The sequence below is a fragment of the Prosopis cineraria genome, unplaced genomic scaffold, assembly GCF_029017545.1.
Source record: "Prosopis cineraria cultivar Desert tree isolate PC_DT_omini unplaced genomic scaffold, ASM2901754v1 PC8, whole genome shotgun sequence".
NCBI classification, from domain to species: domain Eukaryota; kingdom Viridiplantae; phylum Streptophyta; class Magnoliopsida; order Fabales; family Fabaceae; genus Prosopis; species Prosopis cineraria.
Window position 1 is genome coordinate 4216162 of NW_026555339.1, and position 60948 is coordinate 4277109.

At 34.6% G+C, this 60948-nt stretch overlaps 6 protein-coding genes across 7 annotated transcripts; 3 read left to right on the forward strand and 3 right to left on the reverse strand.

The window, feature by feature from the left end:
* The first annotated feature begins 4650 nt into the window (after positions 1-4650).
* Positions 4651-11326, forward strand: LOC129318926 (uncharacterized). Its single transcript, XM_054963936.1, has 3 exons — positions 4651-5838; positions 9245-9931; positions 10274-11326. The coding sequence occupies exons 1-3, from the start codon at positions 4750-4752 to the stop codon at positions 10856-10858; spliced, it is 2361 nt and encodes a 786-aa protein (XP_054819911.1). The 5' UTR covers positions 4651-4749; the 3' UTR covers positions 10859-11326.
* A 2166-nt stretch (positions 11327-13492) lies between these two features.
* On the forward strand, positions 13493-17065 carry LOC129318023 (uncharacterized protein At1g76660-like). Its single transcript, XM_054962520.1, has 3 exons — positions 13493-13813; positions 14884-16054; positions 16399-17065. Exons 1-3 carry the CDS (start codon positions 13775-13777, stop codon positions 16611-16613), a joined length of 1425 nt encoding a protein of 474 aa, XP_054818495.1. The 5' UTR covers positions 13493-13774; the 3' UTR covers positions 16614-17065.
* Positions 17066-17414: 349 nt separating this feature from the next.
* LOC129318024 (uncharacterized) lies at positions 17415-21993 on the reverse strand. Its single transcript, XM_054962521.1, has 7 exons — positions 21711-21993; positions 21153-21213; positions 20969-21063; positions 20845-20878; positions 20641-20695; positions 20513-20555; positions 17415-17912 (listed from the first exon to the last, which is right to left on the reverse strand). Exons 1-7 carry the CDS (start codon positions 21894-21896, stop codon positions 17841-17843), a joined length of 546 nt encoding a protein of 181 aa, XP_054818496.1. The 5' UTR covers positions 21897-21993; the 3' UTR covers positions 17415-17840.
* A 9046-nt stretch (positions 21994-31039) lies between these two features.
* On the reverse strand, positions 31040-32828 carry LOC129318545 (protein RGF1 INDUCIBLE TRANSCRIPTION FACTOR 1). Its single transcript, XM_054963385.1, has 5 exons — positions 32675-32828; positions 32440-32543; positions 32128-32328; positions 31754-31969; positions 31040-31673 (listed from the first exon to the last, which is right to left on the reverse strand). The coding sequence occupies exons 2-5, from the start codon at positions 32440-32442 to the stop codon at positions 31380-31382; spliced, it is 714 nt and encodes a 237-aa protein (XP_054819360.1). The 5' UTR covers positions 32443-32543; positions 32675-32828; the 3' UTR covers positions 31040-31379.
* Positions 32829-42068: 9240 nt separating this feature from the next.
* On the forward strand, positions 42069-50003 carry LOC129318907 (DExH-box ATP-dependent RNA helicase DExH12). The gene is given in 7 exon segments (XM_054963908.1): positions 42069-42271; positions 42418-45402; positions 46120-46509; positions 46625-47702; positions 47705-48262; positions 48265-49652; positions 49654-50003. Coding segments are annotated over 6 exon segments (6522 nt in total). The 5' UTR covers positions 42069-42271; positions 42418-42447; the 3' UTR covers positions 49807-50003.
* A 1609-nt stretch (positions 50004-51612) lies between these two features.
* Positions 51613-60167, reverse strand: LOC129318426 (pyrophosphate--fructose 6-phosphate 1-phosphotransferase subunit alpha). Of its 2 annotated transcripts, XR_008595243.1 has the most exons (20): positions 59983-60167; positions 59171-59343; positions 58894-59006; positions 57500-57574; positions 57298-57411; positions 57143-57210; positions 56874-56957; positions 56255-56308; positions 55501-55582; positions 55324-55416; positions 55173-55246; positions 54636-54746; positions 54488-54532; positions 54330-54386; positions 53616-53720; positions 53405-53521; positions 53154-53257; positions 52430-52595; positions 51758-52080; positions 51613-51652 (listed from the first exon to the last, which is right to left on the reverse strand). XR_008595243.1 is itself a non-coding variant. In XM_054963175.1 (19 exons), exons 1-19 carry the CDS (start codon positions 60070-60072, stop codon positions 51958-51960), a joined length of 1848 nt encoding a protein of 615 aa, XP_054819150.1. In that variant the 5' UTR covers positions 60073-60167; the 3' UTR covers positions 51613-51957. The 2 variants fall into 2 exon arrangements, 1 of the variants encoding a protein (XP_054819150.1); XM_054963175.1 differs by having other exon boundaries at positions 51613-52080.
* Positions 60168-60948: the final 781 nt, after the last annotated feature.

The following is a 60948-nucleotide window of genomic DNA, read 5'->3' on the forward strand; positions in this document are numbered from 1 at the left end:
TTTTTATATTGATAATTTTAATAACATAAAGTAAACAGGGCAATATATTTCTTTATAATGTATTAATTATATTAATATAATTTATTCTTATATCTATCTATTTAATAAATTTTATTTATATCATATTTTTTATTTTATTTTCAGAAGAGTAATTAGCTTAGTATATCTCAACTAAAGTAGAAGAATAATGATTTAATGTCGTGCTTGACTTGCCTGTTGTTGCTACTCTTATAGCATAAAGATCACTTATAGTTACTATCATAATGTGTAATTGTGATTAATGCGATTCAATAATTGACCTTAAATTGTTGTGATTTATGTACTTGCATTATTTTGATTTTACACTTAATAAATTATATGATTTAAAATTTTAATGAATGTTATTATTCAATTCTTTCTTCAACTTTGTCTGATTTATCAGAACAATGGGATGTCTTAATCTTATCCTGATCCCGTCCCGATTCTTAATAGGACGTGACGGAACAAGGGATAAAAATTCAGCCCTGATCCCGTCTCATCCTATGAACACCCCTAGCAGCATGGATAGAGATCAAATAAGAGAGACAATCCCTGATTAGAGAATCAAATAGACGATCGAGGTAGAAAAGTTAAGCGTGGTTATGACAACAGGAGATTTTTGCTCAAGCTTTATACAATTAGAGGACTATCATTGAAAGTTAATATGCATACTAGTTTATGGCTGAAGGGGTTCTAACATTTGTGATCACTCTAGCAATTCTTTTTATCACACTCAAGGGCCCTCGTAACGAATTATTGAAGACTTGATTACTGGCTGTATCTCCTGTGGTTTTGGTCATGGTTGGCTCTGTTTACATTGGGCCCTCTATAAATCTTACTAATGTGAGTGATCACATCTTTTCATTGTCTTTTGAATATCATAATATAAATATTGTTTGATAACCTTTGAAAGGGGCTTGTTATTTTCCTATTACTACTCCTTGTCCTATTATTTTCAAAATATTTGATTCCATCTATTTTTTTTTTTTGTCTTTCATACCATTCCTAGATGCATTCACCTTCCATGTTTCAACCTTCAGCACTGTTATATATGGTGTGACTTCCTTTTAAAAGTTTTGTTACGTGAAAATAATGAGTAGTAAGGGGATGAGTTGAAGTTTGTTAGTAAGTAAAGTACCCATGTAAACGTTTATAGTGATAAACAAGAAGATAAGATATCCAAATGTAGTAGGGTATGATATGAATTCAATATGGATTCTATAGTAAAAAGGCTATGGATTTGTATCTTGCTATTCATGTGACAATTAATTTTTTTTTGCATCAATAGATAATCCTAGATCGTGATAGCACCTCACTTTTTTCTCTGTCAGAGGGTTGTTAGTTCCAAAGGTTGTTATTAAACTAATAGAAAATTAGGGGGCTAGCTTTTGTAGTTCGCTCTCCTCCCTCACTCTGCGTTAATGATCACAAAGATTAGTCTAGGTATCTTCTTATAATATATAGTGTAAACTTAATAGAATTCAGTGAGTCTTGGTGTTCAATTAGCCTTGTTTTAAAGTTGTAAATGAGGATAATAAAGTTCTTTTTTTGTGATGTGTCATGTGAGAATAATTTTTTTTGGCCCAATCTTGTATCCGTCATAGAGAATGAGTGTAAAAACCAACAACATGACAAAATGAGGAAAATGTTTGAAGAAAAACTCTACTAAGCACAGTTGACTTTTGTAGGATTAAATAGTTTCTATTTGTGCTGTGACAATTTACTATGCCTTTGACATTACCTTTGCTACTTTTGTGAAGTAGTGAATTTTGTGGAAAAATGATTGATCGCTTATTCTCGATTCTTAGTTTGATTTGCAAAACTATTTAGTTGTTCTTTATGAATTTCTAGACGAATATATTTATTCCCCCTCCCTTTTTTATGGTTCCATAAGTTTATAATGTAAATGATTTTTCTCAATGGTTGTAAATTCAATTGGTGAAAATATTAGGCAAGGAGCATCATTAGTGGCTCTATCAGATGCCATACTTGATAAAGAAGCAATTGGGTAGCATAACTTTGAAAAGATATCTAAACTTGCTCAATCCGCAGCCTTGTTAGGTAACAATGTTGTAAATTGGTAAGACTTTGCACTTTTATCATGACATAGTTTCTGGCTTTCTACTAAACATTATCAGCATAGTTATTGCATATATTTCTTAATCATTTTAGTGAGAATTCATAGAACTTTTTAACCAACCAAAAATACTGGTGTGGATGGCGAATGATGTGATTTGATCTACTAAGAGTATAGCTAAAAATAGAAAACAAATAAGTAGGCTTATCATCTCTTCAACTGCTTTAGCTTCTTCAACCCAAGTCATCTTTAAAATTAGTCAATATTTTGCTTTTACTTCTTCTTTAATGTGTTTATTGGTGGCTCATGTTAGTGACCAACCTCGAACTTGTTGGACTCAGTGAGCATTTTTACCTTAAAATCATTTTTCTACTTGATAAAGTAAATACTTAATTTAATATTACAATCCTTTTCTTCCTTAGAATTAGAATTTGAGAATTATTATTCTTTCAAGCTGTTGGGAATAAATATAATAAATGTAAATATTGTAATTTTAAACCAACACGTAAAGTAATTTCTCACATACCTCCTTTGTCTGATAAAATTTTCCACTCCTTGTATTATATCATTTTTATTTTGCTTTTTCTTTATAGGCATTTGCTGATGAAATTAGCATACCATTTATAGAAATAAGTGCAAAGAATGCTACAAATGTGGAATAGGCATTCATGGCCATGACTGATGGAAAGGATCTAGCTGAGAGATAAAATAAGGTTCTATTCAAATATGAGAAAAAATGAGTTCAAGTCAAGAAGTTATTACAAATTTAACTCATGCATATTATAAATTAAATGAGCTACAAGGAAATGTTGATCAAATAATTCCCTTAAAAGATGAAATGAAATTATGATTATACTTTGAAGTGCATTTATGATCATCCCTCTTTTTTTTTATAGATTAGGATATAGTTTAACATGGGTATGATATTGTTTTTAACTCCAGTGGTATATTTTTTTAATATGGGATGCCCTATTGTCTTTATTTATCATTTTAATTGTATTTGATAAAAAGATAAACCAAATTTAATAGAATTAATGTTTTTTCATTGAAATTATTGTTGTTCATTTTCACTCTTCACATTTAATTGTTTTATCAGGACAATTCAATTATCCTCAATGTTACATTATTGAATTCACATCTTTTACGGGTTAATATGGCTTGTTATACGATATATAATACTTAAAAAAGAAAAAATTTATTGTGAGCATTTCCTTATTTGTTTTTTGTAAGGCAATATGTAATTTAATAGGGCATGCTGTTATTCTTACACCCATAATATATTTTTTGATTTAGGGTACTAAAACCAAATAATGTAAGGATTTTGGCTTAGGGTATAAGGGTCTAGCTTGGGTGCAAGGTATTTGACTTAAAGTGCACACATTATGACTTAAGGTGTGAGGGTTTTGGTTTGGGTATAAGAACTATGGCTTAGATGCAAAGCTTCTTGCACATGTGTTATAGCTTAGGGTGTAAGGGGGTATGGCTTGGGTGCAAGAAATCTGATTTAAAATGCAAAGCTTCTGGTTTAGTTATTTTCATGTAACTCATAATTTTAGTTAATTTATATGTAATCAGGTAGAGATTACATGTAAATTATTCTTCAGGCATGGTTGTGAATTTTTCCCCATATTGATTTATATGTAATCAATAGTTATTTTCATGTAATTTTAGGGGATTGACAGGGGGTGCTTTCTATGTGCCTGATTTACATGTAATCTGCTAAAGATTACATGTAAATTATTCCTTAGGCATGCTTGCAAATTTTTTTCCGCATCGATTTACATGTAATTAGTTGTCATTTTCATGTAATTACAATGTCATTGACAATAGATGTTCTCTATATTTTTTATTTACATGTAATCCATAAGATATTACATGTAATTGTTTAAGCCAAAAGCCTAGCATCTTAAGCCAAATTCCTTGCATTTTAAATCAGATTTATTGCATCCAAGCCAGATGCCTTACACTCCTAGTCAAAAGCCTTACATCTCAAGCCACAATTTTTACACCCAAGCCAAATCCCTTGCACCTAAACCAGAAGCCTTGCATCCTAAGTTAGAAGCTTTACACTCGAGCCAAAAGTCTTGCACCCAAGTTATAAACCTTGTACCTCAAGCCAAATTCTTTATACCCTAAGTTAAAATCCTTACACCCTTTAGTTGTTGAGTTTTCATATAATTCTTAATGATTACATGTAATTAAGGGGTGTTAATTTTTTTGGCGACACTTCCCAACAATCCTTCGCCTGTTGATCGGAGCTTCGATGATTTTATTTTGTGCCTTTTTTAAAAAAATAATTAATACAAAGAGACATTTGGTTATTTGTTCAAATTATTTAAGAAATATAATATTAACCTTGATTCTTCAAATATATTTGATCCTTACGATTAATTTTTCTTTTAATTAGGTCCTTTTTATCAATTTTTTCAAAAATCTATATAGCCCTCATAATACAAAAACTCTAAAAATTTCACTTCCGTACCCACGAATTTATGAATTTATATGTTATACTCAGCACGGACCCTTCAATGACTAAAATGCCAGTGAAAAAACAGGACGGCGAAATTTCTTTTTGATTTCGGCCCTGGACTTCCAGTTCGCTGGAGTTTGGCCATCGGACGCAGATTCTCAGATTTTTGTGAATTGAGAGTCGAATGATGGCAGCGAATGGAGACGATGATTTCGATTCGCTATTTGAGGGGATGGTCCTCTTTAATCCTTCCCAAATTCAAGAGGACCCCCTCCCAGATAATCAACATGACGGTCGTTCTGATGATCGTACTGATGATGGCCTTCAACATCGTCAAAATGATCTTCGTGCAACATCTACTGTATCACCATCGCCTTCTTCGCAGCCCCTTGACGAGAATCTTTTCTCCGACCTCACACTTGTCACTTCCCTCCAAAACTCACAAGGAGCTGAACCTGAGCTTCCCCTCCAATCTCAATCCCCTCAAACATCCGCAGGCACAAATGCACCTGTAGTTGCCGCTGATGCTGCTGTTGCTGCTTCTACCACAACAATTACCACGAGACAAAGCTCCAGAAAGAAAAAGCGAGCGGGCTTGAGGATAGGATATGGTAGGGATGCCTTTTCCGATGATCCGTCTCATCTTCCTTCTCCACCGATCGAACATCTTGTTTTGAATTCTAGTCATGTCGGTTCCGAAACCCCTGACGTCTTGCAAACCGCCAATTACTCGTCTAATGCGGATGCCCTCCCGCCCAATATCACCACTGATGCAGTTGTTATCTCACCAGCCAGTGAATCTTCTCATGATAATTCCAAATTTGAGATTAGTTCTGATCAGAAAGAAGAAGAAATTTCTGGGGAAAATAATACTTCTCAGGATTCTTTTTCTGAGGCTGAGTTTCGGCAAATTAAGGCCCGGATAAATGAAAAGCTTAACAGTGCCCTTCAACTGGTAGCCTCTGTTTCTGCTGTCCGGAAGGACTCGATCAGGAATAGAAGAAAAGCCGTTGAAAATGCGAATCTTGCTTCTGTCAAGTACATGGAACTTGAAAAGCAGTTGGAAGAAGCCTGTGAAGCCGAAGATTTTGAAAGGGCTGAAAGGGTCAGCCAAGACCTTTCGGCTGCTGAAAAGGAGAAACAAGCTTGCATGAATTCTCTGAGGGAGGCAGATGCGTTCATCGATTCTGTAGATTTCAAGATGCAACAAGCACTTGACTCCCAGATTACCGCTGAGGAAGAATGCGCAGTCTTACTGGAGCAGTTTGCAACGGTTAGTACAAAGAGCCAAAGACGTGTGGAAGGATGTAAAATTAAGTTCTTTTTAACAATGTTGCTACTTTATCACCTTTCTAGTTCACTCTTATCTAAAACTAATCCACAATTATCATTATTTTTGTTGTTACAGTCAAAAATGCCTTACACCCTATCTTGCATGATTTTAAAATCTACCAGGTCATTGTTTATTAGCTTTGGTGGAATGTAAAACAAGCTTCTAGAGTTCGGAAGCTAGAATGTCTGCAGAGAACGCGTAGCTTATATCCTACTAATTAATGAGACTACTACACTTTTCTAGAATAAACAGATCATTATGTGCCGTGCTGTGGTTGATAAGACTGCAAGAGAGAAGAGTTCAGTTTTCCCTTGGACTTGGTTATTTGTTCTTGGAGGATTTGTCTGTCACCTTTCTTTGTCTTGGATCCTGCACAGGAGCAGAGAAAAGTGAGAATTTAGAGATTATAAGAAAGAAGAGTTCGCTTGGACTTGGTTAGCTGCCAACTTGCTGTTGGCCCATAAGAGAAGGGAACTTGGGTCTTTGTAATTTGGTGTCTTTGATTATTTGTCTGGGAACGTCTGAACATCACTGCAGCAGGGAAGTAGCAGTGGCATTTTCCCTTAGAGCATACCTTTCTCTAGCCTTGTTTAGTCAACCAAGTAGGGACCCTCCATAACCAGTGGCATGCCACATATGTGAATTGCTGCAATTCATCTGTGTAGTCTCAAATACCTCTTCTTCTTGGCACCTTTAGATCTGAAAATATATAATAAATTTCTTTGCATCATGGCCAATCTTCCTTGTGGTCTGTATATTCAGTATCCCATGCTTGATAGCATGTTTGCAGTTCTCTGGTGGAAGGACCTTTCTCTTGCCCCCTTTCCTGAGCAGCAGATCAGTTTGCATGGTATTTACTTTTTCCCTAGACCTCTATGTATACAAGTTGTTAGAGAATAATGCAATACAATTGTACATCAAAATATACCATCTATCCATGCAGAACCACTCCTTAGCTTAAGCACTTTTAATAATGATTGTTTGATTTGGGCACTCATCTGTCAGTCTTGGTTTTAGCTATCCATTGAAATAATTACCAGGTCTCTTTCTAGCATAATTTTGAGAATATATGGTAGATAACTAAGGAATTTGAAAAATAAACACAAGGAAAATCCTTGGTTTTATGTTTATAACTGAAATATATCTTTTATCACATTTTACAAATAGGATGTAATGGTGGCATTATAAACCTCGACTAACAGGTTCCTAAGCCATTTAATGTCTCCAATCTATGAAGCCTCAAAAATAAATATGCGTCATATTTTTGTCTAACACTTACATTGGATGCTATGCAACACCTCAAATTTTAATTTGATACTATGACCATTTATATCAGGACTCTAATTTAACCATCATTGCCTTATACTAACTCAAATAACTCTTCAAAATCTCTACAGAGTCACCCTCAAAATTACACAAAAAAGTGTCGAGTACCAGAAAACTGTGATGATCAGCTACCATCTACTTTAGAAGGAGACTTATTTTCAACTTTTTAAGTTGATCTTGATACATGCTAAGCGCTGTAAACCAATGAAATATACAAAATCTTGAATTTTTCCCCTAAAAAATATTTGGTGGATTGGATTTTGGTTTTGATTTTAGAAATTTAGCTCATGCTATTTGTATGATGAGCATACTGTGCAAAATTACGAATTGATGCGCCGTTACAAAGGAACCTAGGGCTTATGATTGAAAATAAGTTAAGAGGGCTATGAGGTATGGCACAAGTGCAAGTAAAGGAAAATTCAGTGAATGAGCCCAGAGGACCTGAGTTTTGAGTAATTTCTTGAAATACCCAAATCTTATTTGAATCACCGATACTTGAAACTTTGGAGATGTTAAACTTTCTTCACTGCATCAATTTAAGGCTTGAAAGAGGTTGACAGACTCAAAATGAGATACAATTGACTAACAAAAAAACTTTTTCATTGTAATTACATATCTGTTCTGATAAACCATTGACATGAATAATCCGCCCTTATGATAAAAATTACGGTAAAGTACAGTTTCCCATTGTGTGGTTTCCTCCATTTTCATATGCTACAATTTTTTGTGTAAGTTTGCAATGTGTTTGTGATTTTTCTCCAATAGCACAAAGCTACTATGTGGTTAATTTTTGTCAATTTTTTTTTTTTTTTACTGAGAGTTCCATGACTTATCTTGGTTCTGGAGAATGGTCAACTCACAAGGCTAGAACAGTTATCCTTTCCATTTAGATTATTATCAAGCCTGAAGCTGGGAATAAGAAAGAAAAGCTAAGTGTCTTGAACAACGAGCATCAGAAGAACGAGATTTTTAGTTTAGCATATTAATTTGGTAGTTTATGATTGACCTACCAGCTTGAGTCTGATGTAAACTAAAATGGATGTGATATCGTTGTGTCAGCAACATATTCAGGATATAATGATTAGAACTTTCTATTTTAAAAGTAAACTGCTTATAATTCTGTTGCCTAATGTGCATATGGAATCTCAAGGTTACTGGGAATCAGTTATCAATTTTGATTTTGTATATATTGATTGATACTTTTTTATATTTCCCTACAAGAGTACTCTAGTATTCTTCCCAGATAATTTCTGTTTTTGTAAAATAGAGAAATTAGGGATATTTGGGTTAAATGTCTTGTATATTTTCTGGTGGTCCTCTGCAACGTGTCTCCAAAGGAAGCATAGCCACTCAGCAGTGCTCCATTGAGGAAAATTATAAGCTATTGACAATAATAACAGGAGTCAACAGATCCACTAGTGGTGTTAGTTTTTCTACGAGTAGTCTATTTGACAATATGGCTGCAGTTCCATTAGGTTCTCATGGCTAAAATACTGGTGGATTGTAAGGAGCATATTAGCAGAGCTCTACAAACGCCAGTTTTGGGGCCACATGAACGTTGCTCCAGAAAGGCTATTAGTCTTAGATCAATATCTTAACTCTTAACGTTTCTTTGCTTATGCAGGAGTATAGCTTCCTGATAAGTTTCTTATTTACTTCTTATTTATTATCTACCATATATCAATTCTTAAATTACAAACAAAACAAAGCAAAAAAAAAAAAAGGTTTCCCATTGCATGCATTCTTGTACTGACATTTGAAGTCCATTTTACTTTGGACTATAATATTCTGTGTACTTTTTCTTGGCAAAGGCGTTGGTTTATATCGTAGTGCACAGTTTAATTTTATAAATTACATCGATGTCTGGTTTTCTGTAAAAGAATGAGCTTATCTTCGTTTGTTGATTTGTGAAAAATTTTGCTCCTTTTGTTTTTTTATTTATAACTTCCTTCTCTGTTAACTCATATCTCAAGACCCCTTGTGGTTAGAATTTCTAATGCTTATGATCCCTTTTTCTCAGAATGCTGCAAATAATGCGGATCTCACCTTGAAAAAAGCAGCATCAATGCATTCAATAGAAATGGACGAATGGTTATCATCATCTGAATCCTTGGAGGTCAGAAAGATGGAATTAGAGATTGAATCACAATTTATGAGTGAAGCTCAGGTGGAGTTGAATAACACCATTGAGCATTCAATCCTGGATGATAAAAGAGAAAAAGAAAACCTTTGTAGAAGAAAGGGCATCTTAACGGATGAGCTGGAAAAGCTACTTGCTTTAGTCAAACAAAAAGAAATGGAAATCGCAGAAAATGATGCTCATATCGAAGCTGTGGAAAAGAAAATATCTAACGTGGTTTCTGGATTTCAGGAAATTCAGTCAAGCATTGATGTTAAGTATGATAACTTGCAATCTGTCCTTGCACAAGTGAGCTTAGAGACTGAAACTTTATCCCGAAAGAAGCAGGAAATTGATGACTTTCTCAGTCAGGGGGAAGGGATGGGAGCAAAGCTAATGGAACTTGCTAGGATTTCTGAGGAAGAAGCAAAAGGATATCGTGAAGCAGTTGGTGCAAGAAAAAGCCTCATGTCATCAATATTGAAATCCAGGGAGGAAAAAGTGACACTTGCAAACAATGAGGAAAAGCTTTCTGAAGATGTCAAATTGCTCCAAGAGGAGGTTTCTGCTGCTAGAGCTTCCTTGCAGGTTATTTCTTATACTAATTTCTTGTGTATTTTGATTGTTTATATGGCTAAAGTGCGAGGAATAATCACCACACCACAATCCCTATGTCATATCAGGCACCTCTGCCATGTGATAAACTACTCTTTTGTGTTATTGCTCCCGCTAAGCTGCTTGAGAATACATTAGTTTGAAATGCCACATGTGGCTCTCATGTAAATCAATTCTCTGATATTTTGAATTCATGTTTTTGACCATTTTACCCTTTGGTTGCTTGTTCATGTGAAGTCTGATGACGTTAATATTCTCTTCTGATAAAAATATATTGATGGCTATTTTCTTCAAATGTTATTACGCTGTTTTTAGGAACTATCATCAAGAAAATCAAGCATTCAGCAAGATATAGCATCTCTAAAGCAGAGGATTATTTTCATAGATAAAAGAGTCCCAGAACTTGAAGCAGAGAAGAAAGTTGCTACTGCTGCTAGAAATTTTAAGGAGGCTGCACGGATAGCTGCCGAGGCCAAGTCACTGTATGTTGAAAAAGAGAACATGCAGATAAACATGGACACAGGGACTTCAAATCTTGAGAAGGTTGAGGGAGAAATCAAATCTACCCTTAAACAATTGAAGGAGACTGAGGAAATGATTCTATTGAAGGGAAAGGAATTGGCAATGGCCAGATTTCAGAGGCTACTTTTGGCAGCTGGTACTGCCAGAGCAGAAAAAGCTGCTGCATTGGAGATGGGTGATGTGGAAGAAGCTAATCTCCTACTCGCGGAAGCTGAAGCTGCAGACTCTGAAGCTGAGAAACTTCAGTCAACATACAATTTCAAGGCAGAAGATTTCACAAATTTGAAAAATCATTTCATTTCAATTGATCTTGTGTCGCACCTCGGTTCCAAACAGTTGGCAGAATTAGCTACACCACATCACCAGTTTTCCGGTTGATTGTTCAGACTACAGTGGATTTTGTGATTGTCAATGGATGATTTTATGATGGAAGAATATAAAAATTCTGATAATTATATGGTGCTGAAAGTCCTGAATCGTTTTTAGGCTCAAGTCTTCCATTGGAACACTATAGAGACACTGTTCTTGTTTCCCTTCATTCAGATGATTCCGGAGTTGAAGTTTATATCAAGTTGTGCCTCTTCTCTAACTTCCCGAGTGGTTCTGCCCTGACCAGTGAAAGAAGAGAGATCAACCCCAATGTACATGAGGGAGTTATATTTACAAGGTTGCTATTATGTCTCAAGGTTCATATTTGGAATCTTTGCTGTTATGTTTTTTTATTGCAAAAAATTTAGGTGAGTTGGATCTATAAGAATTTATTAAGGCTAAAGCATGCTTCCAAATTCAAAAAATACTTACAGAGATATTTATAAATCACTTCCAACGAAATGTTCACATCGACAACAGGATTTGAAATTATAGATTTGTAAATTATGAGTTAAATCTATATCAATCGAATCAATCTTTATTTAATTATTAAATATTATGTTTGATAATGTGGATGATGTTTGATAATGTGGATGGGCTGCATTGGCAGATGATCTATATCAAGGGCCCACATACACTCATGATTGTGGCAGCATCTTTGGTGTTGTTTTCTCCTCCTTAAAGAAGCTTTATCTTGATTGTTTGAGACATCCATCATATGCCTTGTGTTTTGAAGTCTATGACTCTAAAGCAACATTGGACTGCAGATTTTTAGGGAGGGAAGAAAAGGGCAGCTTTCTAGTTTGGAGTACCGTATCCTCTCTAGAGGATCCGGACAATCTGACACGCCTACTAATTCTTCACTGTAAGCTTGAATCAACGTGCGTTCTGCATAGAAGTGTTAATTTGGTACACTGACTAACAGAGCGAAAATAATTTTATGAACGAAGATTTATTTTCTATTTTATTTTAAAAAAGTAGTAAGAAAGATAGATATTATTATTAAGTGATAATAATAATATAGCAGACATTACCACACAAAAAAAGAAAAAAAACAGACATCTCCACTTAGAGAGGCCTCTTTAGTGACTTCGCCTGTAATTCCTTTCATATTGTTGTTAAGGGTGACTTTGAAAGTTTAGAGAAAGTTAAATTATAAATTTAATTTTGCAGCAAAAATAGGTGGAAGTTGTTTACAAGAAATATTACATTGTGGATTTTCTCAATTGATTTTTTTTAGGCCCACAAATAATTTAATCAAAATATGAGAATTTGGTTGAGTAACTAGATAATTGAGTTAATCAAAATATAAATTTTCAGAAAACCATAATTGAAGTTTTCATAATTGAATTTTTAGGCTATCTAAACAAGCATTAAGTTGTGTTTAAGGCACACAGTGAGATTGATGCCAATAAAAGCAAAAGAGGGGCGGCGAATCGCAGAGTTATACTCGAAATGGCAGAAATTATATGAATCCTCAAAAATCCATATTCACTGAACTTGTCTGCCTACCGTAGAATATTTCTTAATATTATCAATTTTTTTGAATCAAGATATTATCAATTTCGAGCGACTTCAACAAGTTATGCATCACAATCTTGAATGACATTTTTATCAATGGCAAAAGAAAAGGACAGAGACATTTTCATCGGAATGCATGTCCATATCGGTGTGATCATGTATGCCTTCTGAATGTCATGTCATTTTAGTTTTCATTCTCGCACCAAAATATTGCGACAATTTTTTATACAATTATTTAATTTTTTTTACGCTTGTTAAGAATTCATTGAAAAATATTTAAAAATTAAATTAATTTTCTAAAAAAAATTAACCTTTTGATATATTTAGTCTTAATAGGTCACTGTTACATGTATAAAAATAAAATGAATAAATATAACTTTTAATCCATATACTTTACTTACGTTTTACATTTTGATCTTTATATTTTTTTTAATATTTTAGGTCTCTATATTTTTACCTTTAATTATTTTGAATTCTTTTAAAGTTTCTATACTTTGCTCATAAGAGGATTAAAAATAATAAAAATAAAAATATAGAGACCTAAAACATTAAAAAAATAAAAATTAAAAATAAAATGCAAGTAAAGTACAAGAATTAAAAATTATTTTTATTTAAATACAATTATTTTCTTCATCAAGGATCTCTTTTGTTTTATGTGGATATTAAAATGTAAATATTTTTCAATATTATCCGTATATTAGGACAATTAATAATTTTATAAAAAAATGAGTGGCCATCACATAAGTTTAGTATATACTAGACAACTAATACTTAATAATCATCATCATCATCATCATTATTAAAAAATGTGATAAAACATCAAAATAATAAAGTTCTACAAGTAATTTAATAACAATGAAGCAATAGCATATAAGGACGAGACCGGGGGGCTTGAAATGGATGGGACTAAACTAAAAACTAAAACTATAATAATTTTTAAAAGCCTGAACTACGAAATGTTTATCTCAATTCTCAAAAGACGAAATTGGAGTAAAGTATATTTTGCCTGTAGACTAAAAAATTGAAGAAAGAAAGAAAAAGAATTAAAGTATGTGATTGTGAGGGGAAAAGAAAAAAATAAAATGAAAAGAAAAGCAAAGCAAAGCAGCTCTGTCTTGTCTGTCCCGGTTCGCTCTCTCACTTCTTATTTTCTGTATCTTCATCAAGCTCCAATCTTTTTCGCTTTTGTCTTTCTCTGTCCTTTGAATGAACGTATGAATTAATAAATATTCTTCATATAATCTTCTTCTCGCATCAAAAGTCCAGGTGGTGTCAGCTTCTTGTGATGAGCAAGTGTGAGAATGATCTTCTTCGCCTAACTTATCATTAGTGTCCTCTCAAACCTGACATTGGAAACTGGAAACCACTACCAGCTCAGTGTAAAAGCACTGGTACTGAAAACTGATGGGGTCCGAGCAAAATCGATTTCCTCAACAGGAAAGGGTATCGCTCTGAATCTCTCACATCCTGCTTTAACTTGAAATTTGCGTTGTTGGATTCTAAATTACTCAAGCTTGCTTTATCCGTGAGGAATTGACTGTAGGAGTTAGATCTGAGGTACTTGGTGCAAAACCTAACTCCAATTTTGTTTGTTTCCGATTGGATTTCGTGTTCTTCGTTTGCCTGTGCCCGTTTTTACTCTTCGATGCATGTGCCTCTCTCAGATCTCACATTGAGCGACTGTAATTGTATTTGCACCTGAGAACCGCTGCTTTTTTTCCTGCTTCGTCTTCTTGTTACTCTTTAATCTGTTAGTCTGTGGATGGTAATTGACGATAAGAGCCCCTATAGCTTGTTTTTCTTCAATCGAGGGTCATTTCTTCGTGCCCGAACTACATTTGGACGGATCTGTTGAATTTCCAGCTTCGAACGCCTCCTCCTATTATTCTCTAATAGAAGCTTTTTAGAGGTTTTTTCCCTTGGAAATTAAGTTGAAGAGCGGTCTGCTTTGATTCTTTTTGGTGCATTTGCTCTTCTTGTTTTCTCTGGATAAGTTAATTTGTTAAGTCGGACTTGATCGATAGTACCACTTCCACACTTGTCCATTTTTTGAAAATCGTATTAATACCCGTTTGAATGCTTTTTTCCCAGGAAAAAAAAAAGAAGTTGATCCAAATGGGACTTTAAACATCCCAAATATAGGGATTAGAACAGCTTTGGTTTAATCAACAGCAGCATTTTCTACAATTTAGTCCTATGTCATATCAAAACTCTGCCAAAGTTGATATGTGCTGTTATTTCTGTTGGATCATTTGATTTTAGTACTTATTTATTGTTGATACCTGCAAAATTAAAAGATATTCAATCTTTTGAAATCAATATATTGGTCCAAATGTATTTTTGTTTTGTTTGTACTCCTTTCCCCGTTTCATCTTAAAATGCCTTTGAGCTGTTGAACTCTGACAAGCAACTCAATGCTTCAAAAGAAATAATCCAAACTTATTGTTTCTTCTTGTATCTATTTGTAAATGGTCTCCTGCATTTGACTAAGTCTATAATACCTGTATTGACAGAGAAAGAGATGGGGAGGATGTTGGAGTGCATTTTCTTGTTTTGGTTCGCAGAAAGGAGGGAAGCGTATTGTACCTGCATCTCGCATACCTGAGAGCAATGGGCCAACTGCCCCGCCAAACGGGCCTCCAGCAGTCAGGTTGACAAATCAAGCCACAGCACTAGCTCCTTCTCTTCTCGCTCCACCTTCTTCACCTACATCTTTTACACATTCAGCTCTTCCTTCAACTGCACAGTCACCTAGCTGTTTCTTGTCATTATCTGCCAACTCACCAGGTGGTCCTTCATCTACAATGTTTGCCACTGGACCATATGCTCATGAAACCCAATTAGTTTCTCCTCCTGTCTTTTCAACCTTCACTACTGAACCATCCACTGCTCCTCTCACTCCTCCTCCTGAGTTAGCTCACTTAACAACTCCCTCTTCCCCAGATGTACCGTTTGCTCATTTTCTTTCTTCTTCGGTGGAACTAAAAAATGACAAGACTAATTACATCACTACAAATGATCTTCAAGCTACATATTCACTGTATCCTGGCAGTCCTGCCAGTAGCCTTATATCTCCAAAATCAAGGAATTCTGGTGACGGTTTATCATCTTCCTTTCCAGAACGGGATTTCCCTCCACAGTGGGATCCATCACTTTCTCCCAAAAATGGAATATATCAAAGTCCTGGATCTCGAAGGCTGTCCGGGCACGATACCAATGGTGTCACAGCTTCTCAAGATACAAATTTCTTCTGCCCTGCTACCTATGCACAATTTTATTTGGACCAAAATCCTCCCTTTCCTCATAGTGGTGGGAGGCTAAGTGTTTCCAAAGATTCAGATGTTCAATCTACTGGTGGAAATGGACATCAGAATATTCATTCCAGAAGTCCAAAGCAAGACGTGGAAGAAATAGAAGCTTACCGAGCATCCTTTGGTTTCAGTGCGGATGAAATTATCACCACCCCTCAATACGTGGAGATTTCTGATGTGATGGAGGACTCTTTTACAATGACTCCCTTCACCTCTTCGAAGTCAACTATGGAAGAAAGCACAGAGTCTCCCTTGATGAAAGGATTCAAATCTCAGGGGACACCAGTGGCTTCGCAGAGTCGTCTCAGATTAGAATCAGGCTATGTTGCCATGGACGGACACAATCAGCAGCCAGTATACCAAGAATTTGAAGGTATGCTGTGTTTACCCGATCTGTTTATTTCATTACTTAAAAAAACAATAGAGAAACTCACTTATAAATTAATTTGCATTTAGTTCCATCTAAAACCATAGTCACTTGAGTAACTGGACCCTTGATGAGCCGTGGTACTTGGTAAGGGGTTAAATTTATGCAAGGCATGTTGATCATTTGTGTATGTATTTTATTTATGAAGTACTAGATATCAGAAATGGCTGAAAAGGTGGAGGATATTGTTGTTCAGGAGTGATTGTAATGGACTAGGATTCCCGTGCCTCAACTTCATATCGTTTTCTTTACGTCCCAATAAGCAAATATTCCTTTCATGCATGTCTCAGATATTAAATCCCAAAGGCGTAGCAATAACAGCTGTTCCGGAGCTAGCACGCCAGGAAACACCACCGTGAGGGAGGAGGATGTATTCGCTAAAATGGGGTCAACCCGAGTCAGTAAAAAACATGAAATGGGGCTGTCTTGCTCTGATGCAGAGATTGACTACAGAAGGGGCAGAAGCTTACGAGAAAGAAAGGGGAATGGGATATGGCATGGTTAGGGTTTAGTGAATCAGTGAAGAAACAGATCCTTGGTTGTCTGTATTAATTTAAAGCTGCTTCTTTTTTTTCTTTTCTTTTTTTTAAATAGAGTAAATGAAACTCTTCTTCTGGGGTTCTCTAATAGATGGACTGTTCTAACCTGGATCTAACTAATGCTCTGGTCAGGTGTGTCAAGAACATGCTGATCAATGAATGTAGTCTCATATCCAGCGACGTTGCGATTGACAGGTCCAGTTCATGTTTTGCGTGAATGCAGTTTGAATTTACCTAAACCATATTGGAATACGTAGTTTTTGTTTTGACCATATGCTGTATTTATATGCTCATTTGTAATACCCAGTCGCAAGAACACCAACACTTGACAAATTGGGTACAAAATGTTTGTGCGGGTGTACTTGAGTTGTACAAAAGCGGAAGGTATAAATTTGGCCATATGAGCAATTTGCTCCAAGTTTGTCAAAGTAGATTCTGTTAAGTATTATATGAAATTAGCAATTCCTTGCTAATCCGTGTACTGGCAAGTATTCCAATTAAATTAATTAAATCCAATTCCAATTAAATTGAACCAAATTCCTTGGATCAAATTTTATCAACTAATCACGCTGTCTGTATAAAAATTTTGCCAGAAAGATTAATATCATGACAAAATCCCTCCCCCGATCAAGACATCATGACAAAGCATGGCAATTTTAGAAGAGAAGTAGCCATCCTCACATCGAAGAATGCCTACGACGATCCTCGTGACCAGAAGAAAGTAGACTCCGCATATCTTGACTAGCATTGACATGGCAAGCAAATCATAGACAGAACAAATATTACAATTATTTTTAGTTTTAAAAATGCTAAAAACTACATGTAGGTCCGAGGACTGAGGTTTAGGTTCAGGTTTTTATGGATGGGAACTCATCTGATTGCCTCCCCAATATGTTTGCCAAGATTTTTTACTGCTTATACAAGTCAAAGGAATATTAAAAACAAAACCATTTGAGATTCCTCTCGATACCCAATCACAAGTTTAAACCTTTACGGAATGCTCTGACATGACATGTACTCCCACGATCAATTTGATATGCGGCATCACTGAATTCAAGCCGTATCCGAAGTAGGGTAAAAGTATTTGGTTCAAAAGAATAAAAGGTAAAAGTAATCCACACAATCTGCTATATATCTTCAGGTTTTGTCCTTGCCACTGATACAGCAGGTGAAGGAAAACATATCTCAGAGCCTCATATTCCATTCAGAGTGACGACAACTTTGCGTGAAGTAGGATAATCCCGATGCTCACAAAGCCATATGCCCTTAAGCAAGATAGAAGAATAAGAAGCATTATTATATTAAGATAATAAAAAAAGAATACATTGTTAAAACTGCAAGATGATCTAGTAACAGTTGTTTGAAATGTAAAATATATTATGGTTCTCAACATTGGCCAAGTCTCTATCAGGCATCATATCATAAACAATGTAAGGTGTAATAAAAGGAAATTCAATGGAATGACATAATATTTGTCATTATTTTACAAGCAATTTGGAAATCTAAGTAAAGATGAACAAATAGTTCATCCTCCCTCCATTTCAAATTATAAGATATTTTTAGACAAAATCTCGCATACCAATAAACTTTATTAAATACACTTAACAATCTTATCATTCCAAAACAAAAATATAATCAAAAATATCCATCATTTAATATATTAAAAAAAGAAGGGACAGAAATTAATTATAGAAAGAAAAAGGGTAATATTGAAATTGGTGCATTTAATAAAACCTTAATTTACTCAAAGTGTCTTATATTTTACGATAGAGAAACTCCTTCAAAAGTGCCCTGTAGCTATAATTTGGAACGGAGAGAGTACTAATTTTCTCAATGACATCTAACCCCAAAGCAAATAAATTAAATAGAAGCCACAAAATTCATCACATACCATAAATTGCTGGCATATTAATATGATCAAGTCCTAATTCTCAATCTCTCTCCCTCTATCTATCTCTCTTGGTGCACACACATGCTATAGAGAGAGAGAGAGAGAGAGAGACAAAAGGTAAAGGCCCCCAGCTTGAGGAACAAGCTTTTTGAAAGACCAAGTCATGTGACTTTAAGCAATAAAAGATACTCAGTATTATAATGTTTGACAAAAACCTCATATCAAAATTGTATCCAAGTTTTGTTTTGTTCCAAAAAAAAAAAATTGCATCCAAGTTTTGTCCTTGTTTGAAAAACACTGGCACATGGCACAGCACTGCGGCATACAAAGGTGGCAATCACCATGTGCTACAGCTGTAGTGATGCAGAAAATCAATAGGCCAGAGCCCTTGGCAGTGGCACATGGGATGTTCTGCATGCACAATGTTATGAAGTACGCTTTCATCATGCAACATTCCAATTTTTCATCAACGGATTTGGTTTCCAGTTCATTGGTGAATTTTGCAGCTCCTTTTCCTCTTCCTTAATACTCTGTTTCTCCCTTCCTCCAATCACTCTCCTTTTCTTTTCATGCTGTCCCTCAGTAAGTCTACTGGTTTGGTTTCCAAGGCAGTATTGGCTTTCCCATCCCTCAAACAGATGTCACCAGTCCTGTTATTTTCACTTTCTGTGGATTCTTACAGTTTGGTTGTGTGAAGGTAACAGGTGGAAGATACTCAGGGAGAATGAAAGAGATACGGCAGATGGTGAACATATAGAATCTACCAACCTGGCTCGCGGGGAGCTAGTGAACTTTATTATATTTGGTCAAGATAAGTGATATGTGGGCAATTCTTGCCCTTTAGTCAACTTAATTTTTTATGAAATAATGAATTTAGACAAGATTTAGTTATATTTGTTAGTTATTAGGATTTGAGATAGATTTAGATGATTTAAATAGATTCATATACGATTTATTTGTATTATTGGGGCTTGGATAAGATTAAGATATTTATTTATTCAGATTTATGCTCATAAATAAGTTTAGTCTACGGATCTGAATGGCAACGAAATAAGATTCAGAATATTTCAGATTCATTCTTACTCTCTACCCCTGTTTCTCGATCTCTTCTCTCTCTCTTCACAGTCAAATTCTAAATCATAATTGGATTATAGCATCTAAATTTTTAAAAGCAGAATACTTGAAAGAAAAGGGGTTGAAACAAATTTGATATCATTTTATTTTAAAAGTTGAAAGATTCGTTGAGTTTAACCTAATAATAAAGATAATATTCTCAGTTTATCTGCTCAGTCTTTTTTCTCTCTCCTGAGCTTGTTGTTTTAATTTTTACTACTGTTTTATTTAGTTTTTTATTAAATAATTATGTGCACCACACTATAATGTTGCAGCGAGCAGTGTGCCATGTTCTCATGGGTTTGCTCCTTTTCATCAAAGGTGTGTACGGAAGAGAGGGTAGAATGGAAATATAGCAGTAAGAAGTCAGGCTACATTTAACTAGTGACAGAAGTCTTAACCTTGAATGGTTGTAAGAACTAAAACTTAGTTTTTAAATTCCTACTTGTTATTCAAGAATTCAACAATATATCAAACATTAATCATTACGTTCTGCCAGTTTCTTAGGATTTCAAAGATAACTATGCTCATCTTTGGCATACACAGTAAATTAGCGGAAGCAAAAATTTTGAAAAGTTGTTCGTGTTAAAACTATAGATTTAACTGCCCAAAAGTTGAAAGTGCAAAAGATAATCAATCATAACACGTCAGCAACTCAGCATTATCATAGATCGTTCAGTTTGAATAATAATTCATAGGTTCATAGAAATTCAAACTGTTGATGAAAAATGGCAGGTCATTCAGGACCATTTTATCATAAAGTGCAACCTGCACTTTGAAGTAGTTAAACCCATCCTCGTAAGTTTCATCTTGGCTAAGAAATTTTTTTTGAATAAATCATTGCATAATTATTTTGGTTACCTGCCATGTCCCCATGTTTAGCTTTCCGTTTGTAATTGGTATCCTAAAAATACAAAATATCAGTAATACATATCACAGTGGTAGTTTTTCAGAATATTTGATCAAATTGAACAAGGAGTATTTCTCACGTGAGTGTGGAACCAAACATTGATGATTTGATATGTGCCGGCATGTCATCTGGGCCTGCAAAATTTCAGGGTTAAATAAGATTGCCACAAAAATTTCAGGGTCAATTCAGTTCACCATTATTTCAGTAGAATGCCAATTAAAATCCACTATAAAAGCAGCTTGAAACTTTTGAACTGCGATGGTAAATTAAAATTAGATCTAACCCTCTAACGTATGCTTCCAAGGCGCAGATGGTCCCTACAAAAGATATGGGAAAACATATTGAGTTCTTTTACTGCAAGAGACTGCTTATTGCTATATTGCAATAAAAACAGGAAAGAAACCAACCTCAGGAACCACAATATTGAGAAACCTTTCTGTATCAGCACGAACATCAGAGTCATAATTTTCATTGATGGTAAGAGAAGCACTAGTGTGTTGCACTGCATTTCTCATTAAAGCTAAAAGGTCAGTCTGCGCAACCCCTGTAAAGCATGCATGAAGGAAAGAAACAAATCGTATATGAACTCACAGAAGAGATGTGCAAGGCCACACTTGAATCCAGACAAGTCATTCTCAATTTCTTTTAAGATCTGTCATGATAAAGTTAACCAATGATTATTTGTTTAATGAAGGATCAGTCCTGCGTAAGGTCAAAATGTAAAAGCATAGAAGTCCAACAAGCTCATGCAACAAAGCATGTTAATAATCCCGTTGACAGCGACACATGAATACATAAAAGATCATTGCTGCCGTAAACTCTTTTAACAAGACAGTTATCAACCCATAATGTCCAGACAAGTAGAAAATTGACAGAACGTTCAGACGTAGCAAACACCATTAATCAGTGAGTTCCAGTTGCCGTCACAAAAAAAGGTCCAGTATTAGTGATATTCCCATCTGATCAAGCAAGGTCCGGTTTACTGCTATAAGGATGCGATTCTCAGTAAATCTATTAAACGAGTAAAAGGCCAGAGACAAAGATATCTATGACGCTAATTAACACCGGATGTAAGAGCAAGGACAAAGTAGAAGACAATAATTAGGGGTTTTCAGAAAGGGAATTTAATGAAGTTAATGATCAGCTTGCCTTAGAAGTGATGAGATGACAGCCGCGATTGTGGGGAGTCAGAGTGATGGTCTTCTGAGCCCACTTCGGAGCAGCAGCCTCGGCCATGGAGCTGAGATCTTTGAACTTGGTCGGATTTGTGTGCTGCGACTTAACGCAAACCGGAACCTTGGCTGCTAGACAAAGTGAGGTGGCCTGCATCGGCATGGTCCTAAATTCGATTCGAGCCTCAGACCTGCGGGATTTGGGTCCTGTGATGCATTCCACGTGAGGAGAGAGAGGACACTGACAAGTAATAATTCTAATTCATCTAAACGATTCTCAGCCACCTCCTGTCTTCCCTTCCTCCGTTCCGCCCACGCCCCCCCCCCCCCCCCACAAAAAAAAAAAAAAAAACAATTTCCAAAACCATTTCTTTTGCCAACCACGGGAACAAATTGCCAGGCTGATAGCAAAAGATTTAAAATACCCAAGTCTAAGGGAACACACTAGGTTTGGGTAAGATTTTACTGACAATTTGCTGTTATTGAATAAGCACATGATGTATATGAATTTGGATTTCATGTGTGTTTTTAATATAAATAATGAGTACTTATTTCATTTAAATTGTTAAAATTTATATCAATAATTTTAAATTCATATTTTATAAAAAATTAATGAATAAGTGAGTTTTTCTGAATCATTGTTTTAAATTTCAATTACTTGTGTGGGACAACACTCAATGCTTATATTAAGAATAGGCACTAAATTCAAATCCTAATATATACATAGTATGTCCTAATATTTTGCATGTTCAGTACCTCCATGTATGAGATTATTGTTTATTGAGCCCCATAGTGTTAGAGCAATCACAGAACTTGAGTAATTGATAACGGTTTAAGTACACATTCTTGAATATTATAGATGAATTGAAAATTAACCCCAGGTTAGATGGGAGAAAATTTCGACGATATTCACTGTTTGGCTATTGCAGCATTGTTCAAGTAGAGTTGTGGAGGATTGGGATGAGTTGGATTTAGCCCCAAACACGTACTATCTCTGTTCTTGTAGAATTTAACAGTATTTTTATAAGATTCAGAAAATTAGTTAAAATGGGTTAAATGTAAAAAAAATTACAATTTTCTAAAATAACCCTTTAGTATAGTTCATTGTGAGGAGGGAGGGAGAATGGAAAAAAAAGAAGAAGAAAACAGAGGGAGAATGGAAAAAAAAGAAGAAGAAAACAGAGAGACAGTGGCATTTTTTAAAAATAGTTACAAAGGTTTTATCAGATTGTGTTAAGGGTGTTGTGTTAAAAATTAGTAGGCATGGTCTTTTATTAACAGAACAGAGAGGAATATCAGTTGAAAATGGCAAGTGCCTTGCACGTTAAATTTCACATCAGTGTTAATCACTAAAATAGCATGAAAATGAGTTTACCTGGAAAGTTACAAAGCCACTTTCGATATATATATATATATATATATATATAACATTCTCTTTTTTTCCCCCTCAAACTCTTCGGATGCGCGCTCTTGGAACAGTCTCCATCTTAGAAGTTGGAATGTATATTCTTTTTACCAATTACTTACTACTACTGACTCCTATCACTCTATTGCTCAAAAAAAAAAAAAAAAGCTTAAATTGCTAAAAGTACCAGAGTTCATTAACAATCAGAGTGGATTTGTGACTCAGTGCCCATTAAATTTTAGTTAAATATAATAGATTATAAAAATAATTAATTTAGTAGTAGATTTTAATCATAATTGATTATATTATAACACAATTTGTTTGGATACTGTTTTTTTAAAATTAATTTTAACAAAATTAAAGACATTTGAATAATTTAATCAGAATTAATTTTATTTATATAAATTATTATATAATTTAATTCTTAAATACTAAATATCAATTTTTTAAAAATACAAAATTTGAATTTTATTAAAAAAAAAAGTTGAGAGAACAAAGTTTGTTTTTATTTTTATTCAATGTTGTGTCTTTTTTATAATTTTTTGGACCTTTTTTTATAATTTTTCTCAACATTTTTTATTAACTTGACAGAAAGTTGATCAAAAGAGCTTAAAGGTCTGTTTGATTTAAGAAAAGAAAAAGAAAGATAGGGGGAGAGGAGGGGAGGGAGAGGGGAGGGGGGCTCCCCCCCAATTTGGGGGGAAGGTTTTGGAGGGGAGGCTCCCCTCCCCCCAACCAAACACATTCTAAGAAAAAACATGTGCCTTATTTATAATTAATTTTTGACCTTTTTTAATTGCTTAGGTAAATTAACTTAAAAAAATCAATTTTTGAGGTAAAAAATTAGTTCTATCGCTTATCCAAACGCACCGTTAAACATTATTGTGGATAAAAGTTCAATGAACTAACGTGTGGTAGGGTCAGGTCTAAAAACTTTTAGCACTTTATAAATATTTGGTGTGACATTGTATGAGATGTGTGCTATATCTGATTTTTGAAGTGTCACATGCCTGGAGTATCTTGTGAAAAATTGCATTGAACCTAATAGATGAAGATTTCTAACCGAAGGCAATCCAGGTTCGATGCAAAAGTAACACGCACTAAGAAGTGATTTAAAATCAATGATTGCGTATATTCATATGGTTGTTAAGTGGAAACAGATCGACCCAATCTGACTTCAAAAATTTCATAGGTATGGTTATTCATGCAGCAAACAGATGTTTCGGGAAAGGAAGTGGGGTTTCGACCTTCTCTAAAACTTTTAAAACTGAGAAGTGTGTTACTGGTAGAACGATCAATATTACTAGTTTACATTTTACTTTACTGTTTTAAAAATGTAAAATGTAAAAAAATTTAACTGAATCTCAATAAATTAATTAATTGTCTTACAATTAACATAATTATTCTATATCTACACTTATTTAGTAACACGTATCATGTAAAAATAAATATTAAATAATTTATTTATTTATTATGAAAGTTTTCAAAAAAGTGTATCTTGAAATAATAAAAATACTTTATATTTTTTTAATGAATAACTCTTTAATTTTTTTTTTTTGTAATGAAGGGAATATGTATTTAAAGACAAAAGGACTTGCCAAATGAAAAAAATTTGTGTGAGAAAGTTTTTGGCCCAATCTACCGATCCTTAATAAACCTATCAAAAGTGGGTTAATTTGGACTGTGTAACTGTGTAAGCCGGTATTTTTTTTTTTTTTTGGTTTTTCTTCATGTGAAATTGAACTTGTTGAAAACTATAGACGGTTGATATTGCAACTCTCAATTTAAAAATATAAAATATTTTTAATATTTTAATTTATAATTATTATATTTTTTTAAAAAAGTCCATAATAAAAAATTATTTATATTTATTTTAGAGTATAATATCTTATTAAATAGGAATAAATATATAAAGATAGTGTATATTAATTTGATAATAAGTAACTATTTTATTAAGAAGTAGGATTCAATTAAAAATATTTTACATTTTTTAACAGATGAACTGAGGAGTAATAGTGTGGTTAAAATTATTTGATTTTTTTTAATGTTTAAGTTAAAATGATGCGTTTTGTTAAATTGTGTATTAGCATAATTATAAATTTAAATTTTTTTTATAAAAAATTACACAGGCTTCTAGTTTCATCGCTGAGCCAGGTCAAGCTTAAAAAATATAGTCAATTTAAAATGCACGGGCTTATAAGTTTGAGTTCTTAAACATCTAACCAATTCTTATTGATAACTCTAGTTACTGGTCATGTTTCGGAATAACATACAATGAAATCAAGTTTTCAATCATGCGCCTCGCAACTTGGACAAACAGGTTAATTCTCTGGTTAGGCATGCTCACATTATGGAAATTTGATTTTGTCTTTTTATTCATCATCCACTTTCCATCATAGGTGTGGATGATGATGAAAGAGAGTAGTTTTTTTTTTTTTTTTTGTTTCTTTATGTTCTTTGTATCTATTCGTTTGTTTTAATGGATGTCATGAGTTTTATTCAGAAGCTTTCAACTCATCTTGTGTTTAGAAATATCCATTGTTCATTTTTGGCACGTAGATTAGCAGGGTTAGATTAAGAATGATTGTTTATCTCCAGTTTGTTGGAACCCGCGAGCATATATCTTAAAATAAGAGAGAATATAATTGGATGGCTCAACAATTCTAAGACGAGGACACTTATAAATGATTATAACACTGCATCTTAAATTTAAAATATCTCAAGACATTAAATTTATAATCCTTCACACTTGCGCATCTTCTTTAGTCTAATTTTATTTGGCATGAGATTTTTCATCACACCCAACTAAGGCAACTCACATTTAACATTTCAATACAATCATATTTGACAATTGAACCGAAGTAACCTTGTGATGAAAGGCGTAGTTTTAATACTTGTTCTCATTCTGTAAGTTAAGCTTGCACTTTGAATGAAAGTTCTTCCGTTCTATTAAAAAAAAAAAAAAAAGACATGCGAGGTTATATGGAGTAAATTACTTGCACCAAGCACCTGATAAATCCATAACGCACTAGACATTGGTCCGGGTGATTGGTATATTAAAGGGTCCCAGCCACGTAATACAATATTGTGCTCAGGATTAGGATTAGCTTCGTCACATCTCCGCAGCCACATGATTTAATTTGGATACCACCACATAAAAAGAAAGCCCTTGACATATAAATTGCATTAGATCGAATTAAAAAATTAGCATAAATTGTAATAAAAAAATATTCCTTTTACTCGATCATGAAGAAGGAAGCTCTGGAGTATAGTGTGACGCGTCCCGGAGGATGCTGATTCTCGTACATCAACTAACGTCTGGGCGGACAACGAAGGGAGCACGTGTCCTGCACACAACTTTGGAAGTTGGAATAATAACCTTCTCAACCGCCCGTCGTCAGGGTGTCATTAGCCTCCTCTTTCTAGATAGGGTAGGCGAATAAGAATTGTGCCACGTGTGTCTGGTTTTTATTAAACAATTAATAGCCAGTTTATCCTCGATATAAGGTTTAGTTGATTAATTTATTGGAATTAAGTAAACTGGTCAAATTAATTACTTGTTTATTAATTTATCATTTTTCATAAAAAAATAGGGTAAATTAGCTCACTGGTTAAAAAAAATCCGTGCCCAAAAAATGCAACTCAAATTTTAAAAATTTGAGAATATAATAAGTTTACATTAATATATAAAAAATTTATTATTAATATGTAAATAATGTATTATTAAAAATTTAAAAATTTATAAAGAGTTTATTATTAATATATAATAACATATTACTAATAAATATAATAAATTAATCATAATATAAAATATAATAAATATTAAATTATTTGTTTAATTTAATTTTATGATGTGAATTATATTTATAAAAGTTCCGAAAAAGGAGGTATCACTTTCTCTAAAATACTCTTTTTTTTAAAAAAAAATAAAGGTATTACCTGTGATAGCAAAAAAGAACGAGGAAAACCGTGAAATTAATGAGACAAATAATATTGCCATTTTACTTTTAAAACTTGGGGGAGTATTATACCTCATCCTGTTCTCCCCACACACACGGAAGTTGTTTTTAATTAATTCATTGAAATGAGGCAGATAACTCACTCATGCGGTTTGAAAGGTAATTTTTTTTACCCTAATTAAATGTTTTATCTTTATAAATGCAGATTATTGCATACGCAGCGTTTTAGCATGCGCAAAAAAATTGTGAAATGTTGCATTTTGAATAAGGTAATTAATGGTTCTTATTTTTATACAGAATAACTTATAAAAGGGTAATCAATTTTGGATAAAAAAATTGATAACTAAACTATATATTCAAAATACTTAAAAGGGAAAATATATTTGTAGGTCCTTACAATTTCATTTAATTTTAAATTAGATCTCTATAATTTATTTTATTTTAATCAAATCTTTATAATTTTATCTATTATACATGTTGACCCACTGAAGGGTAAAATAAATAATGAATTATTAAATTTTACAAAATTAAAATACTCTAGAAATTTGTAAAAAATTTAATTTAATGTTTTTAGCTAAAATTGGAAAAAATTGATTTAATCCACTGTTTATATTTTTATCATAATTTTATAAAAATTCTACATGTATTAAAAATATTTAGAAAATAACCTAATTATATAAATTTTTTTATAAAAATTATGTAATTAATTTTAAATTTAATAACATTGTAAAAGTTCTTAATTTTTTTAAAGGAAAAATATAAGGATTTTAATTTTTAAGGATTACAAAATTTAATTGGTCAAACTTTAAGAGCTCGATTAAAATAAAATAAAATGCATGGACTTAATTCAAATTCAGCAAACTATAAAAATATATAGACAATTAGATATGCTTTCCTTCCTTAACATTATAAACTCATTTTTATACAATATTCTCTTTCAACTTTAAAAATAATGTAATTTAACACTCACTGTTAACAAAAATTAACTTTAACTTTTAATTGATCAAACAATGACCAAAAAGGAACAAAGAAATGATTATTTTTTATAATTTTTGAAGTCCTTTTATGTCATTGTTTGATTAACTAAAAGTCAAAATTAATTTTTATTAACCATAACAGCTAGATAGCATTAATTTTAAAAGTTAAAAGAGAATTGTTGAATTTGAATATCTCAATTTATATAAATAAATAAAGTAATATATGCGTACTTGAAGAATTCATGAGTACTTGAGAAATCTCGATTATCTCGAGTGTAGGCAGGTACCCAACCCATGAGTTCCCAGAGCCTTCAGAGAGTTTAGAGATAATGGAAGTAGAATAATGAGTCGTGTATTTGCAGTTATCGACTAATCATCTTATATAGATCAGATCAGTAATCGTCTTATTAAATAATAAATAATTATATATCTTATTATCTCTGACTTAGTCAGTTAAAAGACAAGGAACAACTGACGACTATTGGGTTGTGGGTTGGGCCTCTGCCCATTGGGCTCACTTGTGTGGTCCTCCTATTACGGTCCACACAAAATCATACCAATTTATTTGGGCTTATTAATTAATGTTAATTCATAATTAAATAAATATTTCAACAAGAATATCATATAAAAATAAATTTAAAATCTTAGACACTCGTTAACTTATAATTTAAAAATATTTTACTCTCTTACCCCATCAACTTTTATGGAAGATAATTTACATGTAAGAATAAAAAAGAATATTTTATAATATTTTCTCAATGGTTTCTCTCTCTCTCTCTCTTCCAACAATTCTTCAACCCATATCTTTTTTATTAAAATATTAAGGATTTTCTCTTTTTCCTTTTCATATTTGGATTATTTTCATAATTAATATTAAAATACAAATAATATGGCATCCGAGATTATATGATGCAAGATTTAAATTCTTTAAAATTAAGGTTCATGTATAAAATTTTTTATTTTTATTTTATTATTTTTTAAAAATATAAAATATTTTATTTTTAAAAAACTATAAATTTCGGAGAAAATTGCACGTCTCAAACTCAAAGAATTTAGTAATGTTTCAACTTAGGTTTTACACCACCCACGAGCTTCATGGCAGTGCTTTTACTTTCTCATGGCGCAGGCACACGTGACATACACGTAATCATAAATCAATCAACATAATTACAGAGAACTTAATTATACACACATGCAAAAACTGTTAAGAGGAGGATTAAATGAAAAAAAGATACTCTATATATGATACGAAGGAAGGCGAAGAAGATATGAAAAGACGAATGGGAGAAGGGATATCACTTGTTGTATGAGAATAAACACCATGTGATGGTGGACAATGATCAAATCATGCATGCACGCACATAAAATCTCTTGCCAACGAAACAGTGATTCAGATAATAAAAATAGACCCATATTTTATAAATATATAAATTCAGATCTTCTCAATACTATGAAAATACTGTCAATGGATAATCCATTAGTATTTTTATGTGCTATTTTTAATCTCAATATTGATGAGCTCGTGAAATTTAAGTTGATCAGATTTTTTTTAATTGGCGGAAAAAAGGAAAACCCCTCTTAGGTAGGATATGGCTAGTGGGGTTGCAAAAGTGGAGCACAGATAGAGCCGATAGAATAGACAGAGAGTGGAGTCACACACAGCAAGTTTCAGATTCTTTACGGCTCTCGTTGATCATAATCCACTTGTTTATTTAATTTAAATATAAATATTAAATGTTTGCAAGCAAATAAGAACCTTTTTCAAAAACACAAAAAGATGAAAGCGATTATTACGACAACGACCTCTTGTTTGTCGTCTACCCCCTCCATGGCGTTGACGCGTGCTCTTATCTGTCTCTGACCTTTCTGGACCTTCACCGTTCCATCCCACCACAACCCCGCCATTCTTCTCTTCTCTCCATCATCCATTTATTTTCCTCCCCCTTCCAAAACATGCCTTTGATTTATTTATTTTTTTTTCATTTTCCATTTCATAGTATTGTTTCCATTTTAAATTATGGGATAATCTAAAAAAGGATTATATCTCAAAAAATAAAATAATTTAATAAAATAATTTTAATATTACCTTTCCCTCTTCATTGTTCATGTTAAAAATACATTAAATGAAAAAAATTTAAAAATTTATATATTTAATGAATTTTATTTGTATGTATAACTTTATCTAAATCTATCTTATAAAATAATATTAAAAATCAAGTCAACTTAATCAATAGGATCCTAAATTATTGAAGAAATATCTTGACCATTATTCCTTGAATCAACTTATCTAATTTTCAGTATCTCAATTCATACACAACAATTTTTAAAAAATAAATTAAATATTTTATTTGATTCAATTAGTGTAAATAATCAATACTCCCCCTAATTTCATTTATAAAACACATTTTAAAAAATTTATTTAATCCTATTTATAAGCTACAGTATAACTTTTTAAATAATATTTTTAAAATTACCTTTCAAAAGAAATATGATATCACTTTTTAAATTTATTATATAAGAATATCTTTAAATTTTTAAACATTTTTGTTCTTTTTTTTTTAGGTTAGTGGAAATGATTTAGGGGTACAGAAAGTTGGGTTACATTCTTTTAATTTTATCACGCAGAAGAATTTTTCGGTGAAGATTCTGATATTTTATTTCTTGTTTTCTTTTTCTCTGCAGAATTATGCTCGGGATATCTGATATATTAATCAGGGAAACACTGCTCAGAATCTAAACGTTCTAAACAAACATGTAAAAGTGAATCCGATCCCTTTTCGTGGAACGGAAAGATTCTCGTTATAGCGATGCTCCACGCACGTCGTTCAAAAAAGGAGGCGGTAGACTAGAAACTAGATGCACCACAGGCCACAGGCTCCCCACCCCCCCCCCCCAACAAAAAAAAAAAAAAAGCACACTAACCCATTTTTTCTCAGATAAAAAAAACACTTCAGTTACGAACGTCTTTAAGTGGGACAAGCAATACATTCTTATTAAAACCTACATGCAATTTTACAACAGAAGCGCTACTTCCCATATCTCGCTCATCCTGAGAACTAGGTATACCATCCTCTGTACAATGACCTGATTAACACACCCATTTTCTAGCATATATATAGGGACACTGCTATACTCTATTTTCCCTGAATTTGTATTATCCCATTCCTATTTCCATAAGATAACACTGATTATTGATTATTGATGATTCTTCAGGGCACTAACCTATCTAACAGTATATGAAAGAACTTTATACCTATCCACACTCCTCATCTTCATCATCATCATCTGATTTCTGTTTGGTTTATTTAAAATGGGGCCCTGTGGGGTATGCCTTTTCTTCTCCTGGCATTACGGTGGTTGTAAATCGGAGGGGTGGCCGGAGAGATGCTACCGTTGCCGTCGTCTTCTTCAGAAGCTGAGCACCTCTCCTTCCCATGGTTGTAAAAAATGATCGGATCATCCATGATCAGGCGGTTGAAAACATGAGTCCTTCGAATCTTCCTAGGAGTTGACGATTCATCCGACTCCAGTATGTCCTTGTTGTTCCTGTCCCTTAGCGCAAATGTGAGTTCTGAGCGACCCTGCTTCATTGCTCCGAGCTGACATATCCATAAACACACACGTATCATCTATCTGATTAAAGCAAGCAGAGAAACAAGTGATATCAAAGAAGAATCACCTTACAACCCAATGAACAAAATCTGAAAGAATCGAGGAGGCTTCTGCCACAAATCTCGCAAGTGTTGGTGACCCCCTTTCCTGGTCGTGGCTGTGGCCTCTCATTGAGAAAAACGATCTTGGCACTGTTGATAATGTAGGTTTGGACGCAGGAAATGTCGATGTACTTCTGAATCTCGTTCACTCTGACCACGTTATGGTACGAGGACCGTCTTATCTACACGCATAGGTCGGTTAATTGAACAATCATTAAATAAATTTCTGCGACTCAAAAAAACTCGGAAACAAAAACGCAGGCTTAAAGGTCCGTCCAGGTTCAAACCCTTATGATTACAAAAGATACTAATAATGGCCTGAGCTAGGTCTCGGCCCAACCTGCACGATACGGTGATCTCTGTGATGAATCAAGCAGTAAGAACAGAGGGCGTTTCCCATACAATCCAAACAGAACATGTTGCACTCGCTCTTATTCGAATCGCCATGGATTGAGCAGGTAACGAAGTAGTCTGCTTTAAGCATTGGTTTCAACCATGGAGGGCCCATGTCACCCTTGTCGAAGTTACCTATTGGGCTCACCTGGATCGGAACCGAATAAGATAATCATTTTGAGCAAGAAAATGAATCAGAGACATCTGATGATGCAGAGAGGGTGGGGGGTCAAGTCGAACACGACAAGATAAGAAATACCATTATGGCGAGAGTCAAACACTTGGAATACTTGTTCGTTGATGATGATTATCGATAAGCAACCTCTCCTGCTCCGGAAAATCTGAATCAGATTATATATCAATCTGCGAGCAGTGACGAAGCAGAACAATGAAATCTCCGTCAGAATGAGTAGAAAGAACATTTCAAAATTGATAAGATAATGGAAAATTGAAGGATGGGTTGAGAGATAATATCAGTGTATTGAGTTGCTCACTTGGCTGCTTGATTAGAGATGGAGGTGGGGGGAACAGAGAAAAGTGAGAGAGATGAGGCATGGGTCAGAACAGAGGTAGGGGGAAAAAGAGTAGAAGAAGATATCGCAGTAGCTCCGCTAAAAAGGGGAATTTATGAGGCGGTCACTGGAAATCCCATTTCAACCTTTTATTATTATTAATTATTAATATTAATATTAATAATGGGATAGGTTAAACGTGGCCCAGTGAGGGAATTTGGTTTGTTTATTATTTATGCATCTTGTTCTGTCCCCAAATTTCGAAGTGTACACCCGATAAGGTTCAAGAACATTTGGCAACGCTGGGAAAAGCGGGCGTTCGGTTTAATCGAATATATAAACGAGATGATATGGGTGGTTTCTTCATGGCTGTGATAGTAAATTGCTGTCACAGATCACAAAAAGGGAGAAATATCAAGAGGATCATTTGAAGAATTTAGAAACGTAATTGCAGAAAAGTCTAATGTCCTGTTTGTTATGATATAAATGAAAATGAATATGAAAGTAGATCTAGAAGTGAAAATTGGCATGGTTATGAGATTTAAAACATCTTTGGTTTGTCTATGAAATTTTGATATAATCTTGATTCAAACAACCAAGATATACTTCAAAAAAACTACATTAATAGAACCTTAGCCCCAATCCAAATTCAAAACTATTGCGGCTGTCGTTGTGAGATGTTGCCAATATATCCATTACCAAAAAAAAAATTATCGGCAAACCCTTAAGATCAACCGATCACCACCTAATCTTTAAGCCATCACAAACATCTCCAACAAATCCTTGTTGTTTTTCTTTCGGTTACTACCCCTTGAGATCAAGGTTCTTGAAAGGGATGAAAAGGAAGATGAAATCTGCCACTGAGATTCAGCCAAATGTATTGAATGAGAGGAAGAAATGTGAAGAAGATTAATAGAATGCAGGAGAGATCATGAAATTGCTAGAGATCATGGATAGTCAACGTGTGGTCACTGGAAATCAACATGTGGTTGCTAGAAGTGGATCGAGAAAGCGCGATTGATGCGGGGAAAAGAGAAGGGGGAAGAGAATATAAAAAAGAGATAAAGGGATCAATAGAGATAATAGATAGAAGAGAAAACTCAAAGGAGATGCAAGACAATAATAATTCTTATTCAATTGAATGTGCGTTTACAAAACAAATGAGCTTAGATGCTATTTATAAGGCTCAACCTTAACCCTAAAATTAAATTTGAGAAATTTTAAAATCTTAAAATTAAATGAAAAGATAATAATAATTTAAATATTACGACAATTAAAACAAAATTTTTTTAATTAACAAAATATCTTAATAAAATATTTTTGATCTTCCAATCTTATAAAGTCTTCAATATTTTTAATTAATTCTTTTTTTTTCTTCTCATTATTTCTCCCCTACTTAAAGAACTCTCTTCCGATGAGTAAAATTGTGGATATGCTCTAAAAGTATAACAGTATTGAGAGATTCCAAGTCATTGCTATATTTGGGAAACCCTTTTAGCAAATTGGATATTAATAAATGGCATCAAATGAATAGCAAATAATTTAAACATGTAAAATCATAGAGTACGAGTCTGAAAATTCTTTCCAATGAATGAGATAATATTGGAGGGGACTATATGGTTCAAGAACAATTTGTTCTTTCAGAGCTGTAATAACCTTAATACTGTGTGGTGTAATAGACCAATAAGGTAAAATAAGATCAGGATCAAATTGCATACCATCATCAATAGTTTTAAAAGAAAAAACCATCATGGGTATAATTTGTATATGCAATTGTTCTATCATATTATTGACTTCTACTTGTTTTTCAGCATCACCTATCTTTAGAATGGGTATATAATCTTCAGCATGGTTTAAAACCTCCCTCATGTCTATATCATCACATACCTTGATCTCAAAATTATCAGTGTTATTACTTTCTAGTACCATCGATACAGGCAAAAAAGGTCTTTGTTAGGTGTATCACCTTCAAAAGTCAAAGATATCAAGGTTTTTATGTGGTTTTAAGATGCTATCGATAGGATTATAAGTTCTTCCTTGTGATATGAATTCTCTTTCTCAACTTGAGAGCAATGCTCTTCTTGTTAATGTTGATCAAAGGGAGCTTTAAAGTTCATCAATTTTATCTCTCGCAAATTTAAGGCGTGAATATATCAAATTCAAGTTTGATTGATCAACTAAATCATACTGACAGGGACATTGATAATAATTAACATAATCATAGTAGTGATGATTAGTATAATCATATTGACAATGGTAATTATATTGATGACAATCAATATAATCATATTGATGATGGTCGATGTAATCATATTGGGAATTAAATGAGGTCATAACATCACGATTGAATGTGGTTTTTTTTAGGTGATTGCAGGCAATAGAAGATGAGATCTTTTCTTTTTTTTTTTTTACTAAAAGGCTCTAATATCCTATTTGAAAAAATGCTTTTAAGTCACCATCACTAAAAAGTCAATATCTTATTCAACAAGTCTAACCCTCTAAAAATTTAAAAGTTCTTTAAGGATCAAACATGCTAAACAAGTAACAACCTGGGTAAAGTTTTTACAGTGACCTCCAGGGGCTTGAAAACTCCTTAAGAAAATCAATGGAAACTTCAACTAGTCTAGAGTAGATTTTGACCTAGGTGTAAGGCCAAATTATTTATAAGGTGATTTTTTTTAGGGCTAAATCAAAGGAAAAATCAAATTAGTTAATGAAAGAAAGGAAAAATGGAATGGTAATTAAATATATGAAGGAAGGAAACAAAATATGAAAAACAAAATAATATAAAAAGGAAGGAAATATGGTAGAGTTGTAAGATCCTCTTCCATCCAAGACATAATTAACTCCAATTCCTAAGTACTAATGAGATTCGATTTAGGTAGTTAATATATAAACCAAGTTTGAAATAGTTAGAAAAGTTGGGATCCGAAGTTTACAAAACCCAAACCATTTTCAAAATTCTCCAAATAGACAAATTAGAGTTCACAATTATGCAAAAGTTTGGGATCATTCACAAATGAGTGCATTTATTAAAGAATTTGAAAATGATAAAATTTTATAAAATTTTAGGGCATGCGCTGCTACTTGTCGAATATGCGCCACGGCATGTTCGCCTCTATGACATGCATTGTAGCTCATGGCACTATATGTTGAGTGTAATTGCATAAATTTTGACAGTGAATTATGCTGTCAATGTGACAGCTTTCAGGGCAACTTTCAAAACACTCTAATTCTCCGTCCGATGTTCGATTGACGCGAACTAGTTGTTTATAGAAAGCTCTTTCCAAGCTTAAACTAATGGCGTTGGTTTTAAAAGAAAATTATTCGTCAATCAAAATTTAGACACTCTTTTTAAAATTTATACTTTTTCAACAATTTTCACAAAATCAAGTATCCAATTTATTTACTAAAAGCCATTGGCCAGTAACACTCATTTGACTATATGCAAAACGTCAAAATTAACTCATGCAATGCATCATATCACATTAAGTTAAATACTCATAAAACATACAAGGGAGAATTTAAGCTTATTTCCCTAAAATGATTCATGATCTATATATAATATGCTCAACTCTTACTTACATTAGTATTTTGACCTATCACATATATTTCATAACACCAACTCACTCCTTAAGGTTCAAAATACACCTACATCTCACAAAACAAGTAATGCAAGTAAGAACTAAAAATAGATAAAACATAGTTGGCAATTTAAATTGTCAAGTACGCATAGTGACTCGAGAATAAAGAGGCATGCTAAAGTAAGATCGCTATCCTATGCCTCTGGGAGTTTTCCTCTTTCTAATCCTCTTAGCTATTCCTTATAATATTGAAGATAATGGAGTGAATATAATCACTCAGTAAATAAAGTTTAATTAACTCATACTAATGCATGTTGATTAGTTCAAATGCAAGTGGCAATAAAAGTCAATTCTTCAAACCATGTAAAACATTAAGAATATATATATATATATTCACACTTCCAAGTATAATAACACAACTTGGGAAATAAAGCTTTTCAATAATTTTCATATCCTATTAAGGTTATCACACTATATAACCACAAATACTCGGGAGTAATTAAAACTCAATTTATGAATATCTTTATTAAGGTCACAATACAGACAACCATGTGTCCTTACTTACTATATACATGATCACACCTATCTTATATCCTCCTTATTCCTTTAACACGATATTATGGGGTTATAACACAATAGGATAGTCTATAATCCATAATTTCCTCAGCCTAAACACTTGTGAGGGGATTACTCAATCAAGGCACACCCAACTTACTTATGGAATACAGTTTTTCCCATTTCTCATACCATGAGGTGTCATATACCCTAACTAGCTTTCTTGTTGAACCAGTGGATAGATAATTAGGTCTGAGTTTCTCGTTGAACTGGTGGGACATGCCTTTGTTGAACAAGTAGGATAATATGGATACAATCAATTCGAGCAAACCATCACTCAGATGAAAGCCCTACCACGTGGATTTAATTCTTTACTCTTCTTCCTAGCCAAACTCTTGCTTCTCAAGATCATGTAATGCATATTCATGCAAAATTCATATTTAATTTAATTCGTAGCACTTCACATATACAATTTCATTGAACTCCACCATTTTAACAAATCGTTGAACTTCTCAAACACATTTTCATTGAACTATAAATTATACAAGTTATCGAACTCCAATTCAGACAAATTATTAAACTTTAAATTTGAAAATCATCGTACCTTACACATTCATAATCATTTAACTACATACATCTCAAGATTATTGAATTTCTATCAATGCAAATCATTGAACTCCTATTTTCATAATTGTGGTACCACATACTTTGAAAATCATTGAACTTCACATATTTTAAAATCATTGAATTTTATTAAATCACCACCTCCTAGTAGGCTTTTTAAGCAAAGCAAGCCATATTTGCATTTCAATCAATTCCACATAGTTTAATCATCGTTTATCAATTAATAACTAATAAACACACAAAAGTTTAAGTTAAGATTCCCCTTGCTGCCTCAAACCTTTAAGAGATTAAAGGTTTCACCCCTTTAATACTCACTCCCAAAGCTTTCAAGAAGTTAGAATGGTGTCAATAATAGTCACTCTACAATTATTTATAATGCAAATCATCAATATTTATATTTGAGCTAATTTTCATCACTACTTTAACATTTTTTAATACTCAAGGTTTATTCTTAACTCATGTAAAAGTATCCACAGGGTTTCTTAGCTTCCTATAACCCTCATTAATATCAATGAGCCCTTTATTGGTCATTAATGGGACCACATTATTTCTAACCACCATATTTATAAAAATTTCATACATTTAATGTCTTTCAACCACCAATCATTATATAATCATAAATATCAAATTTACTTAGATCAATTTGCTTTCATTAACTCTATTTAAGTTAATGGATTTAGACTCATAACCTTTATAGACCGAAAAATAACATTATCAATCAACCTTAACTCCTACCATCAATAAAATGAAAGAAGAAAGAAAGATTTAAGAGTAGGAAGCTTACCGTTGATGTTTATAAGCTCCAAAGTACCCTTACAAATTGGTTTCTTGAAGCCTTAGCATAGCTCATTTGCCTCTCCCTCGTATTCTTCATTTTTCTCTTATCTGTTGCATTATTTTTGTGACTTATGACAGTAAAAATGTGATCATACGTCGTGGTGGATGCATAATGCACTGTGACGCATGGCACATAAAGCTTCTTTTAGACATGTTATCACACATGTGCTGTGATGGCTCATTCACAAGCCACGATATGTGGCACAGAATCACTTTCTTCAAAAATTCTTCTTCTTTCATCCCTGGGTGACCGACTCTTCTTCAGACCCATGTTTAGAGCTGAAATTGAGACTAAATATGCTCGTTAGGTCTCTCTAGCCATACATGTCACTAATACATACTTAATTAATCTAATTGAGCTTATTTATTTTGGTTTAAAATCGAGGATGTTATAAGAGTGGCTTAAAGTGAAGGAGAGTGGAAACAAATAAGAATAATAGTAAAAGGGAATAAGGAAAAAAGATAAATAGTACAGGACCTAAAATTTATGATCAGAGAACTTTACTGAGTAACTTAAAGAGTCTTAAATTATAAACTCATCTCCCAAAGCCTTTCCATATAATGATTCTTGGTACTAAGAAGGGGTTTGGTAATAGAAGTAGAGTGGGAACCTGGCCGTGATGCCAATTGATGCAGAATGAGAAAGGAGAAGTGGGAAAAGAACATAAAAGAGAGATAAAGGGATCAGTAGAGATAATGGATAGAAGAGAAAACTTGAATTAGAGACAAGATAACAGTAATTTTTATTTAATTAAATGTGCTTATAAAACAAATGAGCTAAGGTGTTATTTATAGGTCTTAACCTTATCCCTATAATTAAATGCGAGAAATTTTTTAAAATCTTAAAATTAAATAAAATGATAATAATAATTCAAATATTATGACAGTTAAAACAAAATATTCTCAATTAATAAGATATTTTTGATCTTCCAATCTTATCAAATTTTAATATCTTTAATTAACTTTTTTTTCTTTTTCTTCCCAATAAGGATAAATGAAAAATGATGAGTTTAAAAACTTGGGTTTTATCATGGAGACCAATGGTGATTGGTGGAATTGAAACTATCATGTTAGAACAAACATCCTTCTCAATTTCACACCCGTATCTCTCATTTTTCATCATATCAAATCATCCTTGAAAAATTATTGTGAGCTCAAGATTTTCAATTTTAAAAATTTGGATGTCAGCTATTAAAATTTTATTGCTTTGTTTTTTTTTTAAATCACCTTGTTTGTTAGAGCTTGGACACGAGGGTTTAGGGTCTTAACCCGTAACCCTTTGATTCACAAAAAAAAAAAAAAGATTGTTGTTGAATCAATAAAGTCCTCTAATTATAGCATTGTCTTAAAAAAAAAAGCATGTCATAAATTTAGTTTTCATGATTGTAAGCATGCATGAATGCATATTTTCTTTTTTTTATTAGAGGGAGATTGAGTTAAGGATAAAATTAAAATTAAATAAACTTAGTTTTCAAACTTTTTTTAGGGAAGTTACTGATTTCGAAAATATTATTATCTATTCTCATAATTAAGTTATCAAAATCTAAATATAGACTTATTAATGTCGTATTATTTATTTAAAAGCTAGTTGGATTTGTGAAGATTCAAATTTCAACTTGTCAACATTCAAATTACGGCTCATTAATATTTAAGGAATAAGTTATCAACATTTAATTATCAATTAGTCAAATTTAAGTAACTTGTTCCTCGTACATCAACAAGTTGTTAATGCCATGTTAAGTAATCACACACGCACGTGTATGTCTTTTGTAGGTTTATTTCGGCAACCATTGAATAATATCTCAGTGGAGCTAATATTAGCCATGACAAAGCTTAATTCTTGCACTAACAAAACGTTAAATGTGCAATTGATAGAGGATATCAAAATAAAATCGTGTTAGTTTAGGAACATAACCTTAAAACACAATAAAAACAAAAGAATAAAAAGATATGGATGAAATTTATGACGAAAATAAAGAAAAGAATGAAATAAACAACAAGGATAATAATCAAGGATAACATCCTCTATAGCACCTGTCTCTAGAAACTTCAACCTTCAAAGACACTACAAAAGTTGATCACGTCTGTTTTTCACACGATACCACCATAAAGCACTCAGGCTTATAAAAGTTATAAGCTCTAAAATGAATAATTTTGTTCAACTTCTCTTCCATTTACAAGAGGAAGCATGCTTAATATATATAAGCTCATAGAGAAGACTATTTTCTAAAATTAAAATCCTAATTTTCTAATATTAAAAGAATAAAGAAAATAACATAAAATAAAGGAAAAAATATTCAGCCACACAATTTAGGAGATGTGATCCTAAAATTATGGGATTACAAAACTTAAAAATTAAAAATAATATAATTAATTATAATATTTGACTAAACTCAAATTAGAAAACTGTGATTAATCTTGCTTCTTAAAAAAGGGAGTAAAGTCGAAGGACCACTAAAATATGAAACAATTAAGGAGACAATCAAGGGATTATAAAAGATTCAAAATCATGCCACCTTTGACTTCTTCACCCGGGTTTCATGTCTCCTTCCTTGCAAGAGGCTTTATTTGTGGTCTTTACTGCATTGGGTTAGGGTTTGCACTTCTTAGACTTGACTCTTCATGAATATGGATATTAAGCACATTATACACGCCTAGATGCTCTCCTTTGGGCTTGAGAAGAGTGCCCTAATACTCTCCAAACTCTTAAACTTCTTGCATAAGATTGAATAAGGCTTGCTTCATTATTTTAGTTCGGGTTCTTATTATTGAATCTCTAATATGTTATAAAAGGTCTTTAGGTATGTTGGATTGAAAGTGTTGGGCTCTTTGCTCCTTGCCTTGAGCTTCTTTCATGCCACCGTACTCGTAATTACTATACTCAAATTTTATTGTCATGTCATTCGTGCCATGGGATCTATTGCCAATGAGAATTTCACACTTTCTTTTTTATTAAAACCTACATGTCATGACTTAATTGGGTGAAAGTATATTAAATATACAAAACCAAGTGTATAAATCTTGCCCTATTATAAAATCTAAAATATATTATAAATATTTTCAATATTGTTCCCAAACAAAACAATTTTTTTTAAGTTATTGAACAGTAATTTTTTTATAAAATTCTTTAATTTTTACAGCAAAACACAATTAAGGCTCAACAGATGGGCCCACATCTTTAACCTAAATATGAATCTAAGAAAAGTGTTATTGATTTTTTTTTTTTTGCTCATGTAGTGTAAACTATTGTATTTTAATGTTATATTGATTTTTTTTTTGTAGAAAAAAAATTACGTTGTTGGATTTACAACTTGTTTGGATAGATCATATAATTTATTTTTAGGGTAAAATAATCAATTTTAGTAAAAGTTATCCAAACAGTCAAAAAATTAAATAATAAATTGTTAAGCCACAATCACATTTTAAAATGAGTTATGAGATGTTACTTATAAATTTAATTTAACTATTAAATACTATATTTTACTTCTTAAATAAAGTTTAACAAATTTAATAATATTAAATATAATTTTATTAATTATTTAATTTTAAAAAATATTATCCTTTATGATAATTTATATAATTAAAATTAATTTTTTAAAAATATTATTTAAATAAATTACATTACAATATAATAATTATATTAATTAATTATTTTTATAATCAATTAAATCTCATTAAAATTCAAACTGGCCTTAATTTTTTCACAGTAGTAGTTAGTTTTGCGGGAATCACGTATAATTCTCCCATAACGTTATACTGAAATAGTGGGATATATGTTTTCTGCTTTGATCTCCCAATTTTGACATGTACCGTAACCGGACCGACTTAGGGTTCAGAGGTGCGTCGCCCCCGAACTGTGTACAGGGAAGTTGGGTGAAGGCGGTGCAAACGTGCGCGGTGCACTTGTATAGTGATAAGCTTTAACCGTTAGTTCGTACTATTTTTTCATCCTCCGCGGATTGCAGCAGAGTTTTAAACGGTGGGTCTCTCTTTCGTAATATATTTTTTCTTTGCATTCATCGGTAAGTAAATATTTTATATCACAGTGTTATGTGCTCATCTTAGGGTTCTGGGTTCAACGGATTCGGATAACCTTCCCTGACTCATCTGAGGGTTTTGAATTAGGTTTTTGGATTATCTGTTCGGTATCAAAATATGGCGCATCTGGGTGGTGGTGCCGAGGCACATGCTCGATTCAAGCAATATGAGTATCGAGCCAACTCGAGTCTGGTCCTCACCACAGACACTCGACCTCGGGACACTCATGAGCCAACCGGGGAGCCTGAATCATTGTGGGGTAAGATTGATCCTAAAAGCTTTGGTGATAGAGCTTATAGAGGCAGGCCGCCGGAATTAGACGAGAAGCTGGAGAAAGCGAAGAAGAAGAAGAAAGAACGTGACCCTCTTGCAGAAGCTCCTCCCAATTTGCAGAGCAAGAGACGCCGGCTTCAAGAAGAAAGTGTTCTGACTTCCACGGAGGAAGGCGTTTATCAGCCAAAGACGAAGGAAACTAGAGCTGCGTATGAGGCTATGCTTAGTGTCATTCAACAACAGCTGGGTGGGCAGCCACTGAGTATAGTAAGCGGTGCTGCTGACGAAATTTTGGCTGTACTGAAGAACGAGACTGTAAAAAACCCCGATAAGAAAAAGGAGATCGAGAAGCTTTTAAACCCTATCCCCAACCAGGTATTTGATCAGCTTGTATCCATTGGTAGGCTTATCACCGATTTTCAAGAGGGAGTTGATGCTCCCGGGTCCGCTACAGCTAATGGTGACGATTCCCTAGACGATGATGTGGGTGTTGCGGTTGAGTTTGAGGAGAATGAGGAAGAGGAAGAAGAGAGTGATCTTGATATGGTGCAAGAGGAGGAAGAGGATGATGATGATGTCGTGGAACCAAATGGTGCTGGGGCTATGCAAATGGGTGGTATCGATGATGATGATATGCAGGAAGCAAATGAGGGGTTGAACCTCAATGTTCAGGACATTGATGCTTATTGGCTTCAAAGGAAAATATCCCAAGCTTTTGAGCAGCAGATTGATCCGCAGCAATGCCAGAAACTTGCAGAAGAGGTGCTTAAGATACTGGCCGAAGGTGATGATAGGGAGGTGGAAACCAAGCTGTTAGTCCATCTTCAGTTTGATAAATTCAGCCTTGTCAAGTTCCTACTGCGCAACCGGCTGAAGATTGTGTGGTGTACTCGTTTGGCTAGGGCAGAAGACCAGGATGAGAGGAAGAAAATTGAAGAGGAAATGACGGGATTAGGTCCTGAGTTGGCCTCAATAGTAGAGCAGTTGCATGCTACAAGGGCGACTGCGAAGGAGAGGCAAAAGAACTTGGAAAAAAGTATAAGAGAAGAAGCTCGCCGATTGAAGGATGAGAGCACTGGAGAGGGGGACACAGGGAGGAGGGGGCTTGCTGATAGGGATTCTGAGAGTGGTTGGTTAAAAGGTCAGCGCCAACTTCTTGATCTGGATAGCCTTGCCTTTGAACAAGGTGGCTTTTTTATGGCAAAAAAGAAGTGCGACCTTCCAGATGGGTCTTACAGGCATCTCAGCAAGGGGTATGAAGAAATTCATGTACCAGCATTGAAGGCTAAGCCAGTCGATTCCAATGAAAAGTTTATAAAGATATCTGCCATGCCTGACTGGGCACAACCAGCATTTAAAGGAATGACTCAGTTGAACAGGGTACAGAGTAAGGTTTATGAGACTGCCCTCTTCAATCCAGACAACATTCTTCTGTGTGCTCCAACAGGGGCTGGGAAGACTAATGTTGCCGTTCTCACTATACTTCAGCAGATCGCACTGCACAGAAATTCTGATGGTTCATTTAACCATAATGAATATAAAATTGTTTATGTTGCACCTATGAAAGCCCTTGTAGCAGAAGTTGTTGGAAATTTGTCTAATCGTCTGCAGGATTATGATGTCAAAGTTAGGGAGCTCAGTGGAGACCAGACATTAACTCGCCAACAAATAGAAGAAACTCAAATTATTGTCACAACTCCTGAGAAGTGGGATATAGTTACCCGAAAGTCTGGTGATCGCACTTATACACAACTTGTGAAACTTCTTATCATTGATGAAATTCATCTTCTTCATGATAATCGAGGACCTGTTCTTGAAAGTATTGTTGCTAGAACTGTAAGGCAGATTGAAACAACAAAGGAACATATTCGATTGGTCGGATTGTCCGCTACTCTTCCCAATTATGAAGACGTGGCATTGTTTTTACGTGTTGATCTCAAGAAAGGATTGTTTTATTTTGATAATAGTTATAGACCTGTTCCTCTTTCTCAACAGTACGTTGGAATTACAGTAAAGAAGCCTCTTCAGAGATTCCAGTTGATGAATGATATCTGTTATGAGAAAGTTATGGGTGTAGCCGGAAAGCATCAGGTTCTCATCTTTGTCCATTCCAGGAAAGAAACTGCCAAGACAGCTCGTGCTATCCGAGATACTGCACTTGCTAATGATACACTTGGTAGGTTTCTTAAAGAAGATAGTGCTAGCCGGGAAATTCTCCATACTCATACTGATCTTGTGAAGAGCAATGATCTTAAAGATCTTCTCCCATATGGTTTTGCAATTCATCATGCTGGTATGACTAGGACTGACCGCCAGCTTGTTGAGGATCTCTTTGCTGATGGACATGTACAAGTTTTAGTTTCCACTGCGACTCTTGCCTGGGGTGTGAATCTCCCTGCTCATACGGTGATTATTAAAGGGACACAGATCTACAATCCAGAAAAGGGTGCCTGGACTGAACTAAGTCCTCTTGATGTTATGCAGATGCTGGGTCGTGCTGGGAGGCCCCAATATGACTCATATGGAGAGGGAATAATTATTACTGGACACAGTGAATTGCAATATTATCTATCCCTTATGAACCAGCAACTCCCTATTGAAAGCCAGTTTGTGTCTAAGTTGGCTGATCAGTTGAATGCAGAAATTGTTCTTGGCACTGTTCAAAATGCCAGAGAAGCATGTAATTGGATTGGATACACTTATCTGTATGTACGAATGATACGAAATCCTTCACTCTATGGTCTGGCTCCTGATATTCTCACAAGAGATATAACACTGGAGGAAAGGAGGGCTGATCTGGTAAGTTCTGCCGTACTCGTTGGTTATCATTCCTTATTATTATTTGGATAAGACAAATTTGTTTGCAATTTTTTGGTTTGTGTTAGGGTTTCTCTGGCAGTATTTACATTTTGTTTTTGCCTTTATGTAGTTTCTAATCTCATAACTACTTGGTTTAATGCAATGCCAATAACTGATGGGATAAAATATGATGAATTGCTTAAAATTGTGGGCAATTACATTGCTTGAATTCATTTTTTCCAGAATTAAATGTATTCTAATGATTTTTATATTTTAAAGACATGATACATGCTTAACATGTGTGTTCGATGATATCATGACCTACTCAATATGTTCTGCTAGGGCTTACATTTTCTTTAAATTGATAAGTTATATTAGAGGTTTAGGGTTTCAAAATGAGGTGCATGTAGATCTGCCTGTACTAAAATGTGTGTACTCTACCTCCTCTGGGCAGTAGATTAAAGAATCAAGAGAAATCAGTAGAAATATTCCTTGAGTGGGCTGTGCATGGTCGAGGTCAGTAATGACTTGGATACCTTCCAGGCAACGTGATTTCCGGATTTATTTGAGATCATACAATTCCTGTGATTCGAATTGTGTGATTTCAATAACAAGTCTGCTACACGCACACACGCATGGTGCATGCTAATGATGCTTATTAATTCATTTTCATTTTTATGGTGGCTGACAGTTATTTATCTCATTGAATTTTTGCAGATTCATTCAGCTGCCACCATCTTAGATAAAAACAATTTGGTCAAGTATGATAGGAAAAGTGGCTATTTCCAGGTCACAGACTTGGGTCGCATTGCAAGTTTTTATTACATAACTCATGGAACAATATCCACGTATAATGAGCACTTGAAACCTACGATGGGTGATATAGAGCTTTGCCGATTGTTCTCGCTGAGTGAAGAATTTAAATATGTAACTGTAAGGCAGGATGAGAAGATGGAACTGGCAAAACTTTTGGATCGTGTTCCTATTCCCATCAAGGAAAGCCTGGAAGAGCCTAGTGCCAAGATTAACGTTTTGCTGCAAGCATACATTTCACAGTTAAAGCTTGAAGGACTCTCTCTGACATCTGATATGGTTTTTATAACCCAGGTAAAACTTTGTTCCCTTAACAACATTTTTCTAACTTTCATTATCTTGTCCTCTGTTTACTGGCTCTCATGCATGCATGTTTGTTAATTCTTTTGTGTTGTGTTCTCTTTTTCAGAGTGCTGGACGACTTCTGAGAGCACTTTTTGAGATTGTCTTGAAACGAGGTTGGGCACAGTTAGCTGAGAAGGCTTTGAACTTGTGCAAGATGGTAAACAAGAGGATATGGAGTGTTCAAACACCTCTTCGTCAATTCAATGGAATCCCTAATGATATATTGATGAAATTGGAGAAGAAAGACTTGTCTTGGGAAAGGTATTATGACCTGTCATCACAGGAGATTGGCGAGCTTATTCGAGCACCAAAGATGGGACGGACTCTTCATAAATTTATCCATCAATTTCCAAAATTGAATCTTGCAGCACATGTTCAACCTATTACTCGCACAGTTTTGAGGGTTGAGCTCATGATAACTCCAGATTTTATGTGGGAGGACAGAATCCATGGATATGTTGAGCCATTCTGGGTCATTGTGGAGGATAACGATGGGGAATACATTCTTCATCATGAGTATTTTATGCTAAAGAAACAGTATATTGATGAGGACCACACTCTCAATTTCACAGTGCCAATTTATGAGCCACTTCCCCCTCAGTACTTTATTCGTGTTGTCTCAGATAGATGGCTTGGTTCACAAACTGTTTTACCTGTTTCTTTCAGGCACCTCATCTTGCCTGAAAAGTATCCGCCACCAACTGAATTATTGGATCTGCAGCCGCTGCCAGTTTCTGCCTTGAGAAATTCATCATACGAAGCTATCTATCAGGATTTTAAGCATTTTAATCCTGTCCAGACACAAGTCTTCACTGTTCTTTATAATTCCGATGACAATGTCTTAGTTGCTGCTCCAACAGGGAGTGGGAAGACTATATGTGCTGAATTTGCTATTTTGAGGAATCATCAAAAGGGACTTGATAGTGTCATGCGTGTTGTTTATATTGCACCAATTGAAGCTCTTGCAAAGGAACGCTTTCGTGATTGGGAGAAGAAATTTGGAGGTGGTCTTAAATTGCGGGTGGTTGAATTGACTGGAGAAACGGCAACTGACTTGAAGCTTCTTGAGAAAGGTCAGATTATTATCAGTACCCCAGAGAAATGGGATGCTTTATCCCGCCGCTGGAAACAACGAAAGCATATTCACAAGTTAGTCTCTTCATAGTTGATGAGCTCCACTTAATTGGGGGCCAGGGTGGTCCTGTTCTGGAGGTGATTGTCTCCAGGATGAGATATATTGCCAGTCAGGTTGAAAACAAGATCCGTATTGTTGCCTTGTCTACTTCTCTTGCAAATGCAAAAGATCTGGGAGAATGGATTGGAGCTACATCTCATGGTCTTTTTAATTTTCCCCCTGGTGTTCGTCCTGTGCCTTTGGAAATACATATTCAGGGGATAGATATTGCTAATTTTGAGGCAAGGATGCAAGCAATGACAAAACCAACTTACACTGCAATTGTTCAACATGCCAAGAATGGGAAACCTGCTCTTGTTTTTGTGCCTACTAGGAAGCATGTGCGGCATACAGCAGTGGATCTGATGACATACTCTAATGCAGATGGTGGAGAGAAGCCTTTCTTATTGCGGCCTCCAGGAGAGATTGAACCTTTTCTTAACAGGATTAATGATGAAATGTTGAAAGTCACATTACGGCAAGGAGTAGGATACTTGCATGAGGGCCTAAGCAACTTTGATCAGGAAGTTGTACACAGCTATTTGAAGCTGGGTGGATTCAGGTCTGTGTTATGAGCAGTTCACTGTGTTGGGGAGTGACATTGTCAGCCCATTTGGTAGTTGTGATGGGTACGCAATTCTATGATGGACGGGAAAATGCACAGTCAGATTACCCTGTTACTGATCTTCTGCAAATGATGGGTCATGCCAGTAGGCCTCTGATTGACAACTCAGGAAAATGTGTCATCCTGTGTCATGCACCTAGAAAGGAGTACTACAAGAAGTTCTTGTATGAAGCATTCCCTGTTGAAAGCCATCTTCATCACTTCTTGCATGATAACTTGAATGCTGAAGTGGTTGCTGGAATTATTGAGAACAAGCAAGATGCTGTTGATTATCTTACGTGGACGTTTATGTACAGGAGGCTCACGCAAAATCCCAACTATTACAATTTACAAGGAGTTAGTCACAGGCATCTTTCTGATCACCTCTCAGAACTTGTGGAAAATACATTGAGTGACTTGGAAGCAAGCAGGTGTGTTGCAATTGAGGATGACATGGACCTTTCGCCCTCCAATCTTGGTTTGATAGCATCTTATTATTACATCAGTTACACAACTATTGAACGGTTTTCTTCCTCTCTGACATCTAAAACAAGAATGAAGGGTCTACTGGAGGTTTTATCATCTGCCTCAGAATATGCTCAGATTCCAATACGTCCTGGGGAGGAAGACGTGGTTCGGAGGTTAATTAATCACCAGAGGTTTTCTTTTGACAACCCTAAAGTTACAGACCCCCACATCAAAGCTAATGCTTTGCTTCAGGCCCACTTCTCCAGGCAACCAGTAGGTGGGAACCTTGCATTGGACCAGCGAGAAGTGCTTCTTTCTGCAAATAGACTCCTCCAAGCGATGGTGGATGTGATCTCAAGCAATGGTTGGCTGAGCCTGGCTCTTCTTGCTATGGAAGTCAGTCAAATGGTGACACAGGGACTGTGGAATACTGATTCCATGCTTTTGCAGCTCCCTCACTTCACAAAGGAGCTTGCTAAGAGATGCCTTGAAAACCCTGGGAAGAAAATTGAGTCTGTGTTCGATTTAGTGGAGATGGAGGATGATGAGAGGCGTGAACTATTGCAGATGTCGGATTTGCAGCTGTTGGATATTGCACGTTTTTGCAATCGTTTCCCCAATATTGACATGTCATATGAGGTACTGGATAGTGACTCGGTGCGGGCTGGGGAGGAGGCAACAGTCCTAGTGACTCTTGAGCGTGATTTGGAGGGGAGGACAGAAGTAGGACCTGTTGATGCTCCCAGGTATCCCAAAGCCAAGGAGGAAGGATGGTGGCTTGCTATTGGCGATCCTAAGAATAACTTATTGCTTGCAATTAAAAGGGTTTCCCTTCAACGGAAAGTTAAAAGCAAAACTGGATTTTACCCCCTCTGAAGCTGGAAGGAGATCCTATACTCTTTATTTCATGTGTGACTCTTACATGGGCTGTGATCAGGAATATACCTTCACTGTTGATGTCAAGGAGCTGCTGGTGATGAGGCCTAGTGACACTGAATGACTAATGAGGTGGTATTCTCGTAGTTTTTTTGATTTCCTGACTTCTGGTTTAGTAGATGGCTCTACTTCGGAACTTGCGGGATAAATCACCGTGCTAATATTGTAGTTGTAGACGCAACTTCAAATGTCTGAGTGCACGTTTTTAACATTTGGATTACTGGTGGTTATATATTTGCGCATTTGCTTCCGAATAGTAAACCTTTTTGGTAGTTAATTACTATAAGCTAGGGTGTTCATGGGTCCCCGTTTTGGTTGGCCCGTCTTTATCCTGATCATGTTGGGATGGGTTGTTTGTGGTCCCAAAAAATTCAGGACAAATATAATGGAGCCGGGACAAAAATGGTGTTGGGGCAAGGCAGGACACGAGATGAGCACAGGATGAATATCGATATGTCTATACCCTAGAGCACAGAAGGTAAGCTAGATCTGTCTCATTTTTCCACTTGTCATGGCATGGCGGGCAAGCATTTGATTTTATTGCTTGTTACTGCGCCACATGGTTGATTAAGAGTGTTTGGATGTCTGTCTAGAAAAAATTGTGGAAAAAAAATTAATTTGACTAATTTTGAATATAATTGATTTATGTTATGTGATAATTGGTAATTGATTTAGAGAACTGATTTTAAGTATAATTGAAAAGCAGGTAAAATCATGATTTTATAATAATATATCCCAATATCATATGTCAAAGTTGAAGCTCTCAGCTCTGATGAGCGGGTCCTGATTGGCGTTCTTGGAGCATTCTGAATGTCAGATTGCTTAGCTTATCCTTCCAATCTGTTTGCTTTTCATGGGTTTCTTGTACTGTTAACCTAGCAGCCCATTGACTTGTTGGTAGTTCTGATAAGGCAGTGTGTCCTTCTTGGGTTTGTAATCCCCCACCCGTTTTAGCTAGGATTTTAGTGTCATGCTACTTTTTCTTGTATTGGTGTTGGTCAAGACATCTATTTGTAAACTTGGATTCTGTTTTTGTTTAATGATAATAGTTTCTTCTGAAAAAAAAAAAACTCAATTATGATTGTTTTTTAATTCGGTTCTTTAATTATAGTGCCTTCGTCACATTAATCTACAAATTTATTTTGGGATAATTTGGGATAATATTATGTATACAAACAAAGTTCAATAACAACACTTTATAAATTTATTTTTTCAACACAAAGTATAAAGTTTTAAGACGACTTCTTTTTGATAACTAATATATAATCAGCTTAATTTTTTTTACCTTCAAAATAATATTAAAAAATATAATAAAATTTTATTTATGTCAAACTGTTTTTATATTTTGAATAACTTCTAATACTCCCTTAAGATTAATCCAGAAATTATATAATCATGATTTTGGATTAACAATTTTGGCATGCAGAAGAATGTATGCATATTTTCATAAAAAACTGTTAGTTCAAGTTTTCAAATAATTTTGACATGAAATAAGAATATTTTGATATATTTAAATGAATAATAATTTTTTATTCATAATTAATTTTAATATATAATAAAAATATTTGAATATATTTTTACAAAATTAGGATTTTGGCTTTCAAAATTGAATATTATTGAAATCTAAAACAGGTATTGAAGCATCAATAATCAAAGAAAATTTTGGAAAAAAATCAATTTAGAATACGCTAACCAAATTTTGTGAAGCAAGCATTTAAAACGTGCATTTAGAACCGGAGGTAATACAATCGGAACAACACCCATTGTCGAATTCAAGGGTTTGTATTATCTGGAAGAAAAAGTTGCATACTTCAGTCATATTCAAGGTGTACTCCCCCCCCCCCCCCCCCCAAAATCAAACTAGGATGTCTTCTTGCAATTCCCGATTTGCCGCGTTATTATACTATGGCCTACAATTGCGACAAACATCCCTGTTAGGGAACAAGGATAAAAGGACATGAAACATTCTTTTGGGGTGACCACAAGATAAATAATCACAAGTCACAATCACCAACCTAAATCAAATTTGAAAAAAATGCCACATGGAACTCTCAGGACAAGCGTCTAGGAGCCCGCATATACCGAAAGAATTCAAAACTTCGATATCGCCATCAACCTCTAGGCCTAATACAAAGACTTAAAAGAAAAGGGCAAAGGCAATTATGCTGGAAAATTTTCAAAGAAAATACAACCGCATCAACTACTCCCTGAAGGATCATGCCATGTTGTTTGCAGAAGTTTGAGACATCGTGGTTAGAACTTCTGTAACAGAAGACATCACACTGAGAGCCGCTTTCAGAACTTCTTGAGGGCATCCAGGCTTTACAATCGTACGAATCTAAAGAGGCAACGAGAAACATGAGAACAATGACAAATCAATAGGCTATCAGTTAACTTTTGATCGAAAGAAAGTAATGTAGATAAAGAGGTTAGCTTTATACTTCAAATAAAATCATGCCTAAGAGGAACTAATAATCATTTATGAAAATCATACATCACAACACATTGAGGTTTGGGTCCCCTGTCCTATGGACACCAAATACAAAAGTATGCAACTACGTAGAAAAAACACCATCACAGGAAATGTTTCAGTTGATTCAGTCAAACAGTTCATTATTTTGCGACGTTTGGATATTATAATTTTGTCCTAAATGGCTCAGTCTGTGAAGATAAATAATTGTTCAAACCTTGTCAAGGTATTCCTGAAGTTTCTTAATGCGGCCCATGTAGTCCATGTCTTCAACACACAGAGTGATGGCCTTGGCATCTGCACCAGGGCCATCAAACTGAAGTGGACCTGGATTTCTATAGATATCATCCATAAGAAATCTTGACGCGTTCTGCAGCAACAGCCTGCAAATCAAGATCAAGAATTAGAGCAAGCCCTATGATGATTCCCAAGAAACAACAAGTAACAGACATGCTAATAAAACTGATCAGAAACCAGCACATCGTAGAAGATTAATCTTCCATGTTGAAAAAAATTCTTCACATAGTATTGAATTTTTTGTCAACTTCTATAATCCATGTTTTCCCTATCTCCCTCACACACTCGGTTTCATCATAAAACATGGGGGGCTCCCAAGAAACAACAAGTAACAGACATGCTAATAAAACTGATCAGAAACCAGCACTTCGTAGAAGATTAAACTTCCATGTTGAAAAGATTCTTCACATAGTACTAAATTTTTTATCAACTTCTATGATCCATGTTTTCCCTATCTCCCTCTCACATTTAGTAGTTTCATCGTAAAACATTTTGGGGGGGGGGGGTTCGTGCTGCGTCCACATCCCAAATCCAGAGGATTTTTGTTTGTGGGAGCATTTTAGATAGAACAATAAAACTAATCCTTCTTTCTGCCATATATTAACCTACATATAAACATAAAGCACGATGGCAATGCAACTTACTCATATGCTTTGCCTCTCAATTCAACATTAGCTGGATGAATAGCAGGTTTTCCAATTGATACGGCTCCAGGATTTGGAGACCAACGCTTCACTGTCATCATAGCCTAAAGTGCATGAAAGACACAACAAAGTAAACATTCTCGAGTCTCAACCACGGAAAGCTTTTCTATATAATCCAATACATCTATGATTTATCCCACAATTGTGAACTGTGATCAGATACAAGCAAGAATAGGAAAATTAAGACATACTGTGATGGGAGCAGCCCCACAGCGCCACTTGTTTACAGGATTCTTCAAGTTAGTTACAGTTGCCATGTAGCCATTTAAACCAGCTGCAAGTATATGGTAGCAGATGTGACCAAGAACCTGCAATGATATAAAAAAAATTATATACAACACGGGGCAGCCCACTAACAGAATATGCCAAAAGCAGCTAATGAATGGAAACTGATCAGCATACGTATGCATAGTCACAATCAAACTTTGACGGCAGAGATCCTCGGGCTTGGTAACCAAAAAAGTGGCAGATGGCGTTAAACTTTTTCCCCTTATATGTGCCTTCTTTCTGCAAAAAGAACCCAACCCTATGTTTCTGACAAGTAATATTAAATACCCAAGCAGAAGTGGCCTTTTCCCATCACATTTAAAAAGAAAGCAAGAATTGCACTAGATTGAAATAACACGTTTTTTAAATTTGTTCCATGCAACATAAACACTTGACAATGATGTCAAGGCAATAAAAGCCAATCACAAAACAAATACCATTCATGGAGAAAATGCTTAATTTTTTTTTTTAACCATACACGGTAATAAAGTAACAAAAAGGAAAACTCTGAAGATATGACAGGAACAAAAGAATAGCAAGATTGATTAGTGAATGTAAAAGAAACTGATACGATGGGCCCAGGACCATAAGGTCTGCTTTGAAAGTGGTTTAGCTGTACGCAGTGAATAAATCTTAGACTGGAATCATTCAGTATTCATATCGTATTGCTATCTGTTAGCAAGGTTACACAACCACAATAAAATTCACATTTTAATAAGGATAAAAATAGTATAATAATAAATTCAAGCATAAAAACTCAGTATGAACGCAAAAAGGGGGGATGAGACAACAGTTGAGTCATGTAAAGAATTAGAAACAGAGAATGGAGAACAGATCCAGCAACCATACCACACGCTTGTTTATCTCTCCCTCCACAAGATATGCCAGCAGCTTTTCTGTCTCAATCTGAAAGTCATTTTGTTCAAATTAGAAGAGAGATACAAAGGAACTTACTAGCAAAGTTAGTAGCAATGCATATGAACAATAAAGAATCCAACCGTAATTACCTGGGACAACTGTGCAGAATCATCTGATTCTGGATATAGGAGGAGCTACAGCGTTATAGATCATAGTTAGATTAACCCTCTAAAGACTTAAACGATTAATTAACAGCCAATTTTCAACCAAAAAAAAAAAAGATGACGACGATCCAACCTGTTTCCTAATAAAGGGTGGCATAAATTCAAATAAAGCAGATGCCCATGGAGAAAGCTGAGAAGATATGTTGTCAACAGCAACACCTTGTCTGAGTAGACCATGAATTTCCTGAAATTAAAGAAGGTATTAGCAAAATCTAGTAGGGATTCATCCTCTACCACAAGAAAAGAAAAGCAGTGATTTTCACTTCAAAAAGAAAATGAAACAGTCACTGATTCTTCAATGGTCTCCAGGAGTTTGGAGACAGATAAGCACCCAAAAAAAAAAAAATCATTAAGGTGGCATCTGGATAAATGGAGTTGGATTTTAGATTTTAAATATCACATTTAAAATCCTTTGTAGAGTAGTATATAAAAAATCTACACCAATAATAATCGTCTTACTTGTATGACTTGTCCGCATGTTTGGGTAGTAGCATTGAAAGAGGATGGTTTAAATTTGAAATAATTAAGGCAGGTTAGGTATTTAAAATTCTAAAGGAATTGTAGTAAAAAATTTGCATCCATATCCATAATTGTTGTGATGTGGATTTACCTTTAGGAGTGCATATACTTCAGGAATGCTCTCTATTAGCCCTTCTGGCAGTAGGATGACTCCATGATACTTGTCTGAACCAGAAACGTAAGAATGAGATAGTGTATACAAGAAAACCAAAAACTGAAGAGAGAAGCCAGATAAAACAAACCATGCTCTGCTCTAGCCTGAACCGCATCAGCTATTTGATTCGTAATATCAAAAATGGTAAGTTTTGAAGCAGCAACTTCCTCACCAAGAATAACCTGCACGGAGCATGACAAGTAAAATGTTACCATCATAAACTACATCAACATCAGACTTAAATAATGCAAGATAGCGATGCTTTCCATATTTGGATGGGACTGCAGGGTGCACTCCAGAGCAACATGTGATGCCTTGCGGCCCATGAGACGGATGAAATAGTAATACTGGAAAAGGAAAATTAAGTCAGAAATGTTCTCAAAATGATTAAATATATATATATATATATATATTGATAGGAACCAACAGGTATTCTTAGTATTTACAGAAATTTGAAACTTCCTGTTATTTGAGAGGGCAGGACACTCCACCAACCAATTCCCAGACATTTCATGCCCCTCTCAGCCTACAGGCTCTCTATTCCTGTACAAATAGCCTCACTTTTTCTCTCTTTTATCCCACATCCAGCATAGTTATTCCACCTCCGATTCTCTTTCTGCACAATCAGCAACCAGCCAGCTAATCATTTCTCACTCCCTCAACACCCTCAAGCATGTTTTTATAATGACTCTTATCAGGCTCAACATTCACGTCCTTCCCCTTATTTTCTTTAAGAATAGACCTTGGCAGTAACAGGCCCATCACAAACAAACACACACTCTCTCTATCAAACAGCAATAAAAAGGAAATTAAATAATTTCACAGGATCATTACCCAGGCTCCACTAAGGTGTTTGCGGTTAACGGAAATTTAACTAGCAGTCCTGGGTTCACAAGTCACGGTTACAGCTTCTAATGTGCAAAGCAATGTTTCCCTTGACACAGGTTCAAACAAAGAAACACAGCCTAGGGCATGGAAATAATAACAGACAAAGCTGGAAAAGGCATTTGACTTGTTACCTTCTCAGCAGAGAGAGCATCAGTGCAAACGTTGCTGATGAGCTGAGAATTCACCTGTGAGAGAAATGGGGAATTTTAACAGGATTTAAATCCCTTGTTATTTCATAGAATGAAAGAACTATCTAGTAAGTATATTGCAATGGCTTGTACATACAGCATTTTTCTTTCCTTACGTTCTTTATTGTTCAAGGATAGGGGAAGTAATAGGTCCCCCATAAGAATATAAAATTTACCATTGACATGACTAGAAACAATAGACAACCTAAATACACAACGGTCCAATAAATATTAAAAAAAATTCGTTTTTGTACATGCTTCCCCCCAGATAAATCCCAATCAGGCTCTATACTATGGGAAAAAAATACTAGCTTCAATGTGTCTATGTTTTCTATGTTTGAATTAACAAATAGAAAGAAAGGGAAGCATAAAACACAAAGAGGAAACGTGGCATGTGATGCAGAGTGAAATCCACCACACTTCAAAGAAAAGCAGTTACTGCCAGAAGCAACACAAATGACAGCATAATCTTGTCAGAGAAGCCAATTTCTTGAGTTCCATTTGCATTTTAATACTTAGAATCGTTTTTCAACTTAACAGCTAGCTATGATTGGTAAAATACCTTGCATATTGTATCAAAACCGACAGTAGTTTCCAGAAACTGGTTTTTAAGATCTCCATTCAAGGTTACGGGAACACCAACCACCTGCAGAATTCGAATTAACATGATCAATAAATGAATGCAGAAAGTGTGCACTCAATTATAACTACACTTTATAAAGAATAGAAAAACTTTAAAATCAATTAATTACAAAGAAATAATCCAAGTAGATTCAGAAATAGATTTGCGTCCATGTGAATAAAATGAAAAATCCAGAATTATTGACATACCTTTGTTGGGCACTTTGCTTCAGCAAATGTTTCTGCAAGCTGAGCAGCATCCGTATTTGAGGTTACCCCTACAAAATTATATATTTAAATGATTAGGAACTTCTGTTCAGGATGGAATGGCAACCATGCATGAAAGTTCGGGCAAACAACTTTACCCCCAATAATGACAAGTCCATCAAGTTTCAAATTTTTGCATGTAGCAAGTGCAGCATTAACTTGTTCTGTTGTTCTAATTTGATCTTTTGTTCTTCCCAACAAATCATAGCCACCTTAAAGAACCACAACAGCAATGATATAATAGTTTTCCACTAAACATTGAACAACTAATAAAAATGACTTCAGTTTACTAACATCTACCTTGGTTTTTATATGTCGAAAGAATCTGATCAGTTATCTCAAGAGTTTTCTGGGCAAATAGGCCATCTGAACCACCTGCAGAGAGAAAGAAGTGCATGATAGCCTAGTAACAAATTTTACCAATGGACATGTGTGTTTAATGAATTCACTATTCAAGTCTAGTGATGTATATATCAATGCCAACCAAAATCCTGAAATTTCATCCCAGATTTCAATATTCACCAGAAATGTGATGGAGCAAGACAAATTTTAGACTGACCAAGTTTCAAGTTTTGAAGCATGACAAAGAACAATATAGATCTGTCAATAAATGACTCAGTCCCATAGACCCAAGCAAGCAAAGAGAAGCCCCTCCTAAAACCCAGCTCGCAACGGGGAAAACCAAGCCACTAAAGTGCTACAAATTATTAGTGGCCATCCAATGTGGGATCCTATTATAATCCAAGTAGAATGTACAAGAGGCTTTAAAAGCTAGCCAAAGATTCTGCAATCTATCAAGCTTTCTCTAAATGTTAGTTCCCTATCAGTTGGTGTCTCTTAGATTCTTATAGTTAGCACAGTATCTCCTCCTCTCCCTTGTGCATGTTCAAGATACAAGAGGAGAGGCTAGCAACTCTGGCAATAGAGGAGAAGGAATGGGGAAGAGTATGAAATTATTAGTAATGACAGCCCTTCTAAGCAAATAAAAAAGCCGATGGCTAACACTAACTTCTGTTGAAAATATTGACCTCTAATAAAACCTATATTTCATCTTGCTGTGATCACTGTTATGTTTTAATCTTGTGGCCATTGTTGATATTGTTGTTGGCATGATCATGTATTGTAATTAAGAAACTAGTGGTGGTGTTGGTGTTATTTATTTTTATTTTTTTTAAATAGTCATTAAGAAAAAAAAAGGAGAGGAGAAGTTGAAGGGAGGTGAGAGAGGACCTTTATTTTTCAAGAAATGCAAAAAGTGAGTGCATGATGATGGCTCTCAAGCATCTATTTATCCTAATACTTCAACAATATTACAACTCCTACGCCCTTCACAATGATGCACTTCAAGAAACTCATTCCTCAGCCCAAAAGACCTTTCTATAGTAGTCTTTAATTTTTATTGCATTACAATTCTTTTTCTATTGGAAGTAGGACGTTATCCTACTGGTCCAGTCATAAAATCCTAAACCATAAACCTCTATCTAAGTCAGAATTAACGTTTCCAAAAGCAAAGGACAAGAACAAAATATTTGAAGTGGGGGAAAAAAATACCAGTCGAGATAAAGATGTAGGAAATAAGAACAAGAAAAGACATACCATACAACATTGTGTATAACAAACAAAATATCAAAATAACTGAAACAGAAGATAGGACTTTCAATTCAAGATAAATAGTGGCCAACTATAAAACTTACCCAGAAATCCAATTAAGACATTGCTAGGATTGTGAATTTTGAGAGCAGTATAAAGACCCCAAATAACATTGTGTCCTCCTGGAGATTGTCTCCCACAAAAAACTATTCCCACTCTGTAAAAATATAATATGTAAGATAAACAAGGCTCAAAACAGATACACGCGATAAACAGATAAGGCACATGCGCAAATGCAAATATGCATACATTGAGTAACTGGCCATGTGAAACTATGAAAAAGAACCACAAAGACTATCAGAATGATGAATAAATGCTGACCTGATAGCTGGATGCTCAGTTATAATCTGAGCATCAGGAACCTTTGCAGTAGCCCTGAGAAAGTGTGCCAAGGGCTGCCCATAAGTATGTGGGAATGACCGGCTAATCGTATGGGCATCAACTGGATCTGCAGTTGTAGTTGCATCACCAAATTCGACCCTGACAGTGGTTCCCTGCATGATAAGATCATATGGACCAATTTATTTTAAGCTTTTAGCACGAAACGAAAGTCCTATTGGTTCCACGAACAAGAGCAGTCCATCCTATGCATATATAACTAACTGAAATAAAAAGCCGACTTACATTGTCTAGCATTTCTCATCAACGGAAAAACAAAGGGAACAGATTAGTTGCATGATGTATAGGTCAGAACCCGAAATGGTGAAAAATAACGAAATAAATGACTGAGAAAAAAGATAGAATATGCCAATGCAAAGTGCAAGAAGTAATGAGTCCATGCGCGAAGACGGGAAAAGAAAAGGAATATACAGCAGCTTGAAAATTCAAAAGCAAAAACAAGGGCCAGGAAAGAAACGAATCCTCCGCAAATGAAATCAACGACGACAGAACTCACTTTTTGAAGGAAAAATCATATAATAAGTTACAAATGCGATATAATCTTATATTCTTAAAAAAATCATCAAGCATGAAAAAATATCTAAAGAAAAGATCATATTAAATGTCGAGACAAAACTTAGGAGAAAGGCAGGGAATAAAGATGCCGATTGTCAGATCGCGCAAAAAAGAAATAAAAGGAAAGATGCGAGAAAGTGAAATTAGCGAAAAAGGAAAGAGACGCAGCAAGTAAGAACCTGAAGACAGGGAGGGAGTTCAGGTTGGTAGAGAGATCTGAGCTTCTGAAGATCGGAGAGTTCTCTGGGAATACCGTAATCGGAATCCATGAAGAAGCGAACTGGCAAGCTGACCTGCCTGAGTTTGAGCTACTACTACTGCTAGTGTTAGTTGGCTTGACCTTCGGCTTCATTCACCCTTCCCTCAGTTGTATTTATATTAAACATTATTCTATTCCTCAGGCTTGGAGACGCGGACAATGACCCAAAACGAGCAAGAAAGACACCGCAAACCAACCCAACCTACCCTACCAAAGCCCACTGCTTATACGCCTGCGTTTTAGTGCAACGACATAGAATTCCTCTCATTTTCTGATTTCCCCGCCAATTGGTGTTGAACGGAATGACCTTTCCAATTTACTGTTAAGCAATGTTTGGACAATGTCAAATTGGAAACTTCGAAGGTTGTTTGAATACTATAAAACATAGATATTTCTTTATTTTTTTTCCGAAAGTAAGTCAATCAAATTCAATTTTCAACGGAGAGAATCCAAAATTGTGGGTTTTAATTTACTATTACCATCTTGCCTCTCAAACCTTCAGCTTCCAGAACCGCGAACTTTTTTCTTACCTCATAAAATTTTTCCGGCACATTCATGAGAATATGCCTGGATGGGTCCATGGTCTGGGTGGGGTATTCTCGTAATTTCTGTATGGCCATCGGCCTGGCTTAGATTTGAAGCAAGTTGCTGTATTTATATTTTATGTTTTACTTTCAGTTAATCAGTTTGCATTTTTATTTCTCTTAATATTTTAATCATTATAATTATAATGTTCAGGTGGAGAAAGCAGAGGCGCGTTTTTCTTTTATTTGGAAGAAGCAGACGCACTTTTTGAAAGTGACTTCAAGCCGAGACAGCGCCAGGCCCAGAAGAAAAAACTATGGCTGTGTCAATGTTTTAAGAAAAGAAATCTTTAAAAAACAAA

What these genes read in the sequence shown, in the direction of transcription:
- LOC129318926 (XM_054963936.1), top strand. Translation starts at nt 4,750, where the DNA reads ATGATGGCAGCGAATGGAGACGATGATTTCGATTCGCTATTTGAGGGG. An exon ending in TACTGGAGCAGTTTGCAACG is followed by an intron (nt 5,839 to 9,244) that starts GTTAGTACAAAG and finishes CCTTTTTCTCAG; the next exon opens with AATGCTGCAAATAATGCGGA. An exon ending in CTGCTAGAGCTTCCTTGCAG is followed by an intron (nt 9,932 to 10,273) that starts GTTATTTCTTAT and finishes CGCTGTTTTTAG; the next exon opens with GAACTATCATCAAGAAAATC.
- LOC129318023 (XM_054962520.1), top strand. Translation starts at nt 13,775, where the DNA reads ATGGGGTCCGAGCAAAATCGATTTCCTCAACAGGAAAGG. An exon ending in GATTTCCTCAACAGGAAAGG is followed by an intron (nt 13,814 to 14,883) that starts GTATCGCTCTGA and finishes CTGTATTGACAG; the next exon opens with AGAAAGAGATGGGGAGGATG. An exon ending in AGTATACCAAGAATTTGAAG is followed by an intron (nt 16,055 to 16,398) that starts GTATGCTGTGTT and finishes TGCATGTCTCAG; the next exon opens with ATATTAAATCCCAAAGGCGT.
- LOC129318024 (XM_054962521.1), bottom strand. Translation starts at nt 21,896, where the DNA reads ATGCCGATGCAGGCCACCTCACTTTGTCTAGCAGCCAAGGTTCCGGTT. An exon ending in TGGCCTTGCACATCTCTTCT is followed by an intron (nt 21,064 to 21,152) that starts GTGAGTTCATAT and finishes TGAGAAATGCAG; the next exon opens with TGCAACACACTAGTGCTTCT. An exon ending in TCAATATTGTGGTTCCTGAG is followed by an intron (nt 20,879 to 20,968) that starts GTTGGTTTCTTT and finishes TATCTTTTGTAG; the next exon opens with GGACCATCTGCGCCTTGGAA.
- LOC129318545 (XM_054963385.1), bottom strand. An exon ending in GAGATCACCGTATCGTGCAG is followed by an intron (nt 31,970 to 32,127) that starts GTTGGGCCGAGA and finishes CTATGCGTGTAG; the next exon opens with ATAAGACGGTCCTCGTACCA. An exon ending in TTTGTTCATTGGGTTGTAAG is followed by an intron (nt 31,674 to 31,753) that starts GTGATTCTTCTT and finishes TGGATATGTCAG; the next exon opens with CTCGGAGCAATGAAGCAGGG.
- LOC129318426 (XM_054963175.1), bottom strand. Translation starts at nt 60,072, where the DNA reads ATGGATTCCGATTACGGTATTCCCAGAGAACTCTCCGATCTTCAGAAG. An exon ending in CACCCTTTATTAGGAAACAG is followed by an intron (nt 54,533 to 54,635) that starts GTTGGATCGTCG and finishes ATAACGCTGTAG; the next exon opens with CTCCTCCTATATCCAGAATC. An exon ending in TTGAGAGGCAAAGCATATGA is followed by an intron (nt 52,596 to 53,153) that starts GTAAGTTGCATT and finishes CTTGATTTGCAG; the next exon opens with GCTGTTGCTGCAGAACGCGT.